Consider the following 72,089-nt stretch of genomic DNA (forward strand, 5'->3'; position numbering starts at 1 on the left):
AGATTCCAGCCTTGTCTGCAATGCCGGCTCATAAAATGAGACATAGCTGTTTTACTAAACTGATCTGTTCAATTGGGACTAAGAGACGGGCCAAAGAATAAAAAGCTATATACAGTAATTATATTTACTCTGAAGACTTAAGTGTCAACAAAGGTCACCTGTTGGCCACACTGAAAACAATTGTGTAGTATTAAACGTTATCTGTTTTGTCTATATAGATACCTTGAGAAAAAAAACTGGAACTTGAATGAGAATTTCCCAGTAAATGATGTGAATGTAACATGGCCTCATAAAAGGCCCAATATTCAACTGATGTGCAAGAATATTCACTTCAATTGTCCAGAACTTTGGATCAGTTCCATAGGAACACTTAAACCTAGGTATTATCTTAAAAACTGTGCTAAGTCTGTAGATAAGAATACTAATGTTCTCACTGTGAATTTCCAGGTGAATCTTAGCCTTGAAATCCAGAACTTGCTGATATTTATACTTAACTGCTAAATGGTTTCGTTCTCTTCTACTGAACGCAACTTTGACTATGGCCTTGTCAGTATAACAAAGCCAGAGAGCCGCAAACATATCCAAGGTGGCTGAGGTCAGGCAGAAGCCAGATGAAAGCCCTGAGAATTTCTGTGAAAGACTAAGTGAAACATACAAACTGGCCAACCATTATATGAAATTAGTAAGGGAGGAGAGAAAGGGTCAATTGAGTAAAAATCAGCCAACCAATAGCCTTTAAGCTGCTAAAGGAAAAACTATGAACAGCCCTGGTGTCAGGCCTCCCTGACCTGGCCAAGCCCTTTTGAACTATGCATATTAGAGAGAAATAGAACAGCTGAGGAAGTGCTCAACCCAAATGTATTATCCTTGGCAAGACCAGTTGCTTATCTCTCTAAGCAACTTGCCAAGGGCCCAAAGAGATGGCCTCCATACCTAAGAACACATGTAGCCCCTGCCATACTACTGCTGGAGGCTGATAAATTCACTTTGGGACAAAACTTAAGAGTCCAAGTACCATATGAAATGGTCACTTTTATGAACACCAAGGGTATCATTGGTTGATCGACTCATGCTTCACCAAATACCAAAGCTTTCTGTATGAAAATCAGAGGTTGGTTATAGAGGTTGCATATATGAGGCCATACACTTAGGAAAGAAGCAAAAAGAGAATTAAGAGACTTCTTGAGAGACACTTTTACATTCCTCTACGTACATTTGCTTGATTGTAAGCAAGGAAAAAAATCAATGAAGAAAACACAAACACTTTTTACAGGTTAGCAAATATAAAAAGGAAAGTGGTATATGCTGCGGGGAAATGGATAAAACTACTGATCAAATTGGATTTGGCAGTTACATGAGACCTTCAGTCCTCCTGCCTGTTCCTGTTCTTTGAAAGGTGGTATCTGTGCTTCTATGCTCAGTGAATGTGCAGCATTTGTTGAACACAGCTTCCATTTCCCCAGCCTAGATGATGTCATAGAAAATAAACCCCTGATATTACCAGGACCTGAAAACCTACAGGGAGAACAATGTGTAGGGATATATTCTCTGACTGTTACTTTAGTTCTTTGAATCTGCTTTTATCAGATAAACATTTCATTTTTTAATGAGTCATAAATTTGTAAGGAAAAGCTAAAATTAAACTCCCTTTAGAATTATTGTAGGAATCCAGCAATATACAAAAATTGAAAGAAATAGATCTTGATCTTTAAAAACTTTCTTTACAACAAATGGTGCTGGCACAACTAGATAAACACATGTAAAAGACTGAAACTCAATGCACAACTTTCACCACTTACAAAAATTGATGCAAGATGGAAAAGAGACTTAAATATAAGACACAAAATGATAAAAATCTTGGAAGGAACTGTGGGGAAAACTCTTGACGATGTTGGACTGGGGAATGATTTTATGGACAAAGACTTCAGCAGTCATTTCAACAACAAAACAAAAAGACAACTTCAGAACAGGAAAAGATATTTGTAATGTATGTATCTGACAAAGGGTTGATAACTAGAATCTACAGAGAACTCATATTAATCAACACAACATAAACAATCCCATCTACCGCTGGGCAAGAGATATGAACGGAACCTTCTCTGATGATGACAAATGCCTAACATTTGAAAAAAATGCTCATCATCCCTGATCATCAGAGAAATATAAATCAAAACCACCCTGAGACATCACCTAACCCCAGTGAGAAGGGCCCACATCACAAAGTCTCAAAGCTGCAGATGCCGGTGTGGATGTTGAAAGAAGGAAACACTTTTACACTGCTGTTGTGACTGCAAACTAATAAAACCTTTGTGGAAAATAGTATGGAGAATCCTCAAAGAACTCAAACTAGACCTCCCAGTTGATCCTGCAATCCCATTACTAGGCATCTACCCCAAAGAAAAAACATCCTTTTATCATAAAGACATTTGCACTAGACTGTTCACTGCAGCTCAATTTACAATCACCAACATATGCAAACAACCTAAATGCCCAAACACACAGGAATGGATTAAGAAGCTGTGGTACATGTATACCATGGAATATTATGCAGCCATAGTATTCTTTTGTATTAATTAATTATTATATTAATCTTTTGTATTAACCTGGATTGAGTTGGAACACATTCTTCTTAGTAAAGCCTCACAAGAATGGGGAAGCAAGAATCCAATGTACTCAATTCTCATATGAAGGGAGTAGATGACCTAATACAAGGTGGAGGTGCTTTAAATTAAGTAGGCAAAGTGCAAAAGATACTTCATGATACGCTGTGCTCTTCTGTTTCAGATCTAAGGAGTTACTCTACTGGGTGAATTGTTGGAATGATTACAAAAACATGTTTCTGACAGTGTCTCAGAAGTTGAAGGATACCACCTTATTGGACATAATTTCTATTGTTTCAAATCTAATGTTTAAACAAATAATACTTCAAGATTAAAGTCAAAAATTATTTTACAATGAAATGCAAACAATTTAATGTCTCAGGCTATATGAATTACTTGTACTTGTGGCATGAGCCAAGGTCCACATGGTCCTTGAGACCTCCTCCATGCTGCATACTAGGGGCTACTGGTATAAGATTCCTCGGGCACTGGCAGCTACTTTATCTGGCAGGTTCACTATAAATTCATGTTGCATGTCTTTGAAATTTTCAAAGTTAGTTTTAGAAAACATTATAAATGCACAGGCTGATTTCATTTTTTTTTTTTTTGTGAGTATGCTTACTTCCCATGTTATGTTTAAAAATAAAAGTTACTTTGTGCAGACACGGGAAAGAGATCTGAAGAAATCCAAGACTCTTCAAATCAATATTCCAGTGATTTTAGTCGTAGTTGAAAAACACTTTATAGGTTACTTGTTCATTCACTATGGTGTATGCACAAAATAAAGCCAATGGCAACACACCTTCTTCTACTCACTCTTCACAAAACAGTTACATTTCTTTAAGGATGACTTGATCAGTTATAGTTTAAAATTTTTCATAAAGAACATCTTTGTTCTTGTTGAAAATTGAAGTCAACATAATTAAAATCACCAAGTCATAGGGTCCACTTTAAAATGTACTTGTAACAAAAAAAAGCTACATTTTGAATCATTTTAGCTTTCATAATTTAGGAATCTTGCCAGATGATTATGAAGACAGTTGAAAAGTCCAGTAAATTACTTACTGGAATTAATACAATTTGCATGAAAATATCTTGCTAAAAAGTTTAGAGACCACAGTGAAAGCCAGCAAGAGCCTACACATATTTGAAAGTTGGAAAATTTTATCAGTTAGAGAAAATACATGGCTAATTTTGAATATTTGATTTCTGAAACAGAAAATGCCACAGATAACCTTGAGTCTAGGCAAACACTTAAAACCACATATGGTACTAATGTTCTGTACCTTTCAAAAAGTGCAGGACTTTAGTCCTCTTGGTGTCTTTCTGCTGGCCCTGTGTGATACGATGGCAAAGATGACGACGCCAGGGCCATTTGATGTTATCTCTCCAGGAACGTCCTTCATAGCACTTGTCCAAAGGACCAATTTCATCTAGTAAGGAAGGGAAATTTTCAATTACTTTAGAATATATAAATGTTAACATTTTATGGAAATCCCCATTAAACAGATCAACAGACAGCATGTAAACTATTAACAGGAATGGAAATACTGACTGAGTTCTTTGAAAATGAGACTGTATACAAGAAACTTAAGTTTTAGATTTTTACCAAAGTCTGAAAGTACTCTGCATTGTAACCAACTGAACTACATAAGGGTCTCGAATCACAGATTTATAAAGGATATACCCTTATCATGGAGCAGAACAGTGGGAGGGTCTGTAATATCAGCTGAAATACCACAATCTGGGCAAAACTTCAGAATTAAAATTGTAGATTACAATTCTTTGGAGTTCCTTCGATCTTGCCTGGATACACTTCTGAATCTATCTAGTGCAACGAATAGTTATATATTAAAATGATTCCCTTCAATAAATATTAAAAATTACTCCATAAGGCCATTTTTAATGTGAACACCATTCAAAAGATAAGAAAACCAAGGTGAATTTGAGGAATTTAACTATGTTCATATTTAACAGTTTTCTTTTTTTAAATCTCTGTCTTCCGTGCCTCAATACAATGGACAGTAAATCAAATATGTAGCCACCTCCCCCGCCTAGCATCCCTGGCACTCGTGTGGTCTCTCTTCATCTCTCCTACTCGATGACACCATAGGGAAGCTACTCTCATCTTTCCACTGAAGTATTTTCTTAGGCCAGGGACCTGGACATTTTCTAGGCCTCTTCTTCATCCCTTATTACCATCATTCCCAACAGGGTCCTTAGATACATTTCTGAATGTGAACCATTAGCCCTTTTCTAGTTCCACTTCACCTTTCAAAAACTCACCATCCCTTAACAAATTTTCAGAGGTTTTCTTTTTAACTTTAATAATATTTTAATAATTTTCCTTTGGAAATTATGTGTACGGCCATGATTAACTCCTTATCTTATGGTTATGATTTCAAAGCACCTATTACAAACACTCAGGAATCTTGGATAATGAAAAAATATGCCATACACAGCAGTTCTCAACGTTTGTGGTCATGACCCCTTTGTTCAATTTGTAACAACGTGGCCTTTAGGAAGGTTGAGAACCACCGCCATAAAGAGAGAGACAAGATGGCTGACCAGATACACTAATGCTGGATCATCTGAGAAAGTGTTTTAGATGAAAAATAAAGAATCAATCACAGATTGGGTATAATTTCTATAGAAAAGCATCAAAACCTATAGATGATTCCATAACAAAGTTTCAGAGTAGAACACAAAGGAGGAAGACATCCTAGTGTACAGTGAGAAGGGTAGAGAGTGCAATTTCTTCTCTTTCCCCCACATCTCTGGCAGTTGATGGGCTCTGTACCTGCTGGAGAGACTTTCTCCCCACATGAGCACACAGGCTGCTGCCACCAGTGAGCTGGGAACTGCTTGTGGACAGGTCATGGGCCTCCCAACCCACAGAGAGTACTTTCTGCCCCCAGAGACTCAAAAGGGGATGGCAGGTGCCATACTGCTTCTCTACCTAACTTGGGCAATTGTCCTTCTCAGAGCTCTTCAATTCTTCAGGTTTTGTTCTGTTTATTTCCACACACAGATTTCTCCAGCCCAGACTGTGAAATCCACAGGGTTCTAGGTGATTTGCTTGACTCCAGAACAAGGACCTTCTGCCCAGGGTGGGCATCTATTTGTACTCCTGCAAACAGACTCTTTTCCTGCCCTTCTCACACATGTCACTGCCAAGAGCAACCCAAAGGCAACTCAACACCAGCCCCTTTCTCCCACACATTGTCAGGACCCATTCTATGCAGTCTCAGAGACATGCCCATAAACAAGCACTAACAGTCAGATTAGGCTGCAAGTTCTTCAAAAGGACACTTGCAACATGAATGTTTATACCACCACAGTCCACAACTGGAAAGATGTCAAAACAACCCAAGTGCCTATCAATTTATCAGTGGATAAATAAAATATGATATATGTATACTATAGAGTAGTGATCATTCATTAAAAAAATGGTGATCATCTATGTTTTTTAACAACCTGGGTAGAACTGGAGGCCATTCCACGTGGTATATCACAAGATTGGGAAAAACAGCACATATACTTCACACTAAATTGCAACTAGTAGATCGATAGTTATGTGCACATCTGGAACTAAATAGAAATCAGGTAGGAGGGAGGGGAAAAAGACGTTGAGTAAATTCAACCTAACTGGTCTAATGCACACATTCTGGGTGAAGGGCACACTTACAACTTTGACTTAAAATGTATAAAAGCAAATTATGTAACTAAAACATGTGTACCCCTGTAATATAGTGAAATAATACAAAAGACCTAATACAGGTTCAAATGTAACATATTAAAATTTGTAGGAATGTCAAAATAAAAGCTGACAAAATGCTGACTCTGCATCCTTTAAGCACTCAGCTCTCCCTCACTTACTCCCTTAGTCCTGCCACCTCTGCTTCCTACAATGCTTTAGAGACTCCGGCCGTTCCACTGGCTGCCTCCTTCTCACACTTCAAGTCTCAGCGGACTTGCTTCTTCCTCAGTAGGCCTCCCTTCCTCTGTGATCCAGTCTAAGAAGCGCCCCTGCTCATACTTTCTACTTTCAGAAAATTATTTCCCTCGCACACCCCACCGGTCACCATGCAGCTTGGTGATTTGTTCTCTTAAATGGATGACTTGCCTTCTTTTTAGTTCAATTTTCTAATCCTGGAGGATTTGCCATTTTAAATTGCTGATCTACATTGATTTTTATTTTGATATTTGTTCTTTAGATAGTACATTTATTTTTACTTTCTATGTAATTACTAGAGGATTTATTTTACCTTGCCAAACTTCAGTCGGAGGATTATTTATATACTTAAATTATTCTAGTGAAGAAAATAATGCTCAGTTCCAGGCTACTGCCTAGCTTTTCATGGGGTAAAAAAAAGAACACAGCCCTAAACCAAAAGTTCACTGATTGTTTGGTCATGTGTTGGCATCAAAGCCTTCCTTTTTTTTTGGAGACAGATTCTCACTATGATGCCCTGGGCAGAGTGCTGCGGCGTCACAGCTCATAATAACCTTAAAGCCCTAAAGTCTTAGACTTAAACCATTCTCTTGCCTCAGCCTCTCAAGTAGCTGGGACTATAGGCAACCGCCACAATGCCGGGTATTTTTTTGCTGCAGATGTCATTGTTTAGCTGGCCAGGGCTGGGCTCGAATCCACCAGCCCTGGCGTCTGTGGCTGACGCCATAACCACTGTGCTACAGGCGCCGAGCCAAACGTATGGGAGAGGGCACCTGAATTTGACTTCCTATTTTTTACAGTAACAATAATGCTTTTGATGACTTGCTCATCAGAAAAATTACAGTGTCCCAAGCACAGCTGGAAAAATAAGGGATTACTATGCTGTACATTGCTTTTCCTTATAAAAATTATTTTTTTCAGATACAAACCTTCTGTCACCCTCTTTGCTAACTGTCCATACGACATGGTGGGATTCCCTGAGCATGGTTTATACAAAGAGAAAAAAAATCCATTGGGTTATTGTTCTCCTAAACACTAAAATTCACCACATAGGAGTTACAGAGCCTCAGAGTTTCAAATAACTGCTGAAAACAGAGTTCCAGAAAGAGCTATAATTTCTCATGGGACATTAAACAACAGTGACTTCATTGATTCAGCACTTGCATAAATTCTCTGTGGCAAGGGGTAAGACTTGTAAAATATTTACATGGAATGGCACTTTTCTTTCCTTAAAAAAGGCTCAGAGTAGGTAATGAGGTAAAAGATATTCTGACATATGTAGTACATTCATAATTCACTTTCTTTTTCTTTTTTTCTTTCAGATTAATACTATAGTACAAATGATTAGGTTACAGTGTTTCCATTAGTTAGGTAAAGTCCCTGTTGTAGTTGTGTTCTACACCCGAAAGGAGTGCCATATACCTTTATGTTGTGCCTGTTAGTTGGGGGAGTATAAGTCACTGAATTTCAGTTCTTACTATTTGCAAGTATGGACATCTGTTTGAAGCATGGTTCATGGTTCTCTTATATAGTTATGTTTTTTCCTTTTTGTTCTTTGGAGACAGAGTCTCGCTCTGTCTCCCTGAGTAGAGTGCTGTGGCATCATAGCTCACAGCAACCTCAAACTCCGGGACTCAAACCAGCATCCTGCTTCAGTCTCCCAAGTAACTGGGACTATAGGCATGTGCCACCATGCCTGGCTAGTTTTTTCCGTTTTTAGTGGCAATTATGTCTTCTTCTTGCTCAGCCTATTCTTGAACTTCAAGCTCAACCAATCCACCCACCTCAGCCTACCAGAGTGCTAGGATTACAGGTGTGAGCCACTGCACCTGGCCTTGTATAGATTTTATGTGGCCTCATGATATTACATGGGACCTTCACCAGAATCAAGATTTAATAACTATATACAAAAATGCCCAGCAACAAATTCTAGGATAGATCTGTCTCTATGTGTCCACCTGCATCAAGGTGTTTTCTAGGAAAAATAGATCAACACCAATGGATGCCAATACTGCACTGATGAGAGAGCTGTCTTCTTTCTTAGCAGTATCTTGTTTACATTACCTAATTATTTAAAATATAAGTTGTTACTTATTCTAAAATATATCAAGAAATAATCAAAAAGATTTCTGCTAATGAACAGTATTAAAATAAAATTTCAAAATTGATATTACATATCTGTGCATATATACATATAAGTATATGTTTCAAAATTATGTGTACATATGATTATACATATATAAATGGGAATAATCAATGAAAAATGTATTAAAACTATTTCTTCAGGTAGAATATTGTCCATACTAATCACTTTCTCTTACATAGAAATAAATATTAAGTCCTTCATAAGGCATTCTAATTTAAATCTACTTTTAACTCTTTTATAGAAAACGTATTAACCCCAAAGCAGGCCAGGTAATGAGATGCACATATGAAGTAACATCAGTTTATTTCCATGTGTAACTCATATAAAACTACAAATATGTACCTGATTATAATTGCAATAGAAAAAAAATTCACATTTAAACATATCTCCCCTTGGGTTGAAGAACAAATAAATTGATTTCCTTTCTTTTTGTAAAAATGCTGTATTTAAAATTATTCTCTTGAAACAATGAACATTTCATACTATGGGAAGTCTTATAAGCTTCAGTAGGAGTTTTTTTAACTCAAAAATGTGATAATGGTAGAAGTGTTTTATGTTAATTTGAAGTAAGGTGCATATGCTAAAAGCCCTTAGGATTTCATTTATTAATTCAAGTTCATTTATCATTAAATCCAAGTTCTAGAAATTGAACCAAATAAACCACACCATAATCAAGTCTAACAACTCATAAGCAAGAACTCTTAAGGAATATTTTTGTTCAATAAGAACAAAGTTGAGTATCCCTTATCCAAAAGTGTGGGTCCAGGAATGTTTCAGATTTTGGATTTTCTCAGATTTGGAAAACCTGCATTATGTACACTTCCTGGCAGAGCATCCCAAATTCAAACACCTGAAATCCAAAATGCTCCAGTGACCATTTCTTCTGAACACGTGTTGGCATTCAAAATGTTTCAGACCTTGGAGCACTTTGGATTTCAGATTTGGGATGTTCAATCTGAACTAAGAGAATGTATCTTTAGACTGACATTTTTAAAGCACTACAAAATTATTTCCTTGTGAATATGTGTAATGAGCATTTTCTTTACTCAAGGAAAGGAATGGCTATCCCTTTATAGTGTTTCTGGTGACACTGTTAACTAGATCATTATATTCTAACCTCAGTAGTTTCAAGAAAGGTAAGTGAAATCCAAAAGTATCATAAATGTATTTACCTTCAATGAAAGGCGCATAGATATACATGGGAGGAGTACGCTTAACCGTTGGTGTTTCCCTGCGAGTAAAGGCGTTTGCCTGGCAGACCTGTGCCAGGGTCCGGCCACTGTACTTAAATTTGTACCAGGCGAGAAATCTTGCTTTAGGTGCCTGCTCCAGTCTATACGGGAAAGAAAGAACCTAAGTTAGATGTGAGGGCTTAAAGAAACTTTAAAACTACATAGTTTAATTAGATAATATCTCAAAAACAATGCCACCTAAGCTTTCTCATGAGAAAAGAACATTACAAATCCTCCTAAACAGACAGTTGTATGACAGGAATAATGTGAGTAAATTTACATTCGTGGATACACAAATGAGATGTCTTTCTCAACCTAAGCAAAGGAGCAGAGGTTGTCACTGTTTATCAAAGGTTATTTATTTGTATTAGATTAAATCATTTCCATATATACCCACTTGAATTCTTCCTGCCAGCTGTACATGCTAAGTAGCAGTCCATTACAATTACTGTTCCTTAATACTTAAGTCTATTTCTTCTGGGGAAAAAAAAACCTAACTTGGGAATTGGCTCCATCCACTGATTCTTCAAGAACACAACACACAGTTGCTCTGCAGAGAAGCAACTGATGCAACTGGAGGATGCAAGATCCTGTCTTGTTAGCACAATTCTACTTTTTAAACCCTGGGTTTACAATAAAATTCAAATTTCCTTGAGGCCAAATATATCCAGACTTTTGTAAAAGCTTATGTTCAGTAAATAAGACAATCTTTTTGGAATAAAATGGACATTATTTTGTTTTCATTATCTGATCAAGAGCTTACTAAACAAAGACAGTCTCAGAACTCTTGTACAATTCATTAAATAAGACTTCAGTTGGTAACACAAGAATATGGAGAGCTCTTTCAAAATTTTCCTATTGTTTGCCCAAAGAGAGTGATTGCTTAAAGAGCTCTTTACCATTTCAAGTATTACTAGACCTTCAGTAGGATTTTTTAGAAATCTTCTGCAATGAAAGCTCTGGAATTCCAGGTGAGTCTAAATGTCATAAATACAAGAAGGGATCCTCCATCAACTCTATTCACCTGGACAAACAGCATATCAGAAGTAATTGATAAAAAAGAACCCATACACTCTGGCTTTCCTGGCTTGTATCTATTCATGGAGAGGAATAGAGGTGTTTCCTGCTTTTCAAAGGAAACAAAGGTGATGCTACAGAGAAGTGCAATTTGCCAATGGTCAGTGCTTCCAATCGTGCGTTCAAAAGTCTCCCATGAGAATGCTGGAACTGCAGAAATGTAGACTAGTTACAAGACTCCCTTTGTAACATCAAAATCACTAGAGACATCTATCATTTCACTTTGGTATTATAAAAATAACTAAAAATGACTAACCTTTATAAAAAGTTTAAAGGCCTTGAGGAAGATGTGCATATCAATGATGCATCAAAAAGGAATTCATACATAAGAAGTACATGACCATTTGAATTTTTTAAATCTTGCCATTATAAATCAAATATCATTAATAATTTTTATGGAGTATAGAAGAATATTTAAAAATCCACTTATCTGACTCAGCTCCCTTAGCACAGTGGTTATGGTGCTGGCCACCTGCGCTGAGGTTGGTAGGTTCGAACCCAGGCTGGGGTCAGCTAAACAACAATGACAACTGCAACAAAAAAATAGCCAGGCATTGTGCAGGCACCTGTAGTCCCAGTTACATGGGAGAATGAGGCAAGAAAATCACCTAAGTCCAGGAGTTTGAGGTTGCTATGAGCTGTGATGCCACGGCACTCCACTGAGGGCAACATAAAGAGACTCGGTTTCAATTTAAATAAAAATCCACTTACTTACTAAAGTTAATTATACATTTAACTAATACAAGTATTTCCACAGAGCTCTCCATGAAGCCACCAGTGACACCAACACACATGGGATTACTCCGGCCCTACAATGCCAAGTTTAAGAGATAGTTTAATGTTAAGCTACAAGACTGTGGTGTTAATCTCTAGTTCAAATGACAATAAGAACAATTTAGGCATTAAGAAAAATACAAAGAGGATCCTATCTGCTGTTAATAAAACTTAGCAGTATAACATCCTGGATATGTTTACAAACACCTGGAGCCACACTACCTGGGTTTGAATTCTACATCCACCACTTACTACCTTAGGGCATGTTTCATAGCTCTTCTGTTCCTCATTCTCTCCATATGGAAAGGTTTGATATAAACCTTAAAACAATCCTTGTACAGCCCTTACAATTTCATTACATACCCAATCACAAAAAGCAGCTTTATTATATTCTCATTCCACTACTATCAACAGAAAGATTTGTTTATTTGATGACTTCAATCTGCAAGCCTCTATAATTTTCTGGAAAAAAAATCATTTTGCCCTTTGATCTAAAACAAAACAAAAACCACTGATCTGATTCAGAGCTCTGTAGACAAAATACATTTGCCTTTTCTTTGTTATCTATACTGATTTACATAGCTTTGTTACGTAATACAATGCTATACAAAGTTTGAAATGTTAAAAGGGCTGTTGTTAACCATTATCTCAATGGTTTGCAGGATCAAATTGGTTTACTTTTACACTGGAGTCCATGGTACATTAGCAAAAATAATGAAGGAGAATAATGCTAACATATCTCAGAAACTCTTGCTAGAACAATGTAAGAAGAGGACAACACAGTGGTGGAAAGTGTGGGCTTTAGAGTCACAGGGCTGGGCCTCCGTCTCTGCTCAGTGCCTGGCTGCTGTGTTCTTCTGCAGGCACCTGCCTATAAGCACCAGCTGCCTTGCCTGGGCTGAGAAATAAATGAATCATTGTAATAGAAATCAATCAATTCTGTGTCTCACAACAAGCAATGCTCAATGTATGTTAGCATTTGTCAATCCTTTCTAAAAGAATTATTGCTATTATTACCATTATTGCACAGCAAAAGCTGCTGTCATCTGTCTTACATTTGTGCCATAAATGTCATTTACTACCTTTATAGAAAACAGGCTACTCTGGAATTGAGCAGAAATTGGTCATAGCTACCAGGAGAAATTATCAACTTGTCAAAGAATTATCAGATCAGTGTAACTGAATCAAATGGATTCAACGAGTTGTTATGAGTTACATTTCTCCTTCAAAAGAAATATGGATGAGTAGTCTCCAAAATATGGGTTATTTTAATTTTACAAAGGAGTAATTTGTGCCAGCTGATAACTCACTTTCAAAATAACAAACTGTGTTATGTTATCAAACTAAGAATAATGGTGATAATTATAATGAAGATAATCTCTATGAACCACTAAAAATAATTCTGCTTTGTATGTTTTATCCTCATTTGATTTTCAGAACAATCTTATCAGGAAGATATTATGGTTATCACCAAAGATGGATGATGAAATTTGAGGTCAGAGAAGCTGAGCCACTTACCACAGTCACACAGCTAGTGCGTGGTAGAACAGCCTTAGCCCGAAGCCCAGAGCAAAGACCTTAAAGACAAATGATTTAGACACAAAGCTGGGTAGAATGGAGTGATAGAAAACCGCAGAAATGGATAAAAGAAGGATAAGGAAACTACATGTAAACACGTGTCGTTGAAGAGAAGTACGAAAGGAGATAGGACATAGCTAAAGATGGATAGTTAGTCAAAGGAATTTGTTTGTTTGTAAAAAATCAAGACATGAACATTTTTATTGGGCAAGGAAGCCAAATACATGCAATGGAGCGTAAAAATTTTATTGTATAAAGCAGGATTCTTTATGAGGCACGAAATGAGGGATGAAGGCATAGAAATCGCTATCTCCTCTTTGTGACAGGAGATGAGGGGAAGAATGAAAGCTAGTTGGAGAGGAGGAATGATGCTTAGGTGAGGGATAAAGGGGAGAAAGAGAAGGTGCACGACACTGACAACACTCATGACCCACAGCTCCTACCAACAGTGACCCACACGATGGACGGCATCAGAGGAGAGTGGCAGGGGGGACCAGGAACTCAAGCTGCCTGTGGACATCTGGAATGGCAAAGTAAGCAAAAAGACTGCTTGATTGTCCAGTTCCACTGAGGATCTGGCTTATGCTGTGAATTACTTATCTGTAATAGCACTAATCCTCAGAATTGTGTTAGGTTCTGTTACAAAGAATACTTTGCCTGTGTTGCCATCACTGTGCTGCTTAAGGTGGAACTGGTAGCACAGGTACAGAAGGGGTACAGTCAGCACAAAGACTCATCCGGGACCAACAGACTGGGAAGGTCAATGTGAAGACAGGGCTGGGCATGAGAAAGGACTGTTCTGACGATGTAGCCAGGAGGCAAGATGACAGGCCTCAGGCTAGTTTTGGAAAGAAGTTAAGCCAAGAAGGAGCTGACAAGATCATCTAAACGGCAGCTAAGATGAGTGACAGTAGAGAGAAAAAAGGTAGAAGGTGCAGGGCAGTGTGGTAGTGGTGGGAGGAAAGTGGTTTGAGTCAGGAAGTGGACTTCTGGACAGCTGCAGAGTGACTCAGGCCTGAATGGCTGAGTATAAGACAGGGCTTTAGGCCACAAAAATGGACATGGAAGGGACTGCAGACAAAAGAGATAAGGCACAGAGTAGATTAGAGAACCCAAAGACACCAGGGTGGATGAACCTAATATACTATCCATGTTACCGTCTCTAAATCAGTAGAGGCTACCAAGGACAATACCACACTACATTTCTAAAATTACCTGAAAAAGGTATGTTGCTCCACACACTGCTTCCAGAACCTTTTGGCTGCCTGGGGACTTGGCATTTGAAATGTAATGGTGCCATCAAATTTGTTCTTCTGGAATAAATACACAAAATCTATCAGCATATTCCCTTAAAAGGCAATGAGAAGCTACTGAGAAGCATGGATTTAGATGGCTCTATAAAAAGTCTTTCTTCTTGAAAAAGGTAAATATTGTATATCTAATGTACTCATATAAAAAGGACTTTTCATAGATTGATACACCATTTTCCATGAAAATCAAGTAGAAGTTATTCAACATCAACCAACCGACCAACTTCAGTGTCCACTAAACTCCTTTTATTGCATTCCTATTCATCTCCACCACTGAATTAATTTAACAACAAAAACCTATTGTTCCTTCCCTACTGTGTGCTAAGATTTGTGTCTTTTTCTGTGCATGTCTCTGTGTGTGTTTTTTTAGTAGCAAAAATATGCATATGCAGGCTGATCTTCAAAAAGACTGTCTTTTTTATAATGGAATACAGAATAGTTCATTTTCTTAAAATTTTAGTGGGAAAGAATTTATTTAGCTCTAGGCTGTAAAGCAGCAAACTGACGCAAGCGATTAGATATGCCAACGGTGATGAACGATTGCTTACCTCTTCAAGCCTCAGTCTCAGTAAAAACTCACTGCCCTTACAGGAGACCTTTGCGATGTTACCCCAGTCAAAGCGACAGAACGTCAGCTCTTCTTTATAGATGAACACGCCATTGCCAGACACACCCAGCTTGATGTTCTGCAAAGAATAACCGAATTAACCATAATTAGAGCTGTCAAAGTTATATAATCAAGAAGCTAAAGAGCTCTCTCAAAGAAAGAATGGCAACTTAATGCTTTTGTATTTAAATTATAGTAATAGTACACAAATTAATAGAAACTGTAAGACATAGGCACAACTGAAATCTATTTATCTTAAGTACTCAGCTTTGATTTGCCAAACAGTTATTGCAACATGAATATAGGACTCAATATTCTTTCTGTTTGTTCATTTTTTGTTTTGAGACAGAGTCCCCTGGTGTCAGAGTTTATAGCAACCTCAAACTCTTCGGCGCAAGCAATGATCTTGCCTCAGCTTCCCAAGTAGCTGGGACCACAGGCGTCCACCAGGAGACCTGGCCATTTTTAGAGACAGGGTCTTACTCTTCCTCTGGCTGGCCTTGAACCCATGAGCTCAGGCAATCCACCCACCTCAGCCTCCAGAGTGCTAAGGTTAGAGGCATGAGACACCACGCCTGGCCCTAGGACACAATATTCTTCAAAAGCGATAAGACATATGTTCTCCAGCTCTGAACAATAAGAAGGAAGAAAGGAAACAACTGTATCAACTATCCTGAAGGTAAAGAAAATAAAATACGCTTCCCTGAAGGCTATTCAAGGCATTAGAAATGATCTGTTGGTCCACCCTAAGATGCACTCAACCATCTTATTTGAGGCCAATTTAATTCAGATAAATCACCCTGAAGTATTTATTTATTCAGATAAATAAATTATGTGAATTTTATTTAATTCAGATAAAGCTGTTGAAATGATGTCAGTAGTTCACAAAGCACAAATCCACCACAGAAAATTGCACTGAAATCTCTGAATTCTTTCAAGAACTTTTTCAATAAGTCAGAGTGCTGACATTCACTTCTCATCAAGCATTCCTTTGACTGGCATACTTTAAAAGACTATTATTGAAGCTCTTCGTAGTTTTCTTTCCCCCAGAGCTTTCATTTAAAATAGATGATAATTGAGAATAACAAAGAGCCTAAAGAGCTTTTAGAAAACTAAATCAATCGACAGCCAAAGTGACTAATTGCCTCCTCACATTTCAAGTAGTGCTAAGGGTCTAAGATGCACAATCTATAAAGTATACAAATATCCATGGTCTTTGGGGGAGAACTGGATCTCATCCATGACATATAGAATTCCAATCTTAGGTGCACATCTGGAAGTAAAACTCAATAGAAACCCAGTAGATAGGAGGTGGGGAAATGGGTTAGGTGAATTCACATTTAACTGGTATAATGCCCCTTTTTGGGATGCAGAACACTTTTAACTTTGACTGAAGTGATCAAAAGCGTATTAGGGGTAAATCATGTCTACCTCTATAGTATTCCCAAACTGAAAAAAGAAATATCATGTCTACCCATTTTGTATTCCCAAACTAAAAAAAGAAATATAAAATTAAAGAATACTACCTAAAAGTATCCACATTCTTAAAAGTCAATAATAGGAAACAAGCTGTCAAAAAAAACATGCTGAAACAAACACCATCTTCAGTCTACATGTCACTTCATAAAGCATAATATCTTGACTACCTTTACTAAGAAAAATTCAATAGAATTTACATGTCTAGAAAATACAAGGACAGGTTGAGGAAGTTAATGCCAATTGCTTTCTCTGCTGTGATACTTGAATAATTCATACAAACAAAACTATATTAGATCAACCCAAGCATGATTTTAAAAATCTAGTCTATTCCTTTACTCACCCTGTCCTTGCAGCCACAACTCTCTCTAGGTATAGAATAAAAAGGTGGAGTGAATCAGGTGCATGTGCCCAAGTAACTTTGCCAAAACCATCCCTGCCCACGTCCACAGGGAGCAAGGTGGAAGATTGCTCACGGTGTCATGTTCTCACTAAAAGAGAGGAAGCAACCCAAGTGGAAACACTGCACAAGACATCTCCAGTCCAAAGGAATCTTTGGACAGGACAAGAAAGCCATTTTATCTGACTTAAAAATAAGGGCAATGCAGATTCAAGTAAATTGGTTGATTTTGGTATTGCTCTACAGCATGGTTTTAGGATTATTAACATTTGTGTGAATAGAAATTCAAGATAAGTGCCAGGGAGTAAAAGGGGAAAAGCATGTCTTAAGCCCTCATATGTGAGTTCTGCCACCGGGCAGCAAAGGCAGAAAAGGAAAGTCTAAAAAGAAACACCTGCTCTGCCTTGCTCACCACCTCAGGACGCTGCCCCATGTGGATAACAGCGGGTCCCTTGATGGCTGGCTGCCAAATGGGTTTGGAAATTTCTCACAAGAGATCATGGAGAAAAATGGAGGGGAGGTCAGAGTATTTTACACTCAGATTCCCTCCCTGCATGGTGGCATCACGCTGCCTGTGTTCCTCTGACACTGGCTCCTCTCAAGACAACCATCTCCACACATCTGCCTTCTGGGTTCAGGTATGCAGTCTGCTCTGCCACCTTCAGACCTGGGGAGGTCAAAAGGGATGCTGACACAGCCCGGGGGACCACAGTCGATGGTTTGTGCTGCTTTGTGGTTTGCTTGCACCTGTGTTAAGACTCCTTTTATTCCAGACTCTTCTAATTATCCTAACATGAATGCACCAGTAAGAACTCCTCTAACATTGGATATTTTTTCTTCCATTCATGATATACTCTGCTAGAAAGAAAAAGTATCCAATGTACTCAGTACTATTACAAAGCCAATATATAACTACCCACACGTTCACACAAAAGATAAAACACAACTATAGCCCAGGATGAAGAAGCGGAGTGGGGAACGGTGAGGCTGGTGGAGGGAGGGTAATCACTGGGACCTCACCTATGGTGCATATTACAAGGGTACATGTCAAATCTATTAAAAGTAGAGTAAAAATGTCTTAACATAATAAGTAAGTGAGGTGAAGGCTATGTTAACCTCACATATGCTTGATGTAAGCATTCCAAATTGTATACAAAATTAGCACATTGTATCCCAAAATGTATTCATGTACACTGTTATGATTTAATAAAACAATTTGTTAAGAGGAAAAAAATATACTGTACAAATTGCCCTGGCTGAGAAGGGCAGATTAAAAAAAGAACTCCTTTAACAGCAATAAATAAATAAATCTGAACTCAAGACAATAAAAAAGGATCAAATAGAAAAAGGAACAAAACTATAAAGTACATGAAAACTTCTTTTCAATTGCTATAGAGAGTCTGTTCAATAAGCCACAAACATCTTACTCATCAAATATTATCTAACAAATCAAATAGCTAACAAACACAATGGTGATTACTTTGACTTTTTTAGTCTTCTACTCTTAACTACAAAGCAAACACTGATATTATAATAGGGCCTATAACTTTTTAGCTTTCTTTCTAAGATATCACATTTAAAAACAAAATCTCGACGCTTTGTGACATTGTAATCTGAGAACTGGCTTCTCAATGATCACGAGATGCAAGATTTGCATGTGGCAAGCGTAGTAGGGTTTAGAGAAGGAGAAATGTGCTTGGGAGGTCTTTTGGGACCCATGAGTCATAGAAAGGAAATCTGTTTCAGTGGAAGCTTTCCTAGAGATTTCCTAAATCATGCAACCTGGGCTGCTAAACTGCAGGTAGGTTTTGACAGAGTCCTTTCAAAGGTCACAACTGTGGGTTCCCTCAGTACATTCCACTGACTGTGGACACATTTCTCAAAACCAAATCCATCTTTCACCTGGGCTTCCATTCTCTTCCTTGACTCTCCCCACTATGTAATTACCTAAGCTAGAATCATGAAATAGGTGACATTTCTCACTAGTAATAACCATAGTATGCATTTACAGATTTCATTTTCATTTCTTGATGAAGAGGGTTCACCTGTTCATAACTCTTATTATATCAAAGTGACTGTCACTAGAATATCTGTGTATCTATGCTCACAAAAATAGGTATATTATCGCCTAGTTTATTGTATGAAATGGCCTATGAAGTATTCTGTCATGTTTTTATGTTTCTCAATTCAAACTCCTTTTAAATATACAAATAAACATGTTTTCAATTTTTGTAATTATTTTTTCAGAAATTTGATCTTTAGGATTTTATTTTTCAGGAGTATGGCATTCAAAATCGTATCTTCAAGATCATGACCAGTGCTCCACCATTATTTTTGAATACCTGATCTTATTACCTCTCACATGAGACTGAGGTTCCTATATCATGTGAGCCTGGGCCAGTGTACTTGATCTTCCACAAAATCCAAAACAGACCTATAGGAACGAGCCCAAGACTAGGGCTCCTTCACAGCCCAGAAGCTTTTGGAAGCAGTCAGAACTGTGCCACCTCAGCCCTGTTAGGTTTACAAAGATCTGCTCCCCTCTCCTAATACAAATGTGGGAGAGGGAGTGGGGGTAGAAACAGCACTTCCCCTAGAAGCTGGGACTCAGTATAAACCAGGATAAGAGGTAAAAAAGGCTGCCAAGTTGTGCTTAGAATAACTACCCATGAAAAGATATTCATTAAAAAGACTACTGAAAAGAAGAAGTAGGGGGAGAATAAATGATTCCTCCCACTACCAAAACCCCATGATTAACCGAAGAAATATTAGAAATCCTCAAGGGAAGGCCAACAGTCTTTTCCCAATAGTGAACTAGGCCATCCTTTTGTTATTTCCTTCTTTCCTCCCTCCCTCCCCCTTCCTTCGCCTCTCTCTCTCCCTCCTTCCCTCCCTTCCTTCCTTTCTCTCTCTCTTCTTTTTTATGAAACTAGTCTATTCTAAACCTAGAGCCCTGGGAAAACTTCAGTGAACACACTGGAGTGAAGTTACTTTCCATGACAATGACAGTACCTTGGCCTCATGCAGATGAACCCCGTACATGGGCAGTCCCCTGGCGTGCTCTATGAACTGATAATCAGCTTCTGCTGAAGCTATGCCACTGAGAATAAAAAGAAACAATATTACGGTTGATTTGAATACATGCAAAAAAGAAGTGTTTAAAACAGAGCCAGGGGTGGCTAAGATTAGATAGTTTGGAGTAGAGGATGTAACCCAGGAAAGTTGGCAGAAGACCAGGAAATGGGAAAACAGACTCAACTCTCAACTCTAGCATTTTTCTCTTAAGATCATCGCATCTAGGGCAGCAACTGTGGCTTAGTGAGTAGGGCGCCGTACCCATATACCCAGGGTGGTGGGTTTGAACCCAGCCCCAGCCAAACTGCAACAAAAAATAGCCAGACGTTTTGGTGGGTGCCTGTAGTCCCTGCTACTCGGGAGGCTGAGGCAAGAGAATAGCCTAAGCCCTAAAGCTTCAGGTTGCTGTGAGCTGTGACACCATGGCACCCTACCAAAGGTGACAGAGTAAGACACTATCTCTGAAAAAAAAAAAAGTAAATAAAAAGGATCCTCTCATCTTAACGTGCTAACAGCAATGAGTCACATACCTCCACCCTTATGATTTGTATGTTAAGAGAGTTGATTTTTATTATTTCTACTGGTGAAGAAAGCCACAGAATTAATGGGTATAAGTTAACAGAGAATTTTTTTAAGTGACTTCATTTCTATGATATAGAGAAATTCTTACTCCCTACTTTTATGTTGCTAGGACTGACCATAATGAACACTAAAATGACTTGCATTTCATTTTATACCTATGATAGATAATCACATTCTGTCCACACTACAAATATTTCTATTCTTAACCCTAACTCAACAAATTTTAAGCTCCTAGAGAACAAGTCCATGTCCCATTAATCTTATATTCCCCAAGGCATTTCAGTACCTGATAATTCATATGAGAACTACACAATAAAGGCCTGTTGATCGCAACTTAAACCACAGTAACATTTTCAGAGTGAAATGTTGTATTTATTTTTTAAAGAAAAGTCAAAAAATGTGGCCTGTTTTCTAATATGTGAAAGTTTCTTGCAGAACATTTACAAAGTATTTTATAAAACTACATTATCTTTCTTTCTTTCTCTTTCTTTCTCTCTTTCTTTCTTTCCTTTTTTTTTCTTTTTGCCTGTTTCCTAATATGTGAAATTTTCTTGCAGAACGTTTACAAAATATTTTATAAGTCTACAATTTTCTTTCTATCTTTCTTTTTCTTTTTTTTTTTTTTATTGCAGTTTTTGGCTGGGGCTGGGCTTGAACCCATTGCTTCTGGCTTATGGGGCCAGCACCCTACTCCTTTGAGCCTGAGGCGCTGTCCTATAAATCTACAATTTTAAATAACAGAACAAATTATAATTGTGCAGCTAGCTTTTAAAAACTTGTGTAAAAACCCATTCTCTTTTCACACAGATAGAAACATTCCCAAAGTATATGGTATTGAATTACTAATGTAATTTTAGTAATCTTTAGCGAAGCCAAAGAGGTCATCTTATGTGCATAAAGTAACTATCTGCTTATTGGTAGGTTCTTTCAGATTTTTTTTTTTTTTTTGAGATGGAGTCTCACTCTATTGCCCTACCTAGAGTGCCATGGTGTTATCACAGCACACTGCAACCTCCAAATCCTGGGCTAAGTGAACCTCCTGCCTCAGTCTTCTAAGTACATGGAACTACAGTGTGAGCCATGACATATGGATAGTTTTTCTGTTTCTAGTAGAGACAGTGTCTTGCTCTCCCTTAGGCTGGTTTGGGATGCCTCAGCTCAAACAGTCCTTCCATTGGCCTCCCAGTGTGCTGGGATGACAGTGTGAGCCGCCACACCCAGCCACCTCCACATTTCTGTTGCTATTTTCCTGCATCCATCACCACCTACACTTCTAATTCAAATCTCAATACCTTGTCCTTTCTTTTTTATTTACAAATCTCAATGCTTTGTTATCTCCCTGGCATTTTACCATAGTAATAAAAACCATTAAAAGGCAGAAGAAATAGAAATGCCAAACATGTATGTGTATATGCTTGTTTCCAGTGTGTATAGGTTAAAGGAAGAGGAGGTGTCCTAGGGAAAGGTGCATTCATCCAGTAAATGAAGCGTTTGAACATGAGCATAGGGTCTCATATTATAGTCACCCAACCAATGACAGGAGATCGCAGGGGGTGCACGTTGGCTTGATCAGAGCTAGGTTATCCAAAAATAAAACTGGATAATCCCCCAAACTGTGCTCAAATGTCTACAAAGTGTTACAAGAGACACTATTTAAATCTACCATGACCCGTCTCCCTCCAGGAAGCACAACAACGTACATATGTGCTTTGTAGAAATTCAACACCAAGTCCTCCATCTTCTTAGTATCAATGGACCCAAAATAATAATCATTATGTGGCTTGATTTTGTTGAGGACCTCATCATCCACATAGTTTCCACGTTCCGCTTGGATGGTGTACGATTCCAGGAGGGCACGAGTCACAGGGGGGCAGGGCAGGCGCCCAGAAACAATGTCTGCCCGGATCTGGAGGCATAGGAGGTATCTGTGAGGAGCAGAGGGAAAAAAGGGGAGAATAATTAGTTAAGACTGCAGCACTTCTATTCCTTCAATGCTGATGTCCCTTTGGAAAGAAATATACAACATAGACCCCCTTCATATCCATAGAAAAAAAGGGTATTCTCTATGAAGAAGCCTCCTCTCACTCCTTGGGCTTCTAAACTTTGGTTTATTTACAGAAACTAGTTTCAAAGGCTAATGAATAGAATGGTAATGTTATTTATTTGTTTTTCTTTCTTTTGATATAGAGTCCACCCTGTGTTGCCCTTGGTAGAGTGCCGTGACATCACAGCTCACAGCTCACAGGTCTTGGGCTTAAGTGATTCTCTTGCCTCAGCCTCCCAAGTAGCTGGGATTACAGGCACTCGCCACAATTCCTGGCCTTTTTCTGTTGTTGTTGTTGTTGCAGTTGTTATTGTTTAGGTTTCCTGGGGTGGGTTCAATCCTGGCACACTGGGTGTACGTGGCCGGCACTGTAACTAACCACTGTACTACAGGCGCGGAGCCTAGAATGGAAATTCTTAACTGCTGTTCTGGTCATAGTCGATGATTACTGTTAGAATAAAGTAAAAATGCCAATCACATCAACTGTCTTCTTGGATTTAAAATGTTAACAAAAATTAGAATGCCACTCTAAAGTTCTGAAGATTAATGAAATTTTAAAAATAATGAGAGTCTTAATCATTGGCTAGAAGAACCTAAGGTTACCCTTCTTTATCATCTCTACCTCATTCATGTTACTTTCTCTTTTTCCTAAAAGAACTTTAACAAGTTTCTTGCCTCCTTTCCTTAACAATACAGGAAGGAGCCTATCCATTAAGGCTACAAGACTGTTTCTCCATAGCCCCTGCATTTACACCAAAAGTTACCATTCAAATTCTCAGAAACAGTAAATATTCTCTTCTTACTAAACAGAGTCCTTTATTTTTGCAATTGCAGTGGAGTGTGTTTTAATGGGGCACACAATCTTAGGAGATGGAATTGAAATAGCTACTGACTCTACAAGGGAAAGCCTACTTAGTTTGGTGGTTTGGGTGAGATCAGGGAACAAAAAAAAAAATTACCAGTTTAAATGCCTTTTAAAAATAGTTTCAGTTTTCTATCTTTATATCGCGTTTGTTACATGAGACTAGTGCACAGACCCACGAACTCTAAAGTAAAAATCACCAGTATTAAAGTTTCAAAGATTAAACATCAGTGACTTTTTAAAAGACCACAAAGAAAACAAAGTTGCTTCATTATATCATTTTTTTATGTTTCCATTTCTCAAATGGAAATCAAAAAGCTAAAGGGAGTAAACTTATTTTGAAATTGACAACATTTCAAACTAATTGGGATTATTCAATTCTAAGGAAACTTCTAAAACTTTCCTTAATAAAAAACTGTTAGGTTTCAACCCTGAAATTACTACTATTCTCCCAGAAATAAATAAATGCCATACGGAAAGATTAATTTTCAAATGCAAATATAAAGTACCTGGAAATACTCTCAGTCATCTGAGAAGCACAAGATGGATAAAATTTTACATTAAATGTAAAAAGCCAGGAGCGATCTGCAATAATTAAATATCATGATTATTTAAACAATCAATAGAATGATTTTTTTTTTTTCATGTAGAGACAAAGATTGACTTTATTGCCCTCAGTAGAGTGCCATGGCATCACACGGCTCACAACAACCTCTAACTCTTGGGCTTACGCAATTCTTTTCCCTCAGCCTCCCAAGTAGCACGGTATACAGGCGCCCACCACAATGCCCGGAAATTTTTCTGCTGCAGTTTGGCCAGGGCTGGGTTTGAAAACACCACCCTCTGTATATGGGGCCGGTGCCCTGACCACTGAGGCACAGGTACCACTCAGAAGGACATTTTTGATAAAACTTTAAGGTCAATGTTTAAATGGTACAGATCAATCTCACTGCAGATCCGTGTGCAGAATTTTATTTTATTATTTTAAAAATTAACACAATTTACCAAACTAAAAGAAAATAAAAAATAAATTAGAAATCAATTACACAAATAACCCATCATTAACATGAATAGGTTCACTTCCTTAGAAACATTTATTTCTACTTTCATAAATGTTTACGTGGTGATCCATTATGCAAACATTTTAATATGACCTCCAAGTACTAGCTTAGAGATACGATTTCTTTTAATCACAGGCTTTTCAGTTGCTAAATATTCTCTGCCATTTGTTAAAAAATAAAAATTAAAAAAAAGCATTTCAAGATTTCTACTTTGTTGGTGGAAGGGAGTAATACTACTCATTGCATTACTAGTAGGATGCAGTATTTGAATAAAGTGTGAAAGGGATACCAGAAAAGGGAAGGTTTGGTAAAACTTCACAATACTTAAAGACAACAAAATTGTTCCCCAGGCTTTATACAAGAAGCATAAGTACCCTCAAATAAAATCAAGTTTTCTGTGTTGTGATCTAAAGGATAATCATTCATATCATAAATGACTTCTTAAAAATAAATCTTACCATTTATGCATTAAAACTTAACGTTGTGATGTGTCTCATTTTGAATGCTCAAAATAATAAAACTATAGAGAAAGGGGCAGGTGTTACTTTTCTAAGGGGATTCAAATCACTCCATTAGACTGAATTTAGAGTTCTGCTCCAAGTTCACAGGATTTTTAAATAAAAACAAGGCTGTGCATATACACCTTAAAAGATCTTGCCAGATCTCTAATTTCTTGACTTGAAGTTTCTTTAGTCCCATCTTCTTCTTCAATGTGTCATTTTATCTTTTTCTCCTCACCAGCACACTCCCTTTCCTCTAACTCAATAGTCCACAAATAGTTATTGACTGGCTACTGTGGACATAAATGCACTTTTGCTGTATTTGGGGCACTACGTCACTGTTCTACTAATAATATCAATCCTATGTCAGAGTTCACGTTTACTTTACACATATAAAAATAGGATACTGGGATACAGGATTTTTCTAAGTATTGTTAAATATTATGTCTCTTGCCTTGCAGCACTTTGGTGACAGCATCAAGCATCCAAGCACTGTGTATGAAAACATACGTTTTGGAGGTGACTGTCACTCCAGAGTAAAGCAATATCCTCACAGGATTATCGTTTCATAATGGTTAATTTTTGATTTTTTTCTAGGTATTAACACAGCACTTGAGTGCCTGGCTATGACTACAGGAATAAATTTCTAATAGAATGCCTATGTTTTCTAAAAGGTAATGAAATGTATCCATAACACTAGTCTTTTTCTAAAGGGACAAATACAAATTGTATATATTTCTGGTTCATAATACTATGTTGTAAAGTATGAATACATTCTGGGATGGCTAAATCAAGCAAATTAACATAGTTGTTATACCTCAGATATATTTTTGTGTTGAGAACACTCAAAATCTACTCCTAATCATTTTCAAGTTAAATTTTCATTTCATTTTATATTGCCACATCATCATTTTTACCCGGCTATATAGCAACAGACCTTCTAGCTATAAACAGTTTATATATTAATCATATGCAAGCATTCAACAGATGGAGTCTTTTCAGGTAACTTTTAGAAAACAAAGGTTTTAAAGACAAATTTTCAACAAGAACAATGAGGTTGATATTTGTCACAAATAACTCAAAAATTAACGTTTACCTTTGCTAATTATATTTTGACTGAAAGCTACAATGAAATCTTGGCAGAGATGAGGCTTAGAAAACTCATCTGGTGAGAGTGGACATTTGAAGGCACTCAGAGATTCTATGGGTACATGGGAAGAAAGGGGTAAGCAGGCCAAACTATAAACCCAGATTCAAAGAGTAAAAACAGTGGCCCTTGATTGTGGAACTAAGGAGAAGTAAAGACAGTGAAGGTATCAGAGCCCTGGAAAGATGCTCGAGTCCTCACTCTTCCAGAACATCTGCAACCAGTGTTCTTTTACTACTCTGGATCCACAGATATGCTGACTAAACTAATTAGACACTTCCAAATCAAAGCCACACCCATGGTATATGTCTACTAAGAATCAAATCTACAAAAATCATCACAAGATCGCATGTCTTCTTGCATGAGAAGACCATTTTCTCATTCTTTCCCAGAAAAACAAAGTCAGACACTGTGAGGGAACATTTAGGAATGTGAGTCTAGAACTTCCTAAAAAATAGAAGACCCTAAGCCAAGTTCAAAATAGTCACAATTCTACAAAAATATCATTAGCATTATTAACTCCTAAGATGGTATTACATGCAAAACAGAACTGATTAGTCTAGCACTATATTATTATCCCAGCTTATATTCCTATAAATGTTACAGATAATAAAGGGATGAATAGATGTAATGATTAACTTAACAACCCCAAAATATGATTTAAATACTCACTTCGCATTTGTGTTTTTATCTTTCTTGTGGGATCAAGCCATATCTGCAGGAGGACAGAAAAGGTTAATGAACCCAGAAGAAAAACTCCACAGTCACAAATAGAACTATTTACGATTCACCTACTTGTTAAAGTGTAAGCACAATTTCATAAAGTCCTATTCCAAGCAGCTTTCCTCTGTTAGCTTTTCACTAGGCTAAGTAGTGACTTGGTTTTCAGTGCATGTGTTTACGTGTGTTGAGTTTCTGTGTGCTTTAATTAAACACTAAATGCTTCTAAGGTGACTCTTATGGCCTCGTTCTCTTGGATCTGAAATGGACCTACACTTCAGATCTGAGGATGCAACAGTCTTGGTTAACCAAGTCTTCTGACATTTCCCTACAACATTTTAATACACGTTCTCAGAGAAAAAGTGTTCCAAATGAGGCTTGATCCTCTCATGACAGAAAAATCTGGGAAAAGAGCGCTAGACAATGTATCCTAATAGCATATGTCTACTCATAGGATACGAGCAGTGTTAGAAAGAAGCTCAGAATATATGGTTAAAATGTCCACAGAGAGTGGGATTGGTCAAACTCATGCCTAAGTCACTATGAATCCGGGCAGTCCCCTAATTATAGATATCTGATTTGCATAAAGCTTGCACTTATGAATGGAGGCTATTACAGTAGGCCCCGAAGTTACAAACATCTCACTAACCTACAACTCATACTTAGAAATGGAGGCTATCACAGGTAATGGATAAATGTATCTGTTCTATCTTACATACAGATTCAACTTACAAACAAAACTATACAACCTACCTCCTTCATAACCTGTATATTTGAACACTTGTGGGAACACAAACCACGTGGGCTTATTAGGACCCCATAACTCTCTTGACTTTTGTAACATTTCAAACTCTCTCATACCTATTTTATCCCCTTCATCAATATTTCCCTAACTTTCAAGTGCATATGAATGAATCAACTGAACATCTAGTAAAAAATGCAGCCTGGAGTTTATCTAACAAGTTTTTACATTGTGCTAACACTGCTGCTCCTGGGACTACCTTTTGAGTAGGACAGCCCAAAATTTCTTTTGACATAGAAATGATTGCTTTTTCCCAAAGCAAAATGTACACAGACAGTTTTCAAGTCTTATTGGCTTATCAGCCTACACTGAGTTGTCAAGTCAGCACCCTACAGAAAGCCCTAGCAGGGAACTGATTCCACATACTGCTCCCCATCCAAATACTGCTCCCCATAATAACAAGCAGCTCTAAAAATGAACAGCAAGACCCAGCTGCCCCCCACACTGATTCACAACTACAAATCCCCACCCTACCGTATTGTCTTCAGTATCAAACCTAATCTCTCTTGTCCATTTCAAATTTCCAGGGCAGTGATCCCTATACCTATCCCTGCGTCCTAAATTTTTTTTTTTTGACTTTCATGACAGCAATTTATTTTCTCACAGTCTTGGAGGATGGGAAATCCAAGATCAATCACTATTGTTGAAACTGCAAGGGTTTGAAACAAAGTAACTCTGATTAAATCAAGCTAGTAGAATAGTAATACATCTCTGTGGGAAATAAAACAGAATGTTACACAAATCTATCCAGGAAGAAAAAGCATTCTTTGCCTACGTTACTTTAGGATTGGATTGTGTCCACAACAAACAGGAAGACCTTTTTAAAATTTTATGGAACAAAAGTTAAAAAATCAAATTAGATTATATATGAATAATTTAATTCACTTCCAAATATATTTGAACAATGATTTCCTGAAACCTGATTTTCTCAGAAAGGACATCTCAGTTTTTATTCCCCGGAAGTTTTCAGTTAAAGCCTAGACAGAAAGTATGTGCCTAATGTTTGTGTATTTTCATCTGACATTTTTCTAAGAGGAACTATGATGTATTAGGAATTATAAATTATTATTTAGCATTAGCATATTTATGACCAAGAATGCTATGCTAAACCCCACCCAAATTTGTCCTTATGTTAATATCATCTGACTTAATGACCTTAACCTCTCCTTGACTTCAGCCATAGCCTTCATGGCCACAGGCCAGGTCATGTCATCACACTTCTCAGAAACAGTCATTTCCTCTCATCTAAGTTTTCTAAACATATTACAACTGTGCCTAATCTTCAACATCTTTGCAATTCTACCCCTTCCCTAAGATATTTTTTCAAAGCCAATCTACTATTTCAGATTCAATTACTTTCCTTCCTAAGATCCTCTGACTAATCATCTTGATTACATCTCATCAACATCTCCAATTTTCTCATTGCTTTTTCCTCTAACTGTAACTACCATAAACACAGCCAAGAGAGAACCTATCCAATACTCCATTTCTCCACTATTATACCCAGTTTGATGAAGGCAGTTAGAGAAAAACGCACGAATATATTCTATTGTCGTCACAATTTTATGATCTCCAATCTCAGTCAATAGCAACCCCTGTGCTAGCTCTTGGGTGGCTGTCTCTCCTGGTCACACTGCAACCCTACTCACTCGTAAACAGATGGTTTTGCCACTTGTTTCATAGAGATTTTATACTGCACTTTGTACAACTCAAATTTTTTAACCACTACACCACCTCTTATCCTGTTTCTTGCAGACTCTGGATGAGGTCACTCTCTTCACTCGAGGCTAATCATTTTCATGAATTTAGAACATTTTCTCATCATCACTTTCCTCTGTCATCAGCCATCTATGTTTCTTGGTCTTTCTCACAGGAAAGCCAAAGCTATTTACAATAAAGCAAATCCTCCAACCCCCCCAACCGTTAGTCAACTCTCTGCATTGTCCAGTATGATAGCCACCACTCACCAGTCATGCCAGCCATATTTCAAGTGATCAACAGCCCCCTGTGGCTCCTTGTGGATACACCTTACAAATAATACTCTAGAAACAGAAACTAATCCATGTCCCAAGAACTTTCTGACATGAACAGACAGATGGGGTCACATGCTATACTAACTTGGGTTATTTTAAAAACAACATGATTAAAATCCTCCTCTTATATTTCCCTGTAAGAAATTTCAATGTTTTCTAAAAAGCAAAACAGGGGGTGGGAAATGGAGATAAAAGTGGAAGGCACTACGACAGAGTGATCAGGGGGAAACCCAAGCATCACTGCTGGCCCTGCATACTAAAAAGGATACTCACTACACAGAACTAGTGTCTCAGCCCTAAGTCATATTTAGCAGTGATGAGAAAAAGGCAAGACAGAAGTGCAGGAAACAAAATGTGTTAAAAGTTCCATCATGCAGTTAAAGATAAATGCCTTGTGTTTTCACCCTTACCCTCTGTCTAAGCTTTGCTCTGTGCTCTATTTTCTCATGCCTGAGACTTCAATAAAAGCCTGTGAGGGACATAGAGAGGGGTGATGGCCTCCCCAGGTCCCTCAGTTCAACACAAATGGACTGAGTAGATGTTATTCATTTGCTGTCAAGTTGCACCAACAGCTACTGGACAGGGCAGGTATTCCAAATTCCCACCAAAATGAAAACGTCTATTGGAAGTACTGGGGTACATCGTCTAATGTCGCCTTCTCTTCTGTTCTTTTCATGGCCAGGCTCTTAAAATAATAGTTCACACATGTGCTGAAATTCTACACCATTAATTTTCTATGGCTTCACCTACTCCTTGATCCCCAAGCATTATCTAGCCAACAACCTACAAACACGTCCAATTCGGCAAAATGACAATTAAATTTACTCTCCAGTGATTAACTCTACCCAAACTGCTACTTTTCCTCCAAAGACCTATGTAAAGTCTCCACAAACTCCCCAGCGTCCAACTTTGACATTTGAACTTACCTTCCATACTCAACATCACACCCCAGAGGTGATGGGTCATACAGCCTGCCAGGCACATTCCCCACACAGTGTCTCTGTGTCTTCCTCTTCACCCCTAATACCACCTCCCTGGTATTCATCACCTCGGGGCTAGATGGTCACAATCGTCTCCTGACCTCCCTGTCTCTGGTCTCAGGTCCCTGTGTAATCGCTTTCAACTCCAGGAACAAGTTCTTTCTGAAATGTAAATCTGACCAAAAATCTTTCTTCTTAAAATCTGGATTCCTTAACATGAGATACAATATATTCCAAAAATGGTCTCTGCCTATCTTTCCAGCTGCTTTCCCAGCATCTCCATCAGCACTCCCCACAGAGCCCCCAAACTAACCTGGGATTCCAGCTGAAAGAGAGCACTTGCTGAGAAAACACGGCTTTAAAACTGGTCCCCAGCTCCTCTTTCCCATATGCCTGTGCCTCCTGGGTCTTTTCTATGTGGAGATGATGACACTGCCACCTCCGGCATCCCCAATAGACAGCTTAAAATGCCTCATGTGTATCAGGACCTTCCATGCTGGAGCCGCTGCTTCTCTTGTGCAGAATGTCCCTTCCCTGCTCACATCCAGAATATTGCCCCTAATTTTCAGTAGCTATGTCAACACTAAACTGTTCATCTCATTCCCAAATTGATAGATCTGCCTTTATGTAACACAAAATATTCATGCCAGGCAGTAAAACTTCAAAAAGTGTCTCCTCTCTACTCCCTAATAAATGTCAGGCAGGTATTTAGGACAGAGTATATTAGGCTCTCATAATGAATAGAGTTAGATTATAAGGAGGTTATACACTTGATAATTTTAGCCTCACCAAATGGTTAATCCATTTTCTGTTCCAACATACCTGAGCAATATGACATCTCATAGTCCACCTGGTAACATCTTATAACATCTTTCAATAAATCTCCAGTCCTATTACATCTCCTGCTATAACATCTTTCAATAAATTACACAAATTATGCAAATTAAACAATGAGCTAGTATTTTTTTTAACTGGGAAGGGGACAATAATGGCATGCCCAGTAAACATAATCATTCATATGTATTAGTGTATTTGGTGCGTATTTAGGAAGAATGGAGGTAGGATGAGAGATAAATAAGATTCCTAATTAATTAATTCCTAATTCTGTCTCTCCCGTGATTCTGATATGAAAAAGGAAGTCCCTTTTGAATAGCACTGGCACAGACCGGCACACTATCACCATCTGTAAGTTAGCTCAAGTCACACATGTATTAATGTCATAATAGAGTGATCAACAGTCAAACTCATAATAGAAACTCTGCCAGCACCGTCCTTCAACACCCTATACAGAAAGTCTTGCAAGAGGACTTTCAGAATTTGATGACATGGAAAATTCCTCCGAGAAAAGATGGTACACTGCTATATTCCCAGTTATGATAGCTACGAAACAGTGTGCCTATTCTTAATGAACAGGAAGTTCACAATTTTGCATTTTGCTTAAAATCTACTTTTTTCTACCTAGTTTTGCCTGAGTTTCAAACTTATCTATAACATGTTTTGCCCTAGGCACCTTGGATTAAATATTTAACTTCTCTATGCCTCACATTTTCACATTGTGGCTAATAATCATTACCTTGGAAGCCTCTTCTGAAAACTCCCTGAGACAACATGTAAAAGGTGCTGAGAACTGTGCCGGCCACACAGTGCCAATCCCAGAATGATCAGCTGGTAACAGGCATTTCTACTCTAGTACTAATGTCTTTGTAGTAAATGCCACATCTGGTTCTTAAAAAAAATAAATTATAAATAATTATGCCTAGTTATAGGCCTCAACCCAACAAGTACGGTATTTTCATCCAGAAAAAAAAAGCATCTCATGCACTAGGTACATTTGAGATGGATTACAGAAAGAGCATTTTTCATGCTAGATGCTATCTTTTAAGACACATCCAAAATTAAATTCATTTGTTTACTTATTCTTTCCAGGGGTTATCTGAGCCAAAGTTCAAACTGTTGGAAACTATATTCATTCTATCCCCTTCCACGGCCCATCAAGTCTTCCTTCTCCTAAATAAACTCCTCCAACTTCCCAAACCAGGCCTTACTTATTCTTGGTATCTGCCATCCTTTGCTCATACCGGTCAATCATTAGATTGATTCTGTCTAATTGCAAAGACTCTCTTATTCACTTTTCTATTTCCATTGCCACAACCTTAAAGCCATGTTTGTGCTTTCAGTAATCACCCTTATTCAAGTCCCCTTTCATCCCATTCTTAGTGTTAGCACAAGTGTTTTATTTATTTATTTATTTATTTATTTAGACACAGTGTCTCACTCTGTTGCCCCAGGCTAGAGTACTGTGTTATTAACCATCTCACAGCAACCTCACACTTCTAGGTTCAAGTTAACCTCCTGCCTCAGGCTCCCAAGTGTCTAAACTACAGGGATCTGCCACAAGGCCCAGCTCCAAAGTGACCTCTTGAAAGGCAAAAGTGCTCATCTCACATACTTGCTTCATCCTATCAATGACTTACCATTTGGTAGGATAAAAGAAATTACCCAAGTCTCAGTGAATAGCCTAGATACCACGACATGATCTGACCCCTGCTAATGCCCAGCCCTACCCTACAGGCTTCTATAGAATTTTCAAGCAGATAGCTGCCCTAAACTCAGGGTCCCATGTCTGTACTTTCCTATGTTCTGTTACCCAGCCAAGGTCCACTCACACCATAGGTCTCTGCTCAAACAACATTCCCTCTTAAGAACGGTCTTCCTAGATGGAGTCCCGGCACCCCGGCACCCGTAACATGGTGGTTATAGCGCAGGCCACAAACACCAAGACCAGTGGGTGAGTTCAAACGAGCCCAGGCCAGATAAACAATGACAACTGCAACAACAAAAAAATAGCCAGGCATTGTGGCAGGGACCTGTAGTCCCAGCTACTTGGGAGGCAGAGGCAAGAAAATTGCCTAAGCCTGAGAGTTTGAGGTTGTTGTCAGCTGGGCACTCTGCCGAGGGTGACAAAATGGGACACTGTCTCAAAAAAAAAAACAGAACAGTATTTCTGTTTAGTGTCCATAATTTTTCCTGTAGAGCAGGAATCAAAATGTAGTCACTGAGTAATTAGTTCTTTCCTCTGTCTCCTCAACTAGAATATAAGCAGAGACATCTAGGAGGCCAGGGTCTTTGTGTTCATGGTTCTCTATTGGATCCTTTGCCATTTTGCCCATAGGGAGGGTTTTTTTTTTTATTGTGTAAAAAACCACATAGTATAAAACCTTCCATTTTAAACATTGTTAAGGCACAGTTATGTTAACTATATTCTCATTATTGTACAGCAGATCTCTAAAACTTTTTCATTTTGCAAAACTGAAACCACTTGAACAATTCCCCGTTTTCCTTTCTCACGGCCCTAGGCAACCACAATTCTATTCTCTGTTTCCATGAGTTTGATTCTTCAGATGCCTCATCTAGTAGAATCATACAGTGTTTATGTCACTTAACATTTTCTACATTTATTCATGCTATAACATATGACAAAATTTCCTTTTTTATGACTGAATAACATTCCCTTATACGTATGTACCCCACTTTTTTTTATCCACTAATGGACATGTAGCTACGTCCACCTCTTAGCTATTATGAATAATGCTACAATAAGCATGAGTGTCCAAATACCTCTTCAAGGTCTCACTTTCAGCTATTTTTGATCTATACCCAGAAGCGGGATTGCTGTGCCATATGATACCTCTACTTTTCATATTTATGACATGTCCATACTGTTTTTTATTAACAGCTGTACCATTTCACGTTCCCACACACAGCGCACAAGGGTTTAAATTTCTCCACATCCTTTTGATACCTCTTAATTTCTTGTGATGACAATGGACAGGGTCTGAGATGGTTTATAGGTAACAAGCATTAGTTAATGTCTAGATATGGTGAGGCAACAAAAATAAATAAAGCAAAATTTGTATCCTCAAAGAGTTCACAGAGTCATAGCAGGAAAGAATAACACACACATAACATTTGTACTACATTTGTAGACCACGGGCAGAAAAATTACCAAATCCCCTATACAGTAGGCTGAGATTATGAGTAGAATATAAATTAGACACATATATTAGGAGTTGTCAAAATAAAATATAATAAATCTCATTATGTAAATATCACTCTTATGCAAAACTAGTGTTCCAGAAATTCTGGATTTCTTAATATAGCATAGTCTATTTCTACTAAAAGAACACATCAGTCTATACATTCGACAACATACTGAATTTTGTCCCTATTTTGCAAAGATTAAATGCTCATAGGAAACTACCAACTGGTAAGTTCAAAAAGTTAGATAACAACAACCATTCTCACCACATTCTCTTTTATGCCTTTGAAGGCCAACAAAGAAGCACATGCTTGGAAACACTATTAAGATCAACTTATAATTTATAGCCTCAAAAATGTCCAGTTTAGTCATAAATGTTGTTTCTTCTGAGAAGAACATTGTACACACAGACCTAGTAAGGGTACTCACACACTCTTCAGCAGGCCGGCAGGCAATTTAATTGCCTCTAGTCTAAACATGAAATTAACACAAACTAAACATCAAGATTAGAAAAGTAAGCAAGTTCAGAAAATGTCCTGTTCTATAATGCCATCCTTCCTACCCTGTATTTTATTAGTGGGACATGGAAATACAAACAATGATGTCATGTAGGCAAATAAAATGCACACTCAGGTTTCTGTACTCACCCTTCTATTCTTCTTTCTGTGATTTGAGTGTTAGGTCTCAAACAGTAATCCCTTTTACTGTCACCATGAGCCTTGGGTATCCTCACATAGAATCCCTCCAATGTGTCTCCATCCCATGTGTCAGGCACCCTTAATACCCACCATGCAGGTGCCTACACAGTGTGAGCTGATTTATCCATCCTTAGCAACAAAAAGGCAGACTGAGACATTGAAAACCAAACGTTTAATGCCGTTTTTAAAACTCTGTGTTGTTTTTATGTCAGAACACCAATTTTCAATCGATGACAATTACATTCTGTCTGCTTACAAGTGTAAAACACACACATACAAAAAAACTCCCAAAACGTATAGATCATTTTCTCTACACAAGATAGTTTTTCAATATTTACCAGATTTCTAAGGTGAAGTCTTGATAACACATAAGTTATTTTAAAGATAAATGTTATACTGATAAAAACTTGTTTTAAAAAGTTCTTAAAAGTAAAGATAGAGTCAAAGTCAGTTACCTTCTCCTCAACATTTTCGTAAAACATGAGCCCAAAATAGTCCCTTTCTAGCACATCCAGATGGTCACATACGTTGTCCAATAATGCTTGTCCCACTGAATTTTTCTGAAGAAAAAAAGCAGCATTTTTTACTTTTCAAGCACTAAAGATTTCATGAGTACTGTAACTACAGAACATACTGGCAGATCTACGATACAGTGTAAATTAACCTAACATATTTATTTCCCAATTTTATGACAATATGAAAATGATTCATAATGCTTTTCACTTTAGCCCTTATACCTCCCACTTATAAAAAAGCAGAAAATCTAAAGTGAAATCATAATAAAATGCCCTCTGCTTTATTGATACTAGTCCCCATAACAAAAAGGACTAACAAGGCACTATGCGAGCAGTTCCTTTACTAATGTTAACAATGGTACAAAATCTGCTGAGACTGCTTCCCTCTATTCCTTCAGGTGGCTCATGACATATGACTGGATAGTCCCCAGGAAAATCAATCATCCCCATTATTCAATATATCCTAACATCATGTATTCCACCAACATTTTAGTTTGATGTTTCACTTTTTACCACATTTGTAGACAGAATTTTCTTTATTTTTTTCTACTTCCAAAACTAACACTTTTATTAAATCAAGGAAAGATTCACTGTAGAAAAGTCAACAAAGGTTTTAACAGAACAAAGTATACCTTTTTACAAAATATGTAGATATTAACAGCAAACTGTTTCTGAGATTTGCTTTTATGTTCTTTTAGTTATTTTAAAGCAAACATTAACAATGTTAATTAGTAGGGAATGTGCTAGTAATGATGATTACATGAAGAGCTAATCCACTCTTCATCCTTTATCTGTGATTTAGAACATCTACAAAATACTTTATTATTCCTACTAATGAACTGATTCAGGTTTCACCAAAAAGTAGCAAAACCGAGTGGCTGGTAGAATCTGTCTCACTACATCATACTCGCCCATTATCTTTGAGAACAAGAAATAACCACACCACCATATAAATAATTTTTTTGTGTGTGTGTGTGAAAAGTCAGTTTTTAGGTTATAACAGTGGCCAACTAGATCAGTTAGCATGTAACTGACATTTTTGTAATTCTCGTGATATACAACATTTAATCAGAAAACATGAACACTCAGTACCCTGTTGTGTGCCCCGTTTAGAAATACTTAATAGCAATTCCCTAGATAACGCTGGTTGCTACTGCAGCATAACCTAGTGAAAATTGGCAGTGATCAAGCAAAGACAAATTAAAATACTAATGTGATTTCCCATATATATTATTGATCAAAAGTAATCAGTTTGATAATAAGATATGTTAATGATAATGTGGTAAAATCAAACTTAAATGACTGCTGGTTACAATGTAAGTTATTGGCACATTCACTTTGGCAGTATCTGTGAAAAGTGAAGTGAAACTTCATCAATAATTTCACCACTGTCTGTCTACCCTAAAGAAACTCTTGCACAGTAGATGAGGAAACTCATCCTACAATGTTCACTGAAGGGCCATTATTGTACATAAAGAAGGGGAATAAATGGTTCAGTCATATAAAGGAATACTCCACAGCTGTTAAAACAAATTAAGATTTACATATCATAAAATGATATACAAAGCAAGAAGGAAAAGATGACAATGAGATGAAGCAATGTCCGTAATGTTTTATTTGGTTAAAGATCGAAAACACACAACAAGATAGTAATGTCTGATTAAATGTTTATGGTGGATATCAACTGTCCCTTCTACTGTTTCTGTGTTTTTATAGTTTTTTAAATAATTCATGACTTTTAAGAAAAGATAGAACAAAACTAGATTTAAAAAATAAAGGACAATGGTCACTCCTGTGGTTCACTGATCAAAAGAAATTTATAAATTAATAGGCATTTTGGATCATCTGAATAGTCCTATAATCTATAGATAAAGAAATAGGCCCAGAGAGATTGAATCAATGATTCAAGGTCACTTAGGATCAAGTTAAATGCTCAAAAATCTAGATTCCCTCACTTTTAGGGTAGGTAGGAAAAACAAGGGATATGGGGTCCCTTGACCCAAGTTCAGAAAATCATTCTTTTCTATTCTTTTCCCTGTATAGGAGCAGCCTTGTCCCTTCCATCAAGGGAAGACACAGCACTTGCTCCTAGAACTTGGTGAAAATGCAAGAAGCAGCAGCCATCTTGGAAGTAGCTCCTCATCAAATACCAAATTTCCTGGCACCTTAGTCTTGGACTTTCCAATCTCCAGAACTGAAAGCAATTAATTCCTGGTGTTTATGAATGACCCAGGCTAAGGCATTTTGTTATGGCAACAAGAATTAAGACATAGATTTTCAATCCCCTTTCGCTTCTCCCTCTCTTTCAACACAATTGAAATATCAAGGTGAGCACAAGAACCACAAATCATCTGAATACATAATAAACTACTGTTCTACTTGATACACTTAAGATGTTATTACCAAGCTGAACTCTTTCGTCATTTTTAACAAGAATGTCGGAAGTTAGGAAAAATGTTAATAGGAAATCAACTAGAGCAGCTTTTAACCAGGAAGATCAGTCCCATGTGGGGCAGAAGAAACAGTATCATTCTGTGCTCAGGTCCCTGAGCTCTAGAATCAAATTACCATGGCTACAATATTGATTCAACAACAAACTAGCTGTGGGCCACGTTGTTTCATACCTCTACCCCATATTCCTCACGGTAACACTGGCAATACTAATGATGCCCACCTTACACAGAGTCTCATATATATTAAGTGACATAATCAAAGCATTTCACACAGTTCTTCTGTAAACATTAGCTATTAGTATATGTCATGTAAATTAAGTAATTAGTTGTAAAAAGCACCAAATTCTTCTGATTGACATAAAATGATAAGGTACTGAAGGCTTCAAAAATGACACTGGCTTCTGTCATTGGTTTTTGTCAGGCTTCTGTCAAAGGAATTATCCTTTGTAAATCATGGGTGTTTTCTCATTAAATGAAACTACATAAATAAGCTAGATTTTAGCTATTATCTATCTCAAGGTAAAACATTTGGAGTTACCCTTCATTATTCAGAAATACCAACCTACTACCATAAGGTCTCCTCAGGAGAAACATCTTACAGCCAGAGGTAATAATCAGAATATTTCATTACCATTCAGAACAAACACCGAGTACACAGGACTGGAGGACATTGACCCTGCTTGTTTTAAGGGACAGGTAAATTTTTTTGTAACGGAAATGACTTTTTTCTATTCTTTTAATACAAATGAATGAAAAGTAGATTACAGAAACCTGGTGAAACACATTCACTGTGCCATGCCATGACCACACATCACTACAGCTCTCCACTCAGCTCTGTCTCACCTCTACCTCACAGAGGTATTTGAAACCAGTTAAGAGGACCACAGTACACTTCATCATCTGGGTCTTCTTCCTGCCCTTAGCAGAGGTCTCTGCTTTTATCTCAGTCTTTTCCGGAGAGGCAGAGCCTACTTCCGTGATCATCATTACAGCTTATGCTGTAGATTAAACAAAATCATAAAATGGTACTTTATAAACTCTCTCAATTATAGTTTTGGCAAGGAGTGGAATAAGAAAGGGTGAGAAGGGGAATAGCAGAGAGATAACAGGGAGAAATCACACAAGAGGAAGGTTCAAAAGTATAGGGGAAAATGAAGACTGGTAGTCTGACTCTCAGAATTCCATCTGAGTCACAGAACACAAACCAGCATCACAATAGAATTCTAAATCAGGACAGTTACACCTTAAAGTGACCAAGACCATAGGTATTACTGTTCATTGGTTTCAACTAGTTACAAATGACAACTAACCCCCAAAGTCCAGTTTTGTATAGGATACTTACTTTTTCGTGTACTTACTTTTCTTCCTTCTACATGTGGTAATAGGAAAATGTTATCACCAAAGTATTGAAGCCCAATTTTATTGCAAATTTACACATTAAAACCAAAATATACCACAATGCTAGCAGTTATGGCAACAGATTTTAAATGTAGTGTGCCTAATAGCAATAACATTAAATCTAGAGCAAAGATATCTCATTTTGTGTTCCAGTCACACCATTTTTGCTATCACTGTTTCAATGCAAAAGTTAATTTTCTGAGAAAGGTACTCAAACTATAATCACACTTGTAAAACCTCCATCCTGTCCATTTCGCTTAGTCTTTTATTTGTGTACATGATGATAAGACAAATGTCTATGGACCCTAATCCAAACCAAATGAAGAAATTCTAGAGGAGAAAAAACATATCTAATGATTTGATCTTGATTTTATCACAACTCATGGAAACAAAATTTAAATTAAATCTGAAAATGACTGTTGGGTACATTTACACAGGCAAAGGGACTTTCAAAGTGTGGGAACAACTGCCATAGAGAATAGGCAGGGCCTGGCAGAGATAGCAGATCATATTTTTTTTGTTTTTTCTCTAACTAGTCATAAAAGTCCTAGCATCCTGGCCAAGGAGTAATGCCCTGAGTATCTTCAAAAGTGCTACAAACATAGAAGTAGGTGTGATGGCACACACCTGTAGTCCCACAGAAGTATTTCTGAAAATATGTATTATATGTGAAACACAATGAAGATTACGATGTAAAGTGGTCATATGGGCATTTACGGTGGGTGGCTTTTGGCATTTAGACATGAGGACCAAGTAGACAGGGTAGGGCACCTCAGAGATGGTCCCTCCAGACATGTCTGGAGTCTAAAAGGAGAATGAGACCCAGCTGATTGAGAAGGTCATTGGGTGTCAGGCTAGTCTTCACGGCCCACCTTCCCCCCTTTTCCTAAACCCCCTTTTCCATGAGAGACTTCTGCAACTGAAGGTGGCTGGGAGGCACAGACAACACTCCAAAGCTCCGTTTCTCTATCTGGCTTTATATTTTTTTACTTTGATTCCGGTATCTATCTATAGGAGGATGACTACTAATCTTGGAATTGTTTTCTCTCATCTCTAGGGATGTGGATATGCCATTTAAACTTTGGGATAGAGATGCTTACTAGGGTTAGCACAGCTCCTCTCCATTTCTTCTGTCTAAAGAGACAAATGGATTTGCCCTTGAGTTTGTTGACTCAAGTGTTCAAGGTGCAATGAGCCTAGAGCCTTAGTGATCTAAAGTAGGTTTCTGTTGCCCCGCAGCAAGGCAGTGAGCAGAAAGCTCAGAGAGGGAATTGGGGAACACTCAAAGAACCTTAGTTACAGTGTTCTCTGCATGAGATTTCTGTTTCTGCTTCATGTTCAGAGGCAATTAGTGAATCTCCACTCCAATTCCTGTGACTCCTGGAGGACACAAAGAAAGATGAGATATTTGTAGACTTTTTGATCTGGTTATTCTTCAACAAGGAGGCATGTTTAGAGCTACAGATATGAAAATACTCTGAACTTCTCTCTATGAAAGGGATCTTCAATAGTGAGGGTTCACAGAAATGTCCCCTTGCTTTTAAACTCCAAATGATTTGAGAAATTTCTTGACACTTAGAGTCTTTTCACATAGGCTATTTTGCCTGCTTCTAGAAAATTATTTCCTTGCTTCTAACTATGCATAATATGAATGCAAACCCTTGTGCATAAAGTCTTAGGCATGCTTATTAGGACTCCATGGCAAATTTGTAGGTATGTAAATCATGTGGCTTTCACTCTCCAAGTCCATTTTCTGCACCACTTACCAGAAAGTCATAGACTTCCTCTTTTACCCCTGGAGAGGGCGCCCTTGTTATCATCAACAGCATTATTTGGGAACATTTCTGTATTGCAAATATCCCCCATAACTGCATTGCTATTGGAGAAGTGGTTAATAAATGAAGGTAGCACAAAATATGATTTCAAATCATTTAATAAAATTATTCATGTAGATTTAAAATAGTTTTTACAGTTGATTGAAGATTTGTGACTGGTTTATACATGATGATATAGGTTGATTTTGTATCTTTCCAATTTTATTTTAATTTGGAAACAGTACAATTATTTTTTTTCCAATAATGAAGCCTATGATAATTAAGCTTGTCTTTTCTTACATTACATTTTATGAGAATGATTTTAAATATATTTCTGAGGAACGTTTACAGGGAAACTCCTTTAATGGGACTTAAAGAGATGATCCTTTGAGACTAGCATGGGTGTTTTTTTTTTTATTAAATCATAACTGTATACAATGATATGATTATGGGGCATCATACACTCACTACATAAACCATTTGACACATTTTTATCACAGTGGTTAACATAGCCTTTCCGGCATTATCTCAGTTACTGTGCCAAAACATAGCATGGGTGTTTTTTAAGGGGAGTTTTTTGTGGGAGAAATGACCTGAGTCTTTTCTAAGGTTTAAGAAATTTCTGAAGTTACCAGAAATGGTTTATTAAAGATTATGAGCCCATTTGAAGTAAACATTCGCTCATACTCAGTTGGTGGCCTGGATCATACTGGGACCAGGCCAGCCGGATCTGTGCAAAAAGACAACTGGCAGGTGCTTTTGGTTTCATGGGCCTCTGAGTGGTTATCTTGGGATTGTTCACGTCTAAGTTTTTGTCTTAGTTCAGTAGATATTATCTTAATAGCTTGGTGACTGGTGTGCAGGTGTCATAGTTGTTCCTGGTTTTTGGTTTCTGAAAGGTCCCCTGTTGTCTTGTGGTGAACCTACAGAGTGCAGCATGGGCTGAAAAGACAGGGTTCTTGTCACTCACGTCCCTGGCCACTGTCAGCTGTACTCAACCATCTGCCATAGTAAGGGGCTGAAGCCACAAAGCCTCCCAGAGTAGCACAGTCTACCTTGGCAAGGACACACAATACAGCTCCCAGGCCCAGAGCCACAGTAGCGAAGGTGACCCAAGGGAACAGGAGAAGTGGGTAACACGCTGACCCTTTGGCCCTATCTGGCACTGCTTCTTTGATGCTGCAGATACAGATAACTGCACTACTTTGTGAATCGTATGTGATTACAAATGGAGACAATCAATGACTCTGATTCCTTTGTCAATTTATTTTCCCTGGCACAAGAAACCCTTTTAAAATCCCCTGAAGAGGTTGGCACATAAGAAAAAGTCAAGTCAGAGTGTTGGATATGAACTGCCTCCTCTGATTCCGGGGAGATTTTGTGAACCCTGAGTGGGATACTCTGCCCAGGAAAGGGAGGAGGAGCTCTAAGAAAGGCACAGGGGTCCCTGGCAGGGTCAAAGAGACTCAGATCCTGGAGGAGCTGAAAGGAGAGCTGGTACAGTCCAGCCTTTGACTCTGGCTGTAGGCACAGATACCTATGAGGTGCTTTCAAAACTGTAGATTCTGGGCAGAGTTGGCAGCCTCCAGAGCCACCATCCTGGTTGCTGGACCCCTGGGACCATATAGGGAACCTCGAGAGAAATCAGATATATGCTGAGAATCATCCCCTGAAGGCTACCACACATCTTGAATTCTGAATGCTGAGGACATGGGAACATGCATTTTGCCCCTTCTTCTAAACGATGGTTCTTATTTATACCCAGTAACTGGGGAAATGCACCCAAGATCCTCTGCTGCAGGAGCTCTCAGCAGCAAAATCTCTAGAGGGGACAATAGGGCTGGGCCATTCTACACATCTGGAACTTCCAGGATTCCTCGGAGTTCCTTTGTAGACCCCTGGGCTTCTCCACACCCTTAAACACTTACAGTTTTGGGGTTAGTTTTGGTTTTTGTTCTCTGGCCATCTGTCAGTTAAATCTTCATTCAAAAATAAAGAGATGGCTTGGCACCTGTGGCTCAAGTGGCTAAGGCGCCAGCCACATATACCTGAGCTGGCAGGTTCAAATCCAGCCCAGGCCCGCCAAATAACAATGACCATTGCAACCAAAAAATAGCCGATCATTGTGGCAGGCGCCTGTAGTCCCAGCTACCTGGGAGGCAGAGGCAGGAGAATTGCTTGAGCCCAGGAGTCGGAGGTTGCTGTGAGCTATGATGCCATGGTACTCTACCCAGGGCTATAGCTTGAGGCTCTGTCTCAAAAAATAAAATAAAATAAAATAAAACAAGTAAAATAAAATAAAATAAATAAAAAATAATAAGAAATGCATGCCAAATATTTACAAGTTCCAGAAAATAGTTGTAGGGTGGCTGTAGCCTTCCTCAGCACAGAACCAGTGGAAACAACAGGTGATTTATTCTTCTAGGCAGAAGAAAGTGTTGGAGTGATTTCCCAGGCCTTAAATCACATTGCCAACTGGCCATTCAATACAAGCTCAGGACTTTCTTTATCCAGGCATTGGCATTTGTTTTCTTGTTTCTGAAAATTAATCCATGAGGTCGATTATCAATAGCTTCTTCCCCTTAACCACTGCTCCAGAATAATCTCTGAACATAGAGTGATTTCAGAGCCACAGCTAGACTACTGAGTGAGGCCCAGGGTGGTGAAGGAAGGAAAAGAGAGGAGGAGGATGTGTCCTTCTTGGCTCCTGCAGGGATCAGGGGAACTGGGGAGCATGCCCAGGAAAGCCTTGAGCTGGAAGCCCCAGCTTCTGGTGCCAGGGCTGAGTGTGGCTCCTGCAAGAACAGTCCCGCCCTGAATGGGGGAGACTGAGCCCTTGCCAAGGGGCTGCTGGGAGGGCTGGGCTGGTAAAGTGGATGCAGCAGGCAATCTCATCAGGAAGGTCAAGGGCAGGTGTGTGTCCACTCCTAATAATCAGCAGAATTAATTGGCTTGACTGTCTTTGTGGTGAAATGATTTTGCAGATGCTTAGTATGGGATTGTGAGATCAACGTGAACCTCCATAGAGGTTATATTAGTTTGCCATCCCACCAGCACTGTAAAAGTATTCCCTTTTCTCCACATCCACAGCAGCATCACACGTTTGAGAGTTTGTGATGTAGGCTAATCTTACTGGAGTTAGGTGATATCTCACCTAACTGAGTGGTTTTGATTTGCATTTCCCTGATGATTAAAGATGATGATCATTTCTTCATGTGTTTGTTGGCCATTCATCTGTCAAGTTCAGAGAATTTTCTGTTCAAGTCTCTTGCCCACATACAAGTGGGTTTGTTTGCTTTTTTTGTGGTGGTTAATTTGAGTTCTCTGTAGATTCTAGTTATCGAGCTTTTGTCAGATTCATAACATGAAAATTTGTCTTCCATTCCTAAGGTTCTCTGCTTTGTCTGTGTTACCCTTAGCTCTGCAGAAACTTTTTAGTTTGATCAAATCCCATTTATTTTTGGTGTCGCTACATTTGCCATGGGAATATTCCTCATATTTTTTTTCCAGGGCCACTAACTTGAAGTGTGTTTTCCTCATAGTCTCTTCTAGAATTTATATTGTTTTATGTCTTAAATGTAAATCTTGTATCCAGTGAGAATCAATTTCTTTCAGTGATGAGAGGTGCAGGTCCAGTGTCAGTCTTCCACATGTAGCTGATAAGTCCTCCCAGCACCATTTTAAATAGGATTCTTTTTCCCAGTGCATGCTTTTGTTAGGCTTATCAAACATCATATGGCTACATGTGGCTGGGTTCATCTCTAGATTCTCTAATCTATTCCATAGATCTGCATCTATGTTTTTGTGCCAGCACCTTGCTATTTTGATCACTATACACTTGTAGAATAATCTGAAATGTGGTAACATGATGACTTCAGATTTATTGTTATTTCTAGCTGGATTTTCCTAGGATGCTAGCATGGAAGCTGGATGGGCATTCTAAGGCCTCTTCCCTGCAGGTTTTAGGGAAGCACTCTGCCTGGTAGATGCTGGTGGTATTAAATTGTTTCTTTGATCTTTTCTCTCCTATTGTCATCACTAGGAGTCCTGAAATCCAGCCTGTTGTCTGGTTAGGAGGCTGGAGCCTCCTGTAAACTTGTCTCATTTGGTCTACTTACTCAGGAGCAGAATTGGCTAAGTCCTCAAAGCTTCATTCCATCCAATAGTCTCTGGGTACCGCCCCTGCCCTGATGGCATCTCCACTCTGTGAGAAAGAATAGCACCCCGGGATTGCACAATGGTGTCAGCCTAGCCAATGTGGACTCCGACAGTCGTTAACTGTGTCCTAGAGGCTTCCCTGAAGATAAAGTCACTCCACTGTGTTTTCTGTAAGTGATTTGTGCATAATTGACCGTGAAAAGGGATGGGAAAAAGGAAGGGCAGTCCCAGAAAAACACACTGGAGGGAAGAGAAGGAAGCCTGTGTGGCCTTTTGTGTCCTGATGAGAAAACAAGGAGGAAGGAGCCTCTGGACCACCCAATATAGAAAAGCCACATCTTCAAATCCCCAAGCCACAGATCTCACCTTCTCCTTACATGGCCAGGCTGAGGATGAAATAATAATTGGAACTCTAGAACACCTCCAAGTTTGGGGTTTGCCCATGATCCCCCCATGTACTGAGGACTGGAGGCAAAAGAGTGTTTCTCCAAAGTAGGAGGATGTATCGAGTGATTATAAGATGTACTGAGAGTTGCGGATACAGAGGGCTTTTCGTTCCATCTTTTCTCCCTTAATTATAGAATGTTAGTTACATTACAACATCGTGTGTTTTGATTAATGAAACTTATTTTGAGTAGTCTACCTGATCCTTCCCCTCTAACATGCTCCACTGACTTTGAGGAATCGACTAATTTTACTTAAAGCAGACAAATAGGCCCTTCAGCCAGGAAATAGTGAGTCTGGGATTCTGTGGGCAAGGAGGACTCCACAGACAGAGTTGTGTATTCCAAAGATAGGCTTCCACCTAGGCCAAGCAAACACTGGGCTGCTAATAATGCAATGCCGAGACCCTGGAACTTCTTTCCATTCTTTGTTTTGTCCCCTTCTTGGATCTGACCTATCTTCCTGACTTGCAAAATAGTATGTGAAACAAAATTTAATTGAAATAAATTACACATTGTCACATTCCCACATAAAGGTTGTGATAAGCCAGTGAAATCTACACTTTGATGAATTTGAGCTTTCGCTATACCAGGAGCCTTTTGGATGTACAGGACAGGGCATCAAAGAGGTTGTTTTGCCACCCTCATCCACCACAGGGAGGTGTTTGTCCTTGAATGCTGAATTAGCAGCCAACCTTATGGCCATAACCACAGATAACAGTGTTATCCAGTTGGACCTGGCCTCTTTTTCTGAGAAAGATGCACGCATTAGCCCCTTTGACAGATGAGAAAACAGAAGTCTTGGCGATTAGGAGGAGCTTGCTCAAAGGCATGCAGTTGTTAAGTGCTGGAATTGGAGCTGTCTGTCCCCCAAGCTGAGAACCAGGTGTTCTCCTTGCTCTTCAAAATCATTTGAAGGTGTTTGGGGTAATCTGTGGCTTTTACCTATTGCTGGACGTGACATTATCTTGTTGCTTTGAAGATTCAATGAGATGTTTACCCATGACACATAGTAAGAGCTCAAATGCTGAAACTTGTCTGTGTGTGGGGGGAGAGGAGATGTGATAGACATTACCCAGCCAAACAAAAACTTTTTCTTTTGGATTGATCCTCATTTCTTCTTACCCTTTCCAGCTTTCTGAACTTCTTTGACAGGGTTAAGGGGAAGGACTTTGGAACGTTTGTTTTTTTGGGTAAGATTTCTGCTTGGTTCTGGTTATTGCTGCGACAAGTTGGTTGTCAGATAGGAAATAAAAAAAGGATAGCCTAGGCCTTGGTCAAGTACATAGATACACTTGTGTATTTGGAGTGACCATCAGTGACCAGGATCACCAGGCAGAAGTGACTTCCTAAGGCTGCATCCCTGTGCATCATGCAGAAGAGTGTGTGCAAAAGCTCTCAGCAAGTGATACAGCCTGATGGCTTATTCCCACACTGCAGAAATTATTTCAAAAAATTCACGAGGATGCAATCTTTCCTAACATGTTCTATGAAGAAACATCACCCTGATAACAAAAAATGGAAAATATCCAACTAAAAATGAGAATTTCAGACCAATATCACTAATAAATAAAGATGCAAAAATTCTCAACAAAATCCTAGCCAGATTACAGCTTATCATCAAAAAACTCACACTATTATTAAGTCAGTTTCATCCCAGTGATGTTAGGCTTGTTTAACATATGCAGATCCATAAACATTATTCACCATTATCAACAGAAGCCAAACGGAAGACCATTTGGGCCTCTTAATAGATGCGGAAATAACATTCAATAAAATCTAGCATCCTTTTGTAATTAGAACACTGAAGAGTATAGGCATATGTGGCACATTTCTTAAACTGATTGAAGCTATCTATGACAACTTCACAGCTAATATATTACTGAATGGAGTGAAACTGAAAGCTTTTCCACTTAGAACTGGACGCAGAGAGGCAAGGGTGTCCTCTCTTGCCACTACTATTCAACATAGTGCTAGAAGTGCTAAGCCAATGTAATTAGGCAAGACAAGGAAATAAAGGGCATCCAAATGGCAGCAGAGGAGATCAAACACTCCTTCTTTGCTGATGATCTGATCTCATACTTAGAGAACCCCAAAGACTGGAACCACAATATTCCTGTAAGTCATCAAAAAATACAGTAATGTCTCAGGATATAAAATCAATGTCCACAAGTCAGTAGCCTTTGTATATGCCAATAACAGCCAAGATCAGAGTCTACTTAAGGACACAACTGCCTTCACCATATCTTCAAAGAAAACGAAATACCTAGGAATAGATCTAACAAAGGAGGTGAAGGAGCCTAAAAAGAAAATTATAGAAACCTAAGAAAGGAAATAGCAGAAGATATTAACAAATGAAAGAAAATACCATGCTCATGGCTGAGAACAATCAACACGGTTAAAATGTCCATACTTCCGAAAGCAATCTGCCGATTCTACAACATCCCTATTAAAATACAAACAATGTTCTTTATAGACTTGGAAAAAAAAAAAAAACTCTTTGTTTTGTACGAAACCAGAAAAAAAAACCCATATAGCTAATTCAGTTCTTAATAATAAAAACAAAGCTGGGGTCAACAGCATACCAGACTTTGGGCTGCACTACAAGGCCATAGTGGTCAAAGCAGCATGATAGTGGGACAAAATTAGAGACATAGATATTTAAAATTGAATAGAAAATCAGGAAATGAAACTAACATGTTAAAACCACCTAATCTTTGATAAACCAAAGAAGAACATACACTGAGGAAAAGATTCCCTATTCAACAAATGGTGGTGGGAGAACTGGATATTCACATGTAAAAGACTGAAACTGGACCCGGACCTTTCTCCTGTCAGAAAAATTGATTAGGGGCAGCACCTGTGGTTCAGTGGGTAGGGCGCCAGACCAAAATACCGAGGGTGGTGGGTTCATACCCGCCCCCAGCCAAATTCCAAGAAAAAAATAGCCAAGTGTTGTGACAAGCATCTGTAGTCCAACTACTTGGGAGGCTGAGGCAAGAGAATTTCCGAAGCTCAGTAGTTGGAGGATGCTGTGAGTTGTGGGACACCATGGCACTCTACTAAGTGCAATAAAGTGAGACTCTGTCTCTACAAAAAAAAAAAAAAAGAAAAAAAGAAAGAAACAAAGAAAAAGTAAAGAAAAATTGATTGAAGATGGATAAAAGATCTTAATCTTTTACCTGATATTATAACAGGGCCTGTAACTTTTTAGCTTTCTTTCTAAGATATAACATTTAAAAACAGAAATCTTAAAGGTTTGCGACATTGTAATATGAGAACTGGTTTCTCAATGATCATGAGATGCAAGATTTGTATGTAGCAAGAGTTGTAGGGTTTAGAGAAGGAGAGATGTGCTTGGAAGGTCTTTTTCAGACCCAAATCTTTTGTCTCCTCCCTTCCTTATTTCTGCGTTTTGACTAAAGCAGACTGTCCTTATCATATAGGAAATGAGCTGAAAAACAGTTCAATGTTTGGATGATTTGTTTCACTTTCTACAAGAATTTATCCATAGGTAACAGCCAGATGAGACCACTTTATAATATATGGTTTAAGTAAGTCATTCTCTACACGCTGCATTTGTTGCAATATTAAAAAAATTCAAATTGTATGAGAGCATTTTCACTGTGAAAATACTTTGAAAATTAAAGATCCACCACGTCTAGTAGTTACAAATGATGCTGCCAGAAATCATTTAGTGAGATGAAAAAATGTTTATAAAGTAAGTTAAAATACAAAAAAAAACTAATAAGAATGATACTCAGAGTACTAACCTATTTCAGAAAGGCATCAGAATTTAACTGCTCACAATCTCAGAAAAAAATGTATCACAGTATTAACAGTGCTTATTTTCATATGAAGACATGTATGTGCCTTTTATTTTGTTCTGTTTGGCACTATTTTTATTTTGATAGACATTGAAAACCTTAATAATTTAAGAATTATTAATATGAGGCATAGAAAGGAAACCTATGTTTTAGTGGAAGCTTTCCTAGAGATTTCCTAAATCATGCAACCTGGGCTGCTAAACTGCAGGTAGTTTTTGACAGAGATATTTCAAAGCTCACAACTGTGGGTTCCCTCAGTACATTCCACTGACTGTGGACACACTTCTCAAAACCAAATCCATCTTTCACCTTGGCTCCCATTCTCTTCCTTGACTCTCCCCACTACGTAATTTCTTAAGCTAGAATCATGAAATAGGTGACATTTGTCACTCGTAATAACCATAGAATTATGCATTTACAGATTTCATTTTCATTTATTGATGAATAGGGTTCACCTGTTCATAACTGTTATTATATTGAAGTGAATATTACTAGAATGTCTCAGTATCTATGCTCACTAAAATAGGTATATTATTGCCTATTTTATTGTATGAAGTGGCCTATGAAGTATTGTCACGTTTTTATTTTTCTCAATTAAAACCCCTTTTAAATATACAAATAAATATGTTTTCAATGTTTTTGTAATTATTTTTTCAGAAAGTTTTTCTTTAGGACTTTATTTTTCAGGACTATGGCATTCAAAATCGTATCTTCAGGATCATGACTAGTGCTCCATTATTCCTTATTCCATGATCTTACTACCTCTCACATGAGACTGAGGGTGCTTCATCATGTGAACCTGGGCCAGTGTACTTGATCTTTCACAAAATACAAAACAGACTTATAGGAATGAGCCCGAGGCTAGAGCTCCTTCACAGCCCAGAAGCTTTTGGAAGCAGTCAGAACTGTGCCACCTCAGCCCTGTTAGGTTTACTAAGATCTGCTCCCCTCTCCTAATACAAATGTGGGAGAGGGAGTGGGGGCAGACACAGCACTTCCCCTAGAAGCTGGGACTCAGTATAAACCAGGATAAGAGGTAAAAAAGGCTGACAAGTTGTGCTTAGAATAACTACCCATGAAAAGGTATTCATTAAAAAGACTACTGAAAAGAAGTAGGGGGAGAATAAATGGTTCCTCCCACTACCATAAACCCCATGATTAACCGAAGAAATATTAGAAACCCTCAAGTGAAGGCCAACAGTCTTTTTCCAATAGTGAACTAGGCCATTCTTTCCTTATTTTCTTCCTTCCTCCCTCCCTCCCTTCCTTTCTCTCTCTCTTTCTTTTTTATGAAACTAGTCTATTCTAAACCTAGAGCCCTGGGAAAAGTTTAGTGAACACACTGGAGTGAAGTTACTTTCCATGACAATGACAGTACCTTGGCCTCATGCAGATGAACGCTGTACATGGGCAGACCCCTGGCGTGCTCTATGAACTGATAATCAGCTTCTTCTGAAGCTATGCCACTGAGAATAAAAAGAAATAATATTACATTATGGTTGCTATGAATATATGCAAAAAAGAAGTGTTTAAAACAGAGCCAGGGGTGGCTAAGATTAGATAGCTTGGAGTAGAGGATGTAACCCAGGAAAGTAGGCAGAAGACTAGGAAATGGGAAAACAGCCTCAACTCTAGCATTTTTCTCTTAAGATCATCTCATCTAGGGCAGCACCTGTGACTTAGTGAGTAGGGCACCGGCCCCATGGACCGAGGGTGGTGGGTTTAAACCCGGCCCCAGACAAACGGCAACAAAAAAGAGCCAGGCGTTGTGGTGGGTGCCTGTAGTCTCTGCTACTCAGGAGGCTGAGGTAAAAGAATAGCCTAAGCCCAAAAGCTTTAGGTTGCTGTAAGCTCTGACACCATGGCACTCTACTAAGTGTGACAGAGTAAGACACTATCTCTGAAAAAAAAAGTAAATAAAAAAGATCCTCTCATCTTCACGTGCTAACAGCAATGAGTCACATACCTCCACCCTTATGATTTGTATGTTAAGAGAGTTGATTTTTATTATTTCTACTGGTGAAGAAAGCCACAGAATTAATGGGTATAAGTTAACAGAGAATTTTTTTTAAGTGACTTCATTTCCATGATATAGAAAAATTCTTACTCCCTACTTTTATGTTGCTAAGACTGACCATAATGAACACTGAAATGACTTGCATTTCATTTTATACCTATGATAGATAATCACATTCTGTCCACACTACAAATATTTCTATTCTTAACCATAACTCAACAAATTTTAAGCCCCTAGAGAACAAGTCCATATTCCATTAATCTTTATATTCTCCAAGGCATTTCAGTACCTGATAATTCATATTAGAACTACACAATAAAGACCTGTTGATTACAACCTAAACCACAGTAACATTTTCAGAGTGAAATGTTGTATTTATTTTTAAAAAAAAAGTCAAAAAATGTGGCCTGTTTTCTAATATGTGAAAGTTTCTTGCAGAACGTTTACAAAGTATTTTATAAATCTACAGTTTTCTTTTTCGTTGCAGGTTTTGGCCGGGGCTGGGCTTGAACAGACCACTTCCAGCATATGGGGCCGGCACAAACTCCTTTGAGCCACATGTATCGCCCTATAAATCTACAATTTTCAATGACAGAACAAATTATAACTGTGTAGCAAGGCTTTTAAAAAACTTGTGTAAAAACCCATTCTCTTTTCACACAGATAGAAACATTCCCAAAGTATAATATGGTATTGAATTACTAATGTAATTTAAGTCATCTTTTAGCTAAGCCAAAGGAGTCATCTTGTGTGCACAAAGTAACATCTGTGTATTACTAGGTTTCTTCAGTGTTTTTTTTTTATTTTTATTTTTTTGAGACAGAGTCTCACTCTGTTGCCCTAGCTAGAGTGCCATGGCTTTATCACAGCACACTGCAACCTGCAACTCCTGGGCTAAGTGAAAATGCTGCCTCAGTCTTCTAAGTACATGGACCTACAGTGTGAGCCATGATGTATGGATAGTTTTTCTGTTTCTAGTAGAGACAGTGTCTTGCTCTTGCTCAGGATGGTTTGGAATGCCTCAGCTCAAACAGTCCTCCCAGCTTGGCCTCCCAGTGTGCTGGGATTACAGTGTGAGCCGCCACACCCAGCCCCACCTCCACATTTCTGTTGCTATTTCCCTGCATACATCACCACCTACAATTTTAATTCAAATCTCAATACCTTCTCCTTTCTTTTTTATTTACAAATCTCAATGCTTTGTTATCTCCCTGGCTTTTTACCACAATGCTAAAAACCATTAAAAGGCAGAAGAAATAGAAATGCCAAACATGTATGTGTATATGCTTGTTTCCAGTGTGTATAGGTTAAAGGAAGAGGAGGTGTCCTAGGGAAAAGTGCATTCATCCAGTAAATGAAGCATTTGAACATGAGCATAGGGCCTCATATTACAGTCACCCAACCAATGACAGGAGATGTCAGGGGGTGCAGGTTGGCTTGATCAGAGCTAGGTTATCCAAAAAGAAAACTGGATAATCCCCAAAACTGTGCTCAAATGTCTACCAAGTGTTACAAGAGACCCTATTTAAATCTACCATGACCAGTCTCCCTCCAGGAAGCACAACAACATACATATGTGCTTTGTAGAAATTTACCACCAAGTCTTCCATCTCCTCGGTGTCAACGGTCCCAAAATAATAATCAGTATGTGACTTTATTTTGTTGACATCCTCATCATTCACATAGTTTCCACGTTCCGCCTGGATTGTGTAGGATTCCAGGAGGGCACGAGTCACAGGGGGACAGGGCAGGCACCCAGAAACAATGTGTACCCGGATCTGGAGGCATAGGAGGTATCTGTGAGGAACAAAGGGAGAAAAATTAGTTAAGACTGCAGCACTTCTAATCCTTCAATGCTGATGTCCCTTTGGAAAGAAATATACAATATAGACCTGCATCATATCCATAGAAAAAAGGGTATTCTCTATGAAGAAGCCTTCTCTCACTCCTTGGCCTCCTAACCTTTGGTTTATTTACAGAAACTGAGTTTCAAAGGCTAATGAATAGAATGGTAATGTTATTTATTTGTGTTTTTTTTTTTTCTTTTGATATACAGTCATATTGTTTTGCCCTTGGTAGAGTACTATGCCATCACAGCAACCTCCAACTCATGGGCTTAAATGATTCTCTTGCCTTAGCCTCCCAAGTAGCTGGGATTACAGGCACCCACCACAATTCCTGGCCTTTTGTTGTTGTTGTTGCAGTTGTTGTTGTTTACGTTTCCTGGGGTGGGTTCAAACCTGGCACACTCGGTGTACGTGGGTGGCACTGTAACTAACCACTGTAATACCGGCACCAACCCTAGAATGGAAATTCTTAACTGCTGTTCTGGTCATAGTCGATGATTACTGTTAGAATAAAGTAAAAATGCCAATCACATCAACTGTCTTCTTAGATTTAAAATGTTAACAAACATTTGCTTGCCATTCTAAAGTTCTGAAGATTAATGAAATTTTAAAAATAATGAGAGTCTTAATCATTGGCTAGAAGAAGCTAAGGTTACCCTTCTTTATCATCTCTACCCACTTCACGTTACTTTCTTTTTTTCCTAAAAGAACTTTAACAATTATAAGAAATCCCTACTTTGAAGCCCTTACTTGTCTACTCAGTCCAGCTAAAGAGGTGCCTCACTCAGTTTAGTAGAAAAGGCATGGGCTTCGGAGCCAGGAAGAGCTGGCTCTCTATGACTTAGTGCCATGTTAACTCACTTGCATAAGGTGAATCTCCTACCTATAAGAGGAGAAGAACTTGACATTCTTTTGAAAGGAAGGGTAAAAATTAAATAACATTAATTACATACCTGCCTGGGAATCAATAACTTAGGAAGTTATAAGAATTATTGGCCATAATAGTTATTCTTATTTAATGTTCCAAGTGATGGACTACATGGACAGAAAGAATCTGAAAAGAAAAAAATGAATTTTTGTTTTCCACCAAGTAACATGCACAAACAAGAGATTTTAAGTGTATTAATTTTTTTTTTCTTTCAGGCAAATTACTGATCCTGCTGACTTCACCACCCATCCTCTGAAATCAATGGCCATACCCTCATTCCCAAAGATCTTTTGGAGACTACCATTCCTATTAGCAGCTAGCCAGCTTCTCCTTATGGACATTTTTGCCTGGCCTAGGTTTGGGAGCCCAGTCTTCTTCCTGCTCTCTACACAAGATGGTCAAATGGGAAGTGCTGGTGCAACTGATCTAGATTGTGTGCACAACCCAGCACACAATCTAGATCAGTTGCACCTGAATTACAACCCAAATCTTTCATCAGGCAGGGCAGGGACTCTGCTCGTCATCATCATCCCTGTCCACAGGTAACAAAGTACTTGCTACATGACAATGCTTGATGATTTTCTGAAAGAATAGATGTTGTCTCTCTATCACTAACATTGAGAATTTCTGTGGCTTGCAGGAACACTATTTAGAATGAGGAGTAGATGCTTCCTCAACCCATACAACAATATGAGCATCAGAGGACTTACTTTAGGAAATTAAATTTTAAACTATGGTTCCTGGTTAGCCTCAGATTCTTAGCAATGGTGCTAGTTCGCCACACTTTCTCATACTTTTATAACCCAACCACAAAGATTCCATCTCGTTGCTTCTCACATGGCTCCCATCCCATTTTCAAAGCATACCTCTAAGTCCTAAAAACTTCAGATAGAAATGTCAAGACATTTCTGAATTTTTAACTCCGTCTATTTCACACAGTGCTATGACACATTACTCTAAATAGTCTTCTTGGCTGCCTCAAAATGTTCACTCAAGTCATGAGAATGATTTCCATGGTGACATTTAAGTTGCCAGGCCACAAGGACAAGCAGGTGGTTGGTCTCAGGCTATACCACTAAAGTCTTTAGTGAACTCAGTAGACAGTATCTTTCCTCTCACTAGACAGGCAGACAGTTAAAGCCCCATTGATACAGAAAACCAAGGTCCTTACCAGTTCAATAAACTTGTAATCATGATCATCCCCCAAAATTACTGCAACAAGGAGAATACACATAGAGAGTGTTGGGTCACAATGCCCCAACTGCAAGCATTCTTTACAGGTACTCCAGGGGCTTCTATGGGGAAGCTTCATTTTCTACACAAATAAAGGGGTCAGGTTTTGTGCTCTAAGCAGCTCATTGTGCATAACAAAAGCTCCTTTTCATTATTGACTCACTCAAGAAAATCCAATCAGAGCTTAATTAGTACATTCCTATTCAACAAGAAGTGGTAAAGAAAGAAAGAAAAAGACCCACCAGTTATCCAATTTTAGGAAGAAATCTCTTATCATTCTTTTTTTTTTTTTTTTTTGAATTGAGACAGAGTCTCACTTTGTCACCCTTGGTAGAGTGCCATGGTGTCATAGCTTACAACAACTCTCTTGCCTCAGCCTCTCAAATAGCGGGAGTTACAGGTGCCCACCTCAAAGCCTGGCAACTTTTTTTTTCTTTCTTTTTTTAGCACGCCTGGGACGGGTTGGAACCCACCAGCCCCGGAGCCTGTGGCCGGCACCCTATCCACTGAGCTATGGACCACCCAGCCTGTCATTCCTTTCTGAAGGCATTATTGTGCACTCTTTAAAGTACCTCTCTAACCTGTTACTTGGCAACAAAATTGGCCTAGCAGAGCATCAAAGACACAGGAACCAGAGATGAGCATTTTTTCCCATAAGACCATCTAGTTTCTCAGAAGTGCATACACTGCACACAGTGACCTTGGCCACGAGATAAGCCATTTTAAAAGGCTGTACATAAAAATGACTGTCACAAAAAGGAAAACACTCTGTAGTTACCATTCAAATTCTCTCAGAAACAGTAAATATTCTCTTCTTACTAAACTGAGTCCTTTATTTGCAATTGAAGTGCAGTATGTCTTAATAGCCCACACACTCTCAGAGACGGAATTGGAATAGCTATTGACTCTACAAGGGAAAGCCTACTTCATTTGGTGGTTTGGGTGGGGTCAGGGGACAAAAAATTACCAGTTCAATTGCCTCTTAAAAATAGTTTCATTTTTCTATCTCTATATCACCTTTGTTATGAGACTAGTGTACAGATACGTGAGTTCTAAAGTAAAAATCACCAGTATTAAAGTTTTGGAGATTAAACATCAGTGACTTTTTAAAAGAGCACATAGAAAACAAAGTTTCCCATTATAACATTTTTTTATGTTTCCATTTCTCAAATGGAAAAACCAAGAGCTAAAGGGAGTAAAATTTTTTGAAATTGACAACATTTCAAACTAGTTGGGATTACTCAATTCTAAAGAAACTTTTAAAGCTTACCTTAATTAAAAACTGTTAGTTTTCAACCCTGAAATTACTACTATGCTCCCAGAAATAAATAAATGGTATACGGAAAGCTTAATTTAAAAATGCAAATATAAAGTACCTGGTAATACTCTCAGTCATCTGAGAAGCACATGATGGTTTTGACATTGAAGGTAAAAAGCCAGTTGCGATCTGTAAGAATTAAATATCATGATCATTTAAACAATCAATAGAATAACTTTTTGATAAAACTTAATCAAACGGTACAGACCAATCTCATTGCAGATCCATGTGCAGAATTTTATTTTGGTAAATGAATACAATTTACCAAACAAAAAGAAAATAAAAAATTAGAAATCAACTGCACAAATAACCCATAATTAATATTAATACATTCACTTCCTGAAAAATATTCATTTCTACTTTAATAAATGTTTATATGGTGATCCATTATGCAAACATTTTAATATGACCTCCAAGTAATAGTTTAGAAATAAGATTTCTTTTAATCACAGGATTTTCAGTTGCCAAATATTCTCTGCCATTTTCTTAAAAAAATGAAAATTAAAAAACAAAAAGCATTGCAAGATTTCTACGTTGTTGGGGGAAGGGAATACTACTACTCAGTGTATTACTAATAGGATGTAGTATTTGAATAAAGTGTGAAAGGGATACCAGAAAGGGGAAGGTTTGGTAAAACTTCACAATACTTAAAGACAACAAAATTGTTCCCCAGGCTTTATACAATAAGTTTAAGTATACTCAAATAACTTCAAGTTTTCTGTGTTGTGATCTAAAGGATAATCATTCATATCATAAATGACTTCTTAAAAATAAATCTTACCATTTATGCATTAAAACTTAATGCTGTGATGTGTCTCATTTTGAATGCTCAAAATAATAAAACTATAGGGAAAGGGGCAGGTATTACTTTCCTAAGAGGATTCAAATCACTCCATTAGACTGAATTTAGAGTTCTGCTCCAAGTTCACAGGATTTTTAAATAAAAACAAGGCTGTGCATATACACCTTAAAAGATCTCGCCACATCTCTAATTTCTTGACTTGAAGTTTGTTAAGTACCATCTTCTTCTTCAATGTGTCATTTTATCTTTTTCTCCCTGGCAGCACACTCCCTTTCCTCTAACTCAATAGTCCACAAATAGTTTCTGAATGGCTACTGTGGACATATATGCACTTTTGCTGTATTTGAGGCACTACATCACTGTTCTACTAATAATGCCAATCCTACCAAAGTCAGATTTCAGGTTTACTTTACACATATAAAAATAGGATACTGGGATACAGGAGTTTTCTGAGTACTGTTAAATGTTATGTCTCTTGCCTTGCAGCACTTTGGTGACAGCATCAAGCATCCATGCATTGTGTATCAAAACATACTTTTTGGAGGTGACTGCCAATCCAGAATAAAGCAATGTCATCACAGGATTATGGTTTCATAATGTTTCCTTGTTGACTTTTTTCTAGGTATTAACACAGCACTTGAGTGCCTGGATATGACTACAGGAACAAATTTCTAATAGAATGTCTATGTTTTCTAAAAGGTAATGAAATGTATCCATAACACTAGTCTTTTTCTAAAGTGACAAATACAAATTGTATATATTTCTGGTTCATGATAATATGTTGTAAAGTATGAATACATTCTGGGATGGCTAAATCAAGCAAATTAACATAGTTGTTAAACCTCAGATATGTTTTTGTGTTGAGGACACTCAAAATCTACTCCTAGTCATTTTCAAGTTAAATTTTCATTTCATTTTATATTGCCACATCATCATTTTTACCCAGCTATATAGCAACAGACCTTCTAGCTATAAACAGTTTATATATTAATCATATGCAAGCATTCAACAGATGGAGTCTTTTCAGGTAACTTTGAGAAAATAAAGGTTTTAAAGGCAAATTTTCAACAAGAACAATGAGGTTGATATTTGTCAGAACTCAAAAATTAACGTTTATCTTCGCTAATTATCTTTTGACTGAAAGCTACAATGAAATCTTGGCAGAGATGAGGCTTAGGAACTGAGCTGGTTAGAGTGGTCATTTGAAGGCACTCGGAGAATCTATGGGTACATGGGAAGAAAGGAGCAAGCAGGCCTAACTATAAACCCAGATTCAAAGAGTAAAAACAGTGGCCCTTGTGGAACCAATGAGAAGTAAAGACAGTGAAGGTATCAGAGCCCTGGAAAACTGCTGGAGTCTTCCAGAACATCTGCAAACAGTGTACCTATTTTACTCTGGATCCACAGATATGCTGACTAAACTAATTACACACTTCGAGATCAAAGCCACGCCAATAGCATATGTCTACTAAGAACCAAATTTACAAAAATCATCACATGATTGCATGTCTTCTTGCATAAGAAGACCATCTTCTCATTCTTTCCCAGAAAAACAAAGTCAGACACTGGGAGGGAACATTTAGGAATGTGAGTTTAGAACTTCCTCAAAAGAAAGAAGCCCCGTCTCAAGAGCACCTCCCCGGAGAACAAGGCTCTGCCTCCCTTCTTCGCCCAGGGACGCCCGGGCCCACAGCCCACTCGGCTGCTGCCTCCCGCTCTCTTTAGCTGTCTGCCGCCACCGCCGCCACCGCCGCCTCTTCCCCAGCGGCTCGCCCCTTTTCCGGGGGCCTCTGCCCCCTTCCTCCAGCCTCCGCTGTCTCTGCAGCCCCGCGCCCCCACGGAAGCCTCCAGTGGAGGCGGCGGCGACGCCTTTTACCCGGTGCCGTCTCCGCCGCAACTGCCTCGCCGCAGCCCCAGTGCCAGCCCTTCCCGGGGACGAGGCCGGCGAGCGCCGCCTCCTGGCCCAGGGCCTCCGTGGAGCACGCGCTGGCCTGAGGCGCCGCGGCGGTCCGACGTGCTCGGGGACGCGGTCCTCCAGCGCCTGCGCGACCGGTAGTGCCTGGAAGCGGCGTTCGGGACCCCGAGACGGGCCTGCCGGGTGCCGCAGCGCACTCACGTCGGGCCCAGCTTAGGCGAAGTGCGCGCGCGGGTGCGCGAGGTACTGCGGGAGGCCGAGGCCGATGGCGCCGCCTGGGCCCTGCTGCACGCCGAAGCCGCGCTGCTGCGTGCCCAACTGGCCGAGCGGCTGCAACCACTCACCCAGGCCGCCTACCTGGGCGAGGTGCGGCGGAGGCTGGAGAGGGTCCGGCGCCGCTGGCTGAGGCTTCGCGAGATGGCTCGGGAATGGCAGGCCGAGCGGGAGGAGGTGGCCAAACTATCCGCCCCCGCAGCGCGCAGCGCGGCGGATGGATGCTGTGCCAGGAACGGTCGTCGCGTGCGGTCAGGATGGCCAGACCGGTCCGGGACTCACCGCTCGCCTCGCCGGGTCACGTGACGCGGTCACGTGGCGCGCAGTCGGAAACGGGTCTCCTGGAGGCTGAGGCGGCGAGGCGCGGGGGAGCTGCAGCGGTTGTCACCACCACAGCCCGGGAGGTGAGACTGACGTGGGGACTGTTGTCACCCGCCGCAGCGCTGGCGCCGTCCCACACCTGTATTCTATTTCCTAGGATTTTGAGTATTGTTGGATTGTATTCATTAGTGAAATTGGTATGTGTGTGTGTGTGTCTTTTTCTTAATGGGTCCTTTTTATGGTTTTGGTATCAGAAAGATATTTGCTCCAGAGGATGAATTGGGAGTGTTCTTTCCTTCTCAATGTCTTTGAATGGATTCTGCGGCATAGGTATGAGCTCTTCTTTGAATGGTTGTTTAAATTCTGGTGTAAAATCATCTGGTCCAGGACTTTTTGTTGTCCTTATTAGAAGCTGTTTTATTTTTGCAATTACTGTGCTTGATATGGGTCTGTTGAAGAGTTCTAATTCTTCCTGGTTAAGTCTAGGTAGGTATTATGATTCCAGGTATTAGTCCATTTCCTCCACAATGTTAAATTTCTGGGCATAGCAATTTTTGTAGCAATCAGAGATAATCTCTTGTATTTCTGGGACATCTATTGTTATTTTCCCTCTTTCATTTCTCAGTGAAGTTATTAGAGATCTTACTTTTCTGTTTCTAGTTAGACTAGCCAAAGTTTTATCAATTTTTTTATTTTTATCAATTTTATTTTTTATTTTATTTATTTTAAGGAACCAACTTTTTGTTTTCTTAATCTCCTGAATGGTTCTTTTCTTCTCAATTTCATTTTCTTCTGCTCTGATTTTGGTTCTTTCCTTCTGCTAGGTTTGGGATTGGATGGCTCTTTCTTTTCCAGTTCCTAGAAATGATGCATTAGATTGTTGATTTGTGCCTTGTATTGTTATTGGCTGTGGGCATGTAATGCAATAAATTTCCCTCTTATGACTGCTTTCTCAGTATCCCGGAGGTTTTTCATCATCATTTTGTTAGACATATCTAATGATTTTCTCTTTGTCTTCTCCTTGAAATAGTTGTGTTTCACATAAGATCATTTAGTTTTTATGATTTGGGGAATGAAAGTTTTTGTTGGAAATGAGTTCAACCTTGATTCCATAGTAGTCTGTAAGATACAAGATATAATTTCTATTCTTTTAAATTAGGCGAGGTTTGATTTGTGTCCTAGGATATGGTTAGTTTTGGAAAATTATTCATAAGCTAACGGGAAAAATGTGTATTTGGTAATATTGGGATGGTATGTTTTGTAGCGTCATGTTAAAGTCGATTGTTTCTTTGCTCAGTTTGTGTTTGGAGGGTCTGTCCAGTTCTGTCAATAGGGTGTGAAGTCCCTAGAAATTATGCTGTTATAGGATATAATATTGTTCAGACTTGTTAGAGTTAATTTTGTAAATCTGGAAACATTTAATTAATTTGGGTGCATAAATACTTAGGATTGAGATGTCTTCTGGTATTGTTCCCTTGACCAGTATGTAGTGTACTTCATTTTTATCATTCCTTACCTTTTGTGGTTTGAAGCCCAATGTATCTTGAAATTGTGACCCCTGCTTTCTTTTGATTTCCATCTGCCTGAAATATTGATTATAATCCCTCAACCTGAGTCTTGTTTTGTCCTTAGCTGTTAGATATGTTACCTGAGGACAGCATAGAGTTGGCTTGTGCTTTTGATCCAGTCATCTGGTCTGTGTCTCATCAGTGGGTAATTCAAGCCATTCACTATGGCTTGACTATGATGGATTTGTGTTTGTCTTTTGTGAAGGTTGCCACCTACATTTATCACTTGTACCATTGAGGAAGTTAGGCTATGACCTTTAATTTCTGTGTGTCTTTGCTTGTGGTACATTGTTATGTTCGATGTGTAATATTACTCTGGAATACTTCCTGGACAGGGGGTCTTATAGTGGCAAATTTCTTCAATGTTTGTTTGCAAGGAAAACATTTGATATTATCCATTGAATATGAAACTTAGTTAATAGTTAAAAAAAAAGGGAAAATATTAAAAGTACATGTATTGCGTGGTCCGTAAGTAATGCTCCAGGATTAGGAAAAGCAAAATAAAAAGAAAAAACCTTTTCTTCCTAATGACAATAGGTGGCACTTCTTGGTTAAGAAGGGAAAAAAAAACCCAGTACTCTGTATTCTGCATCTGGTAGGGGTGGGATGTTATCAGCTAGTTGCCAAAGAGATCCAGTCTTGTTTTCCTGCTTCATTGATGTTATTCTGGGCTTGATCGCTAACTGTATGAGAGGTGAATCCCCATGGGGGTGGTAGAGGCAAATTCCTGAAGCTTATGCCAGACTATGAGGTGGGGAGGCGGGGAAGACTCTGCCATCCAACAGTTCCCTGCAGCCACAGATGGGGCAATGTCGTAGGCATAATCTGCTCACCTCTGCCCATGTGTCCAAGGAAGTCAGCCCTGGGGTAGTTCCAACTGCTGGAGTCAGAAGCATTAACATAATGGGATACTGTGAGGCTGCTCCAAGCTTGGCTCCCTTTGGTGTCAGCCAGCTCAAGGTTTTAGCATTATCCACACCTGCCTTGTCACTCTCCAGTGTCAGCAGTGGGGACCAGGCTGCCAGGCCTCCCACTGAACAGGCTCCAGTACCAGATCTGCCCAGCCAGTGGCACCAAAATGATAGCCTGGGTTCAGGACTCTGGCTTTGTCCCTAAGAGGCAGATTATACTCTCTCCAACCCTTCAACAAAAGGCCAGCTTCTGTGCACCTGAACGTCCTGTGGGACCTATATTCTGGCTTGTTTCGTATCAGTCTTCAGGCATGGATGGACAGGCCCTCTCAGAGTTCAGTTCAATCCCCAGTCCACTCCTACAGAATGCCATGGTGCGGTGTGGGGAAATCACCTGCAAAATTAATCCCCCAGGGATTCTACATGCAGGCTCTCTCCCTGGGTTGCTGCAGTCCTTTGCATCTGCTTTTCATGCGTGCCTCTCACCCTTCTTAACTTTGCTCCTGGTGCTCCATTGTGTCTCACTGTGCCTTTGCAATGTTGTTTCTGGACAGCACAATCCAGATGGAGGCACCTAGAGACTCCGCTCATTAGTTTTACTGAGAGCAGCTGATGAAGAAATGTCTCTAGTCTGTCATCATGGAGCCTCCCTTTCTGCATTCTTTTTAAAATCCATCTGGGTATTTATGGACTGAAAATAGATTAGAAGATTTTTTATATTTTCACAAAAATGAATGGATTATTTTGTTTCAACGTATTACTGGTGTAAAACTATTTCACGTTACATGGATCATTTTTGTGATGCTACAGTCCCGACTATAGGTATGCCCATCACTCATATGGTATTCACAGTACCCACTAGGTTGGCTTAGTCCATTTGCCTCCTTCCCTCTACCCCTTTCCCTTGGTTGATTTCCACAGACTTTTACTTCCTTCTATGCACATGTGAGCTCATCAGTTAGCTCCAATTTAATAGTGACTGTATGTGGTGTTTGTTTTTCATTCTTGAGATATTTCACTTAGAAGGATGGTCTCTAGTGCCATACAGATTGTTGTAAAAGGTATTAATTTATCATTTTTTTGTGGTTGAGTGGTACTCCATGGAATACATGTACATTTAATTAGTCTACTCATGAATTTGTCAGCACTTGGTTTGTTTCCACATATTGGCAATAATGAATTGTGCTGCAGTAATCATTCAAATGCAGGTATCTTTTTGGTAAAATAATTTCTCTTCTTTTGGGGAAAAAAACCAGTAGTGGGACTGCTGGGTCAAATTGTAGGTCTACTTTTAGTTCTTTGAGAAAACGTCATTCTCATTTTCATAGAAGTTTTACAAATTTGCACTCCAACAACAGCATACAAAAATGCCTTTCTCTCTGTGTCCATGTCAGCACCTATTGATTTGGGAATTTTAATAAATTCCATTGTAACTGGAGTAAGGTGATAATGTCATTGTCAATTTAATTTGCATTACCCTAATAAGTCATGAAATTGAATATTTTTTCGCATGTTTACTGACCATTTTTTCTTATTTTTGAGAATTGTCTTTTCATGTTTTTTTGCCCACTTGTTTATAAGATGGTTTGTCTTTTCCTGTTGGTTGCTTGAGTTATTTGTAAATTCTAGTTACTAGTCCTTTATTGGAAGTGTCATTTGTGACTATTTCTTCCATTCTGTTGGTTGTCTGTTTTGATCTGTTAATTGTGTCTGTAGCAGTGCAGACGCTTTTTAGCTGAAACAAATCCCAGTTTTGGTTTTGCCATGATTGCCTTTGGGGTCTTTTTCTTAAATTCTTTGCCTAGAATCATATTTAGAAGAGCTTTTTCTACATTTTCCTCTAGAATATTTATGATTTTGTGCCATAAATCTTTTGTATATCCTGAGTTTGAGTGGTGAGAAGTAGTGGTCCTACTTCATTCTGGTGCATGTAACAATCTAATTTTCCCAGAGCCATTTATTAAATATAAATAGGGCTTCTTTTCCCCAGTGTATGTTATTGCCTGCTTTGTCAAAGATAACTTTGTTGAAGGTAGGTGGTTTTATATCTGGGTCCTCCGTTCCATTGGTGTATTTCCATATTTTTGTAGAGATACCATGCTGTTTTTGTTAAACTACAAGGCTATAGTTTCATAGTATGGCTTCAAGTGTGGCACTGGGAGTCTTACAGATTTGTTCTTTTGGTTAAGATTCAGGCTCTTTTATGGCTCCAAACAAAGTATAAAATATTTTTTTTCTTTATCTGTGAATTATGACTTTGGCAACTTGATGGAGATCGCATTGCATTTATTAATCACTTTAGGTAGTATTGATATTTTAACATTATTGTTTCTACTAAGTCAGGATATTTGTTTATACCCTCTGCAACTTTGTTGTTCAGAGATTTAATGTTTTCCATGTTAGAGAAATTTTACTCTCTTACTTGCATGTAAGTATATCCCTACTTATTTTATTTTGTTTTTGTTTTTATGAATGTTACTTAGTCTTTGATTTGACTCCTGGCTTAACTGTCATTGTTATATAGAAATAGTATTAATTTATGTATATTGGCTTCTTATCCTAAGACTTGCTTAATTTATTAATTCCAGAAGACTCTTGGTAGAACCTTTGGGATTTTCTAGGTACAAGATTATATCATTGGGAAAAAGCGATGTTTGACCTCCACTTTACCAGTTTGGATACCTTTAATATTCTCCTCTTTTTTGTCTTGCCTAGGACTTCTAGCACTATGTCAAAAAAGAGTGGTGATAGTGGGAATCCTTGTCTTACTCTAGTTCTTATGGGCAATGCTTTCAACTTTTCTCCGTTGAATAAGTTAGTTGTGTGTTTTCCAAATATGACTTTTATAATTCTGAGATATTTTCTTTCTATGCCTAGTTTGTTCAGGGTTTTTATCATGCCTTGTTTGCTATCCTTGCATATGGAATGAAGTCATCTTGGCGCTTGATTTTTTTTTTCTTTTTTTTAGTATACTGTTTTATTCAGACTGCTAGTTTTTGTTTTTGTTTTTGTTTTTATTTAGGGTTTTTGCACCTGTATTCATAAGGGATATTGGTTTCTACTTTTCTTTTGTTATCACTGTGTCTTTCCCTGGCTTTTGTATGACTATAACATTAGCTTCATAGAATGAGTTGGGGAGGTTTCCCTTTTTCTCAATATTATGGAATAATTTCTATGTTATATATGTCCAGTATTCATCGTAGGTTTGACAGAATTCAGTTATGAACATATCTTGTGCAGGGCTTCTCTTTTTTGACTAGATTTTTCCTTACTGGTTTAATCTCACTTTTCTTTCTTTTTTTTGGTCTACTCAGTTTTCTTTCTTTCTGGTTCAGTGTTGGAGGTTGTGTGTTTCTAGGACCTTTTCTATTTTCTCTCTGTTCTGTAGATTATGTGCATAGCGATTTATCTAGTATTCCTGGATGATTTTTTTAATGAAAATTTTGAAATTATTAATGTTTTATTATACATATTGTAGTCTCTCAGAACTGAGGGGAAGGGGAAGGCCCCCCTCAAGTGAGGTAACAAACTTGCCATCAAAATTTAAATATAAATGGGTGGCGCCTGTGGCACCAGCCCCATATGCCGGAGGTGGCGGGTTCAAACCCAGCCTTGGCCAAAAACTGGAAAAAAAAAAAATTAAATATAACTGACAATGTTATCATTAGTCCTTAATTCCTGAGAATTTGAACGTAATTTCGTTTCTGTGAACTTAATAACAAATGCTTATAATTTTTAAAATTATATGTTTGAAAAGAAATTCAACATATCAACATTAATATGGTAGTAAGGCAAACCATCATCCAACTGTATGTCTGAAAATGTCTGTTTTCTACATTATGTGTATAGTGATTTATCTAGTATTCATGGATGGTGTTTATTTCTGCAGTATGTATTTCTGCAATGTTACCCTGTTCATTTCTGATTCAGCTTATTTGGTTCATTTTTCTTCTGTTCTTAAGTAAGAGCAGATTTCAAGTTCACAGCTCTTTTCTTTCTCAGATAACCTTTCTATCATTTCCCTCTGTATTCTCCTTCTAGGATTCCTTTCTTAAATATATTGATCCACTTGATTGTGTCTAGTCAGTTTTATACTCTACATTCAGTTTTCCTTTTTAAAATTTTGTTTCCGTGAATCAATCTGTATAACAAATATGTCTTCTTTTTTTCTTTTTTTTCTGATTCATTGATTCTGCTATTGTAATGCATAGTAAATATTTCAACTAAGGTATTAAATTTTTCAGGTCTGCAATTTAAATTGGGTACATTGTATAGTTTTTATCTCTTTGTCAATATCTCAGTTTCCTCAGGCATAATTTTGATGATTTTTATTCTCTGTGTAATTATTTGCATGTAGTGTATGTTTAAGATGGTTATTTTTAATGCTTTTTTGAAAATGCAAAGACCTCCATTCCTCAAGGGTTAATTCCTAAAGATTTATTTTGTTCCAGTGGGACATGTTTTCTGTATTATCTGTATAACATGTAATCTTGTAGTAAGTTCAGATAATAGTGTTTTTGTAGTACACTGTTACATTACAAATTTACAATTTTTTATTCTTTACTCAGAAGAATGTGTTTCTACTTCATCTAAGTAAACACAAAAAATGTAAAGTTTCCATTTTTTCTTATATCTGAATAGTGTTCCATGGTATACATGTACCACAGTTTAATTTATTCAGGAGTTGATGGGCACTTGGTTTTCTTCCATGTCTTGGCAATTGTGAAATGAGATGCAATAAACATCCTGGTATAAGTGTCCTTATGGTAAAATAATTGTTTTTCTTCTGCATAGATACCTAGTAATGGGATTGTGAGATCAAATGGAAGGTACTTTTAGTTGTTTGAGAATTCTCCATACTTCTCTCCATAGAGGTTGAATTGGTTTGCATTACCACCAGAAGTGCAAAAGTGTTCTTTTCTCTCTACATCCACGCCAACATCTGCAGATTTGGGATTTTATATTATGTGCTGACCTCACTGGAATTAGGCAATATCTGTAGAGGTTTTGATTTGCATTTCTCTGATGATTAGGGACAATGAGTCTTTGTTTATGTGTTTTTTGGCGATTCACGTGTCATCATCAGTGAAGTTTCTGTTCAGGTTTCTTCCCATCTCATGAATGGGGTTGTTTGCTCTTTTTGTTGATTAATTTGAGTTCTCAGTAGATTCCAGTCATCAGCTTTTTGTCAGATTCATAGCATGCAAATACATTGCCCATTCTGAAAGCTGTCTCTTTGCTTTAGCTGTGGTACCTTTAGCTATGCAGAAGATTTTTTGCTTAATGACATATGATTTATTTATTTTTGATGTTTCCGCAACTGCCAAGGAAGTCTTGTTCATAAAATCTTTTCCCAGGTCTATTTGTGAAGAGTTTTCTTCAACTTTCTGTTAGAATTTTTGGTTTTGTGTCTTAAATGTAAATCTTTTATACAGCAGGACTCAATTTTTGTCAGTGGTAAGAGGTACTGATCCAATTTCAATCTTCTACATGTGGCTACCTAGTTCTCTAAGCACCATTTATTAAATAGTTATTCTTTTCTTCAGTGCTTTTGTTTGGTTTATCAAAGGTCAGATGATGATATGTGGCTGTGTTCATCCCTAGGTTCTCTATTCAATTCAATAGGTGTATACCTCTATTTTTTGCCAACCCAACACTATTTTGATAACTATAGACTTGTAGTACAAATTGAAGTCTGGTAATGTGATGCCTCCAGATGTAATGGATACCCACAATACAAATTCTTTTTCCCTAAGAATTGTATTCGCTCGTTTTTTTTTTTTTGTTGTTTGTTTGTTTGTTTTTCTGGTTTTATATGAAACAAAGTACCATTTTTTGAAGTTCTTTAAATATTACTTGGTGTTTTCATGGGAATTGCATTAATTCTGCAGATCACTTCGGGTAGTATGGACATTGTAGCAGGGTTGATTCTTCCCAGCCATGATGATTATAATGTTTTTTCATTTTTTATCATCTTCTGCCATTTCTTTTCTTGGGAATTCATAATTGTCTTTATAGAGATCCTTCACATACATTGTTAGATATATTACAAGGTATTTAATTTTCCTTGGAGCTACAGTGAATTACATTAGGTCTTTGATTTGACTCTCAGCCAATTATTGGTATGTTATGAAGGCTACTAATTTTTGGACATTGATTCTGCATATCCAGACGTTACTGTATTTCTTGATCTCCTTTAATAGCTGTATAGTTGCGTCCCAGGGGCCTTCCAGGTATAAGATCATGTCATCTACAAAGAACAAGATTTTCCCTTCACTGTTCCCATTTGAATACCCTTGATCATTTTCTCTTGCCTGATTGCATTTGCTGGGACTACCAGCCCTATATTGAATGGCAGTGGTGACAGTAGACATCCATGTTTGGTTTCAGTGGTAAGTGGAACTGCCTTCAGTTTTACTGCATTCAATATGATATTGGCTGTGGGTTAGTGGTAGATGGGCTCTATCAGTTTAGAAAATGTCCCAACTATGACTATTTTCTTAAGTGTTCGTCTCACAAAAAGGATGCAGGATTTTGTCAAATGGGTTTTCTGCATTGAGACATAAAATTGAGACAATTGTTTGGTCTTCACTTTTGATATTTTTTATGTGATGAATTACATTTATGGATTAATCTATGTTGAACTAACCTTGCACCCCTGGGATACAGGCTACTCGGTTATGATGTGTAATTTTTTAATGTGTAGTTTATCCTGTTTGTTTAGATCTTACTGGATATTATTGTCTCAATACTCATTAATGATATTGGACTAATAGTTTTTTTGTATTTGTTGGCTGCTATCCTAGTTTTGGAATCAAGTTTCGGAATCAAGTTTTGGACATTTTCTTTTTAGAATGTGTTAGGAAGGATTCCTTTCTTCTCTATATTGTGTTGAGATTATTCAATATAGTTTGGTAGAATTATGGTGTGAAAGCATCTGGTCCGGGATTTTTCTATTTTAAAAAATTTTGTATTTTTGATGTAATGTTAGTGCCTGATATAGGTCTATTCAAAATTTCTGATCTTTCATATTGAGTTTAGGAAGGTGGTGTGATTCTAGTTTTGGTTTATTTCCTCTACATTTTCAGATTTCTGGGCTTAAAGTGGTTTGTAGTAATTGTGGAGGATCTTGTGTATTTCTGTGGTATCTCTTATTTCCCCCTTTTTTGTTTCTGATTGAAGTTATTTATCTTGCTTTTCTGCATTCTGGCAATCATTTATGAATTTTACCAATCTTTTCAAATTACAAATATTTTTGTTTCACGGATCTTCTGAATAATTCTTAATTTCTAATTTCATTTCATTCTTCTCTAGTTTTAGCTATATATTTCTTTTTTGTTTGTTTTTTGGTTGGTTTGGGATTTTATTGTATTTTCCATTTCCTTGTGATGGCCCATTAGGTTATTAACTTGCTTTCTCTGTGTTTGTTTTCTAGGTGAGGACATCTAATGCTATAAATTTCCCTCTTAGGCTTGTCTTTGCAGTATCCCAAACGTTTCATTAGCCTGTGGCTATCATTATCATTTTGTTCAAAAAATCTAATGATTTACTCCTTAATCTCATCCTTAATACAACTGTCTTTCATCAAAAGGTTGTTTCACTTCAATGACTTTATGTGGATTTGAGTATTTATGTTGGTGTTGAGTTCTATTTTTATTCTGTGATGGCATGAGAAGATACGTGGTATAATTTCTATTTTTTTTATTTTTTTGAGATTTCATTTGTATCCTAATATATGATCAATTTTGCAGGATAATCCATGGGCTGATAATGAAAGATGTGTATTGAGTTTCATTGAATGAAAAGTTGTGTATTTGTTAATTAAGTCCACTTGTTCTAGATTACTTGTTTAGTTTCTGCTTGAAGGATCTGTCCAGTAATGTCAGAGGGACATTGAAATCTCCAATTATTATGGAGCTGGAAGATATCATATTGTTCAGATTATTTACCATTCTTTTTTTATACTTAGGAGCATTTAGATTGAGTGGACAGGTGTCAACAATTGTAATCTCTTCATGTTGTGTTGTTCCCGTGACCAGTATGTAGAGTCCATTGTTGTTTTTTGATATTTTTCTTTGTTTAAAACCAATTCTATCTGTAAATAAGATTGCAACCCCTGCTTTTTTCTGATTTCCATTTGCCTGGAATATTGTTTTGCATCCCTTCCCCTTGAGTCACATTTTATCCTTAGAGGTTATGTGCATTCCTTGGAGACAGAAGATGTATACATTTATGTAGTCAGCCATCCTGTGCCTCTGTAGCAGGAAATTCAAGCCATTCACATTTGTTGAGAGAATTGATAGGTATGTGGAGTTTTGTTTGTCTTGTTTTGAGGAGATAAGTTGTTTTATTTTATTTATTTATAAGGTACATTAAAATGGTGTAACTTAACATCACTTTTGTATAAAATTTTATTGTCTTTCCAATTTTATAGCACAATTAAAATGTTTATGCACTATTATTATAACACCACAGTTTTCTTTTTGTTTCTTTATATTTCTTTTGAGACAGAGTCTGTAGCTGTTGCCCTGGGTAGAGAACTGTGGCATCACCTTCAGAGCAAGCTCAAACTCCTGGGATTAAGTGATTACTCTTGCCTCGGCCTCCCAAGTACCTGGGATTACAAGTGCCCACCACAATGCCTGGCTGT

The 72,089-nt window shown here is 38.2% G+C and overlaps 1 long non-coding RNA gene across 1 annotated transcript; it reads right to left on the bottom strand.

Moving 5' to 3' along the window:
* Window positions 1-35,699: 35,699 nt before the first annotated feature.
* Window positions 35,700-39,619, bottom strand: LOC128579399 (uncharacterized). Its single transcript, XR_008378138.1, has 3 exons — window positions 39,510-39,619; window positions 36,154-36,258; window positions 35,700-35,827 (listed from the first exon to the last, which is right to left on the bottom strand). It is a non-coding gene; the product is annotated as an uncharacterized LOC128579399 (long non-coding RNA).
* Window positions 39,620-72,089: the final 32,470 nt, after the last annotated feature.

This window comes from Nycticebus coucang, unplaced genomic scaffold, assembly GCF_027406575.1.
Source record: "Nycticebus coucang isolate mNycCou1 unplaced genomic scaffold, mNycCou1.pri scaffold_50, whole genome shotgun sequence".
Lineage (NCBI taxonomy): Eukaryota > Metazoa > Chordata > Mammalia > Primates > Lorisidae > Nycticebus > Nycticebus coucang.